The sequence below is a fragment of the Peromyscus leucopus genome, chromosome X (genome assembly GCF_004664715.2).
Source record: "Peromyscus leucopus breed LL Stock chromosome X, UCI_PerLeu_2.1, whole genome shotgun sequence".
Lineage (NCBI taxonomy): Eukaryota > Metazoa > Chordata > Mammalia > Rodentia > Cricetidae > Peromyscus > Peromyscus leucopus.
In genome coordinates, this window is record NC_051083.1 from 133,905,160 (window position 1) to 133,977,248 (window position 72,089).

The 72,089-nt window shown below is 39.7% G+C and overlaps 1 protein-coding gene across 2 annotated transcripts; it reads left to right on the forward strand.

Moving 5' to 3' along the window:
- Positions 1-37,698: 37,698 nt before the first annotated feature.
- On the forward strand, positions 37,699-47,648 carry Vma21 (vacuolar ATPase assembly factor VMA21). 2 transcript variants are annotated; one of them, XM_028863021.2, is made up of 3 exons: positions 37,699-37,832; positions 41,493-41,602; positions 43,499-47,648. In XM_028863021.2, exons 1-3 carry the CDS (start codon positions 37,723-37,725, stop codon positions 43,639-43,641), a joined length of 363 nt encoding a protein of 120 aa, XP_028718854.2. In that variant the 5' UTR covers positions 37,699-37,722; the 3' UTR covers positions 43,642-47,648. The 2 variants fall into 2 exon arrangements, with proteins under 2 accessions (XP_028718854.2, XP_028718848.1); XM_028863015.2 differs by lacking the exon at positions 37,699-37,832 and adding an exon at positions 37,893-38,074.
- Positions 47,649-72,089: the final 24,441 nt, after the last annotated feature.

Genomic DNA, 72,089 nt, shown 5'->3' on the forward strand with positions numbered 1-72,089 from the left:
CAGTCAGGTTTACACAGTGAGACCCTGTCTCAAAAAACAAAACAAAACAAAAAAATAAGAAGGTGCCTCTAATCTAGGCTTGGACACAACACACAATTTCTCTATTAAGAGCCCCTGGGATAGGTATGATAGCATACATCTGTAACATCAGCCCTGAGGAAGACTGATCTCAAAACCAGCCTGGGCTATAGAGAAAGTCGCTATCTCAAAAACCAAACCAAACCCCAAACAATGAAAGAACCTCTGAACATGGCTGCTTCATACCAGGGACCATAGAATGTATGAGTGGCCCTGTGATAACACCATGGAGATGAATGATAACCTTTGGTGATATGAACATCCAAGTGGAAGAAACAAGCATGTGGATTCAGTTCTGTGTCAGTAAAAACACTTTGTCTGTAAAACAAAGGGGCAGATAGCCTGAGCAGTAGCCACAATCATTTACTACATTCTGAATTAGCACATAAGCTGCTTGATCTTTTCAGCAATAGTTATGACACTAATACAATAGAAAACCAATGAGTCTAGCAAGATATACATACACAAGTTGTAATTATTTTTGTTAGTATTTTGGATAACACTATGGCAGGAACATAAAGTAGGGATCCAAACATCTGTACATATAAATGGTGTGGCTTTTTTTGCTATCTATGCATATGTTAGTTTCCAACAATCAATTGCACATGGTGAAAATCTCAGCATTTTGTTCCTGGGCAGCAAAGAAGCCTCCTCTGAACAAGGGTCACCTGTGTGGTGATTATTCATGAGTTTTTCCTCTGGACAGACACAAATTTAAACAGGGATTCTGGGAGCAATTAGACAAATGGAGGAATTCTTGTGTGGCTTAGGCCTTAAATCCTTTGATATCTCACTTAGTGGACCTTTTCTTCCTAATATTGTAGGGTTGTTTGTGCCTTTTTTATTTGGCTGCAGATTGGAGTAAGTGGCAGCCAGGCAAGAAATCCATTTCCCCAGAAGCAGGAAATTAGAAGATTGGGTGTCAGCTTTAGTTAAGTAACCCTTCAGGCCCAAACCCCATCCCCTTTCAGCCACTCATCAATCTCCTGATGGTCTTCTGCTTGGAACATTATCCAGAATTCTTAACTACCTTATAGTGAAAACAGGAGTTACCCCACAAGCTTTTCATGTGTCCAGTTTTTATCCTTTTGTGCTTCTACATTTAGATTTGTTTTGTGGGGTTTCAAGTTCATGATACCTCTATGGCTGTGTGTGGTTTTGGTAGAAATCTTAAAACATAGCTGTGTTTTATGTCCCATTTAGATGCTATAGCACGATAATTTGATGTACTTGTCTCTTCAATTTCTCCTCCTCCTCTCCCTCCCCCTCTCTCTTTCCTCTTTTTCCTCTCTGGAGACAGGGTCTCACCATGTAACCAAAGCAATTGGAACTATGAACTCCAGGCTGATCTTGAACTTACAGCAATTCTTCTGCTTCAGCCTCACAAGTGCCAAGGCCACAGGCATGATCTGCCATCTTTTATACTTCCTCATCATATTTCAATAATCACCTTTCTATCTTAACTCCACACATGCATTCAGCAGTCCTCTTATATCATGGTCTGTTACCTTAGGAGGGATCTTAGATTGCTGACAGGCATGTGGAGAGTCCTGAATTCTTCAAGAAATTCACCTTAATTTAATGAGGGTATAGTGAATCATTGCTTGCCTTATCTTCATCTCTCACAAGAAGAGAGAAAGAGCCCATTTGTTAGGAGGATCAGATCATGATCCTTTTAGATGAGTTAAGTGTATGGCCTGTTATTGATGAAATTATTAACGCCACTCCACGTAGTTAAAAGGGAGGTTTAGTTTGTGGGGTAACTTACAAGTGAAGGGATAGGTAACAGGGTCTGGGAAAGGTGTAACACAGTCCAGCAATGTGTTCTCTGGAGAACTCTGCTTAGTCTTCCTCTAGCATCCAGGATCCAGGAACCAAGAGAGGGCGGCGCATCCGGATCTCAGGTCTTCAGGGCTCTCTCTTGGCCCTGCCTTGTAGGCGTGACAGTTACCGAAGCCTCAGTGGGGGTTGGAACTTCCAGATCAAAGCTGGAATGGCTACCCACTACAGCCTGTAGACCCTCCCAATGATGATAATAATTGATACATTTATGCCACTCCTGTGCCCGTTACATATAGCGATGATGTTAACAATGGATACTCACTGAGGCTCCTTAGAGGTAGCTGCAGGAGTCACACATTCCTACTACAGCCAACATTGCAAGAAATCCTATATATCTAATGTCCCAGAGCTAGCCTGACTGTCAGTTCCCATTTCGCCTAACCTGAACTTAAGTCCTCATTCCCAAGCACATTAGTATAAAGAGGCTGTATCAGCCTGGGGATGAAGAACACTGATTTTGTCCTCAAATCCACAGATGAGTACACTTCTCAATACTCATCAAAGAAGCTTCATTTTTTTTTTGCAGCAGATGTATCTTATAATAGTCTCCTTAATATTCTTATTACAGAGATTCACAACTGTTCAAAACTTAGAGAACAGCTAACTGACTACAGGGTGCCCAACCCTAACTGATACACCTACAAAAAAATCCTTAAACCTAAGGCTCAGGGAAAATAATGGAAGAGGAGGTGAGATGACTCTAAGAGCTAGAGGACCAAGACATCTGCTGCTAGCTAGTATCTTTCAGACATGACAAGGATGCTGAACCCATGAAATTTCAATAATATCATTGTTTAAACAAGACCTGCATAATGACAACACCGGTTGACATGGCAATGTGGATGGAAGAAATTTTACAAGGTTGTATCCCTAGATAAAATTCAATGGCTATATGTGGAGAGAATAATTTTTCTCCAGGCATATGCCCCATTATAGGTTATCAAATTCTAAGTGGTCAAATCTAAACACACACACACACACACACACACACACACACACACACTCCTATAATAATTTGAGAGAGAGTGGTAGGGGACACCAGAGGAGTTGGAGGGGAGGTAGGAGTAGAAATAATGTAAATGCATTGTTCATGTAAAAAAGTTTAAAAAAACAAATTTAATTTTAAAAAGAACACTGGCCATAGACTAGAGAGCCCAACTTTGCCAGGTTTTCCTGCATTTGCTAACTTACCATATGACCCACTCAGATTATTCCACTAGCTTTAATTTCTCATCTTGCAAACAGGCTTGATACTATGCTAGCTACTTTATGGGTTGTTAGAAGACAATCTGATAATGGACATGAAAAATTTCATCAAATCCACTCCTTCCCTGAAGTTTCTTGGCCATATTTGGGACAAAAGTTAGATTCCACTCTTGATGGCTTCTATTTTCTGCACCCTACAGATTATATCCATCAGTAAGTCACAGGGGTACTTTGAAAATGTATCTTGAGTCCACCCTGAGGTGCTTTAGTCTTCTGCTTGGGAAATGGCAATAGACTACAGACTGTTCATTTTTAAGTATATATTTTCTAAATATTAAATTAGCATATGAGATAGATATCATTCTGACATTTTGAAACAAAGTGTATTTTAGTGATTCTATTTCCTTTTACTTTCTCTCACTTACCCTTAGCTCTTGTCACCCCTAATCCCTCCTTGTAGCCTCTCTCTCCACAGTCTATTATCTTCCTTTGAGCCTCATGTGTTCTTTACACACCTCATCCTTCCTCATCATCTGTTTTTACCCACTCTTGGTCACTCTTTTAGACTTGTAGGCTTTACCCACACTTATATCTGTTCATATGCATAGATGTAGAGGCTAGGATTCACATATTAGTGAAAGAATGTGTTTTTTGTCTTTCTGTGTTTAGGTCTGGTCTTCCTTATTTCTCCTGTGTTGCATTTTCCCTGCAGTCAGGGGGAGTTCTCAAAATATCTGCACAGAGCACTAATTCACTCTTCTTTGGCCAGTCCCTCTTAGGATCTGCAGGAGGATATGCTCTCTTGAGACTTGGGCAGCATATCCAGCACTCCCCAGGCTTCACTCCCTAATCCTTCTTAGCATGTACCCTATATTGCCAGTCACATGGAAAACTGTGCCTGATTCATTCCTCTTCTCCTTTCTGAGTGTCACCTGGATGAATTTGTAGTACAATAATGGGGATAAGGTAACATAGATGGAAATTTTTCCAGTGTTGCTTTTCCTAGTAATCCAGATGAATCTCTTCCACCTGTGGTCCCATGGCCACATATAAAATAATTACTCAGAGGCTTATATTAATTACAAACTGTATGGCCTATGGCTTCAGTGTAGCTGGAGTTTTCTCCAGTCCTGCTCAGGCCCGAGGTCAGGACAAATCTCTCTCACCCACCAGTCCTGAAGCCGCTTGGACCCAAGTAAACACACAGAGACTTATAATACCTATAAACTGTAGGTGGCAGGCTTCTTGTTATCTAGTTCTTATATCTTAAATCAACCCATTTCTATTAGTCTGTAAGTTGCCACGTGGCTTGTGGCTTACTGGTACTTTTACATCTTGCTTCCTCTGTGTCTGGCTGGCAACTCCTAACTCAGCCTTCCTGTTCCCTGAATTCTCCTCTTTCCTTATCCTGCCTACACTATACTTCCTGCCTTGCTACTGGACAATCAGCATTTTATTTATCAATCAATCAGAGCGACACATTCAGAGCATATAGAAAGACATCCCCAGCACTTCAACTTCTTGATAGCTAGCTCTTTCATCTTAAATTAATCAGTTTCTATACATCTATATATTTTGCCATGTGGCCATGGTGTTACCAGTCTACTAGCATCTTGCTTTTCTTTGGGCAGTGGCTAGGCACCTCCTCTTACTCTCTTTTTTTTCTCTCTGTCTCTCTGCTTGTATTTCCTGCCTTCCTCGAAGCTGCCTTCCCATAGGCTAAAACAGCTTTATTTATTATCTGATGGGAACCGCACATATTCACAGCATACAGAAAGACATCCCACAGAACTTTCTGTCTAATCAAAAATGATAGTTTTAACTTTAACATAATAAAATTATATATAACAAAAATAGTTATCAAGCAAGACTTACAGTTACAATATCTAGTCTATTTAAATTTGGCAAAATTAAAGAAAATATTCTATCATCTATCCTATTTTTGTGAGTCTAAAGTTTTATATCTGATTTATTTTTTATCATGACTACAGAAAACTATAACTACCTAGTCTTCACCTCCATCAAAGACCCCAAAAGGAAATAATATTACCTGAGTAAACAGGAAATTCATTACAAACAATGTCCATAATTCTAGAAATGACAGACATCTGGCTGCCTGAACAATCATCCAAAGTTCCTCTGTAACATGGAGGCATCTATCTTTAGCCTAGAGTCTCTGGCATAGCTTTCAGTGAAGCAGAAAATTGTAAGGACTGTTCTGCCCATTCTGGCAAAGTTTGTCAGTTACTTCTCCTTGTGTCCTGCAGAATGTCTGGCAGTTTCTTCTGTGAAACCTGAAGGACAATCTCACCTTGCAAAGTTCAGTGGTCACTTTCCTATGGGCCCTGCATGTCCAGTTTATACAACATACTGTCAAGCAGTCCAGACAAGAGCAGTTTTTTTGCCCAAATGGCTAGCTTTTGCCATAAAGAAAGTAAACTCTATGTGCCCATCATCTTCTCTAAAGTAGATTGGTGCTACCAGGAGCAGATATGACTCATTGTTCAGAAAAGTCTAAGTTCTTAAAACATTTTAAATGCCATATTCTGTAGGTCTTTGAAGTGTTTGAAGGTTACCTACCTAACTGAAATATACCTTGGTACACCTAAAAAAAAACTTAACTAACATGACTATGAGTTTGATTATCATAGATGACTATTAATCTATATTTAATTATATTTTACAATTTTAAATGAATTGCATAAACATAGTGCCTTAAACAAGAGTAGAAATATACATACAGTATGACATTGATTTTAAATTTGTACCAATAAACTAAAATCTGTAGAGATGTAAAATATTTCAAAAGAGTTGTTTTTTAAAAGTACATTCAATAATCTACCCTTTTATCCTATCATATCTATATCATACATTTCTGTATCATATCCCCCTTTCTTCTTTTAGAAAGAGATTGACTATGACTAATAACAATTTGTAACCAACCCCCTAAACAAAGACAAATATCCATAATCCATTTTGGGGGAATGTGGGTGTAGTGTTCTAGGCTACTTCCTGCTGATTGGAATGTTGTTAATCTTATGGGGATTCTAAGAAAATTCAAGATAATGATCAAGTCCTGGGAAGATTGGCTATAATCTTTGTTGATAGATACCATCTGTCAATTTTCAGGAGGTCTTGCTTGATCAAATCTGATCCATCTTAACCTGGAAGAAATTCACAGCTCTTGCTTCCTGTAGAAACAAAAGCAGAGCCTCCTTTCCAAAGCAACATATCCTTAGACCCAAACTTTAAAATCAAGATATAAAAGGATTTTTCCCATATGAATCTGTCCTATTGTGTATTTGTAATCATTTTCTGACCATTGATTTAAACTGCAGTGTAGCTATAACCTAACTAAGCTGGCTCCATCCCATTTGAGTTTTCAACATGGCAGTGGTACATTTACATCCAGCTCTGGAAGCCATGCTCACGGCCAACCCAGGAAGCAATGGGTCTATGCCTCCATCAAGTAGCGTGTAGCCCAGAAACCATTTTTTTTTTGGGGGGGGGGGTCTGTACTAGCAATAGTTAAATCCGCCATGCACTGCGTGGCTTGGAGATACCTCTGTATGAGAGTATCTCTGTACCAGGGCCCCCATGAGACATACAAACTAGGAAGCTGCTCTTAGCTCTGTTTTAGTAAGTTCTCTCAGGTTTTAGGTGGAAACTCTTGCCATCACATTTAGGTGCCAATTGTAGCTGGAAGGTTTCTCTGGTCTCACCTGGCCCTGCGGTCCTGCCCAGGCCCTTGGCCAAGTTTATTAGGGTACACAATATATCACAAGTTCTCACATTTGCTACAACTGTAAAACACAACACAAAACTTTTTAACTGACTACTTCATTTGCACAAGCGTTTCTCAAGCTGTGTACCAAGGTCCTCAGACATGGAGACTATAGCCATGGTTTCTGCCTCAGTGCCCTTCCCCTATGGAAATCCCTACAACAATCTGTTCCAATTGCTGCTAAGATTATTTAAGAAGAGCCTCGAGTAGCATGAATCTTAAAAGTTCTTATTAATAAAATCAAACCTGAGGCCAGTTATTGGGGTGAATGCTGGGAGATCAGAGAATCTGAACAAGCCACAGCTATCTCACTGTGGTGGTATTGTGTTCCCCAAAATATTGTGTACCCTAATAAACTTATCTGGGTTCAGAGAACAGAAAAGCCACTAGAAACAAAGGCTAGAAAATGTTGGCACACATGCCTTTAATCCTAGCATTCCAGAGGCAGAAATCCCTCTGGATCTCTGTGAGTTCAAGGCCACATTGGAAACAGCCAGCCATGGTGACACACACCTTTAATCCCAGGGAGTGGTGGTAGAAGGCAGAAAGATATATAAGGCATGAGGACCAGGAACTAGAAGCATTTGGCTGGTTAAGCTTTTAGGCTTTTGAGCAGCACAGTTCAGCTGAGAGCCATTCAGATGTATATGAGGACACAGAGGCTTCCAGTCTGAGAAAACAACATCAGCTGAGAAGTTGGCCAGGTGAGGTTAGCTATGGCTCGTTCTGTCTCTCTGACCATCCAGCATTTCACCCCAATACCTGGCTTTAGGTTTGATTTTATTAATAAGACTATTTAAGATTCTTGCTACACCTCACCTCACCAGTTCCTCAGCTGGTCTTGTTTCCTCAGACTGGAGGCCTCTGAGTCCTCATCCCAATGGCTCTCAGCTGAACGGTGCTGCTAGAAGTCAGAAAGCTTAACCAGCCAAATGCTTAACCAGCCAAATGCTTTGAGTTTCTGGTCCTCACGCCTTATATACCTTTCTGCTTTCTACCACCACTCCCTGGGATTAAAGGCGTGAGTCACCATGCTTGGCTGTATCCTTGAACACTTGGATTTCTGCCTCTGGAATGCTAGGATTAAAGGTGTGAGTGCCACCATTTTCTAGCCTTTGTATCTAGTGGCTGTTCTGTCTCTGACCCCAGATAAGTTTATTAGGGTACACAATATTTTGGGGAACACAATACCACCATAGCCTAGGGTAAGTCTTGCCCCTGGAGCCTCAGAGTGTGGTTTGGTGCCAAAGACTGGCGATGTAAGGCAGGTAGCCTTGGGGAGCGTTTGCCTCTTCCAGCATTCTTTTGCTCTGATTCCCTGTAGCTGCCTAAAAACCTGGATCTCCCAAAGATCCTGTCCTTCCTACCTAAGTCTGCACCTTCTGGGCAGCACTGATCAGCTCCTCAGTGCCACTGAGAGGCTGCCAGCCACAGAACAGAGAGTTTTAGCCTCTGAACAGGGGATTAAAGATGTATCAGCATTAAATCTGATACTGCATTCTTGCCCCTAGCCACATGCATGTAGGAACACTGTGATTTGGAAAACTACCTCCAAACCTCTAGTCTTCACCAGGTGGTAGAATGAGGAGAGTAAGCCCCTGCAAAACAGAGTTGTTGACTAGATGAGATAAACATAATAACATTCCCAAGAGAATCCAAGTGGAGGAACCATCAGTGTGAGTGTTGGGATAGTTAGCTAGATAATTCCAAAAAAGGCACCATGCACACAAATAACATTCACATGAATCAAAGAGTACAGAGTCACACTAGAAGGGACAGTATTCAAAATGTTGCACCACAGGAAAAAAAATCTGCTTTCAAAACTTGTGCATTAAAAGAAGTCATAGCTAAAGTTAAAAGCCAGGGTAGCATAACAAGTAACCTGGAAAATCACCACATACTAGAGAGACAGTGATTAATGTCCTTAATATATAAGATGCTTTACAAATCAATAGGTAAAGCCAAACACCTCAGTGGGAGGTTTGGGAAAAAATACATGAATAAATACCTCATCAAAAGACAGATTACTGAGAAACACCATAAAATGTTCAGCCTTAGACACAATCAAGGTTATGATAATTAAAACCACGTAGACACTGTATTTTTCTCAACTACCAAAAGAACAAAAATTTCAGAGTAGAATTAACTCATGGAGGGTTTTATGGTACATTGAGCAGGCCCCTTCCAATGCCTTTATGAATTCAGCCTAAGGACATAATGCATGTAAAAATGCAACTGTTTTATACCTCATAGTAGCCTTGCTTTTTAATACATACATGAAAAGGAAACAACCTAAATAAGTTTATAGCCATTTTTAAATTATGGGAGGCATAAGACTAGGGAAGATGTTCAGCTATATTATTAGGTAGGAAAAGCACATCAGAAAAAATTGTATGTACAATAGAATTCATCTTTGTGGACAAACTTATGTAGCTATTACACAGAGCAGAATAAATTATGCTTCACAACAAAACATCAGCAGTGGTTATCTCAGAGGAGTCTGCATTATCTATGGCTGTGTAATATTTCTTTTTCCTCCTTAGCTGATATTTTATTTTCATTTCAACATAGAATTACCTGTCCTGCCTCTTCTTTTGCCTCTATTCATTTACTTCCTTAGAGTTTTTAAATTACAAGAGTAATGTAGGCTTATTACAAAAATTCAAACCAGACAGAAGTGTGTGTCTAGAGGCTTTCCCTCTCATCATTCCCTTCCCCAGAGAATTCAGCTGCAAGCAGGTTGCATATATATTTCCAGACTCTAGTGTGCATATATAAACACATTTATGTATGATTTCATATAAACAGGATCACACTATATACTGTGCCATGGCTTGCTTTTCTCTCTAAACAATATGTCATGGATGTTTTTCGTATCAGTTCATTATAGATCTGCCTTTTTTTTGGTTTTTTTTTGTTTTTCGAGACAGGGTTTCTCTATATAGCTTTTTGCCTTTCCTGGAACTCACTTGGGAGGCCAGGCTGGCCTCGAACTCACAGAGATCCACCTGCCTCTGCCTCCCAAGTGCTGAGATTAAAGGTGTGCGCCACCACCGCCCAGCCTGCGTATTTTTTAAAAGTATGCTTTTCAACAGCTTCTGTAGACAATGCCATCAAGGTTTGTATAGGATCTGAATTGAGTTGCTAAATTGTACTGAGTCATATGGCTATTTTAACCATATTTGCAAACGTCTGAAAGGGTATGAGGATATTCTACAAAGAGATACTTGTACCCCTCTCTTTGGCTCTCAGATTTTTGAGACAACAGTCCCCCAAGCAATTGGAATTTGCCCTAGGAATCTCAGGCTGGGAGAAGAAAAAAGCCAGGAGCCTGATGACAGCCAGAGATGGAGCTTGTCTCTCAGAAAGACATTTCACACACTTCTGACTTGTCTGACCACTTTGCAGGAGAGTCTGGAGCTGAGACAATGATAGGTGGATGATGGAGGGACCATACCTTGACCTGGATTACTTAATTTTACATTCCTCTTTTTCTGTTTAAACCTAACCCTTGAGTCTGAATCCTCAGACAAATTCATGGTGGTGTTGCTATACCTCTTTTTCTTGTTCCCAACATAACCACATTGAAGATACTAAACCATTCCCCTTTTCCACTACTGTGTTTTAAATTGGATTATTGGAGACTAGTGACTGAATCTGGCTTGTTAGGACCCTCAGGGACTAGGCTCTGATTCTAACTCCAGTAACATGATAATTCATCCAGTCTACAGATAGGATTTTTAAGGATTCAGGAGACCTGCTAAAGTGGACTATATTTCAAATTATGAAATAAACATGAGAATTAGGGGAAAGGTTATAATTTCTAAGATTTTTTTTTATTATTTATATGTCTGTGCCTGCACAAGGTTATGGTGCTTAAAGTGATATGTTTGTGTGTCAGGTTGACAAGGGGTGAATTATGGTGGTTTTTTTTTTTAATGTCAATTTTTCATAAGTTAGGATCACTTGATCTGGCTGTCTCAATTGAAAAACTATTCTGATTGCCTTAATTAATATATGAAGAACCATCCCAGTGTAGGCAATGCCATCTGACAGTAGCTCAGACTTTCAAAAGAGCATGGCAGAAGGAAGATTATCCTCCATTTGCTTGCTTGGCCTTCCCCTTTGCTTCCAAGTTGATATACTCTGCTGCTGCTACTGATTCCGTTGCTGATAATAGAATCAGTGTTTCCAGGCTTCTATCCAGAACTAAGGACCAGAGGATCTTCATGACCTTCCAGGTTGTTGATGTAAGATATGGGACTGCTGAGGAGCCCAGCCACATGGAGTGAGCAACTACAGGGGTGTGGGCCTCTATAGTCTAAGAAAGCCACTGTGGGGCTGCTGTGACTACTGACCCAACTACTGGGTTTTCAGGGAGTGAGACCATTCTTGTTACTATTTTAATGTAAGCTGATTTAGTAAATTTAAATAAATGTACTTACATGTTCTTTCCAAACTACTGCACTCTCTTTTGTTGTTTGTTGTTTGTTTTATTTTGAGACAGGGTTTTTCTGTGTAGCCCTGGCTGTCCAGGAACTCACTTTGTAGACCAGGCTGGCCTCAATCTCAGAGACTCACCTTCCTTTACTGGGATTAAAGGCATGCACCATCATGCTGGCTCAACTTTCTGAACTCTTACCCAGATACTAGACATATCTTTAGGGTAATTTCCCTTTCCCGCACTTGTATGACCTGTTCTTTAATTATAGCTACTTGAAGCTTGCCTAAGATGGTCCAGTCAGCCTTCCTATTTTTCAGACAGGGACAAGGAGACTCAGAGAAGAGAAATGCAGGGAGTCAGTCACCTCAGACCCAGTGGAGCCAGTGGATCTTAATCTTGATTTTCCCTCTCCTCTCCTCTCCTCTCCTCTCCTCTCCTCTCCTCTCCTCTCCTCTCCTCTCCTCTCCTCTCCTCTCCTCTCCTCTCCTCTCCTCTCCCTCCCCTCCCCCTCCCTCCTCTCCCCTCCCTCCCCTCCCTCCCCTCCCTCCCCTCCCCTCCCCTCCCTCCCTCCGCTCTTCTACTCTCCTCTCCTCTCCTCTCACCTTTTCCTTCATCTTTGCTTGCCAAGGCAATGAAAGTTATTTTCCTACCACAAAATCCATGCATATAACTTTTGCAAAATTTAGACAATAAACATAGAAGCAAAGCTCAGCATATTTAAGTCAGAGGAGACACTTTCAGAGGGGACATTGTTTTTGTTTGGGCTTCTTGAACAAACAGAAGCATACTGTCTCTTGTGTGCAGCTAAGCATCTTTAAGCCAGTGTTTTGTCTGGTATTTTTCACACTATAGCCCTCAGATTACACCTTGGGGATTTCACACATTTTTGCTAAGAGGGCCAGGGCTTACTGGACTTCTAAGTGTAACATTGGCACATTGGCCACTTTATAGTTGTCACTCAGATCCTTAAATCCTGTCCAGGCTTCAAACAAAGCACTACACTGAATATTTTTGCCAGGAAAGGGCAGGACCTTGTGTTGTGTGTATCAGCATTACTTGCATTCAAATGGACAGCTCAAGGTTGTAAGGTATCTAGAACAGTTCTTGCTTATTGGAAGCATTCAAAGTGTTTGCTTAAAAAAAAACTGTGGAGCTTGCTCTATCAAGAGGTGCCCAGTGTGCCCAAGTTGGAGACCCCAAGTTCCATAAAAGTAGGAGTGTTTTATGAGATTCCTTTATGCCAATTAGTAATCTCACACCACTGTTAGGCTTCTCTCCAGGTTCCCCAAGCCCCGCAGTCCCACAATCCACTTATAAAATAATCACTCAGACGCTTATATCACTTATAAACTGTATGGCCATGGCAGGCTTCCTGCTAACTGTTCTTTTATCTTAAATTAACCCATTTTTATAAATCTATACCTTGCCACGTGGCTGGTGGCTTACCGGCATCTTTACAGGTTGCCTCTCCTGGCGGTGGCTGCAGTCTCTCTCCTCCTTCTTCCTGTTTCCCCAATTCTCCTCTCTCTTTGTCCCGCCTATACTTTCTGCCTGGTCACTGGCCATCAGTGTTTTATTTATATAGAGTGATATCCACAGCAGGACCTTGTGTTGTGTGTATCAGCATTACTTGCATTCAAATGGACAGCTCAAGGTTGTAAGGTATCTAGAACAGTTCTTGCTTATTGGAAGCATTCAAAGTGTTTGCTTAAAAAAACTGTGGAGCTTGCTCTATCAAGAGGTGCCCAGTGTGCCCAAGTTGGAGACCCCAAGTTCCATAAAAGTAGGAGTGTTTTATGAGATTCCTTTTTGCCAATTAGTAATCTCACACCACTGTTAGTCTTAAAACCTTAGGAAATTGCTGAGGCCAGTGTCATTGATTCCAACAGCCTCGTGATACTTTAGGGACAGGCTCTCTTCCTATCACTGCCATGCTCAGAAAATGAATAGCCTTGAGCTAGAGAGATGGCTTAGGAGTAAATGTGCTTGCCCCCAAGCTAGACTACCTGAGTTCAAGCCCCTGGACTCACTTGGTGGAAGGGGATAAAAAAATGTTGTCTCTTGACTTCCACACATGTGGAACATACACACCACACACACACACACACACACACACACACACACACACAGATAGATAGATAGATAGATAGATAGAGAGAGAGAGAGAGAGAGAGAGAGAGAGAGAGAGAGAAATTTAAAAAAGAATGCGGATAGCCCAGAAACAGTTTGGGTCCCTCCCAGGTGCCCTATAGTTCTTGGTTATTATCTATCCCTTAGCTCCTGAATGTAACACGAATTGTTAAATGGTCTTATTAATAAGAACAAACCTGGAGCCAGGTATTGGGGTGAATGCTGAAAGATCAGAGAGACAGAACAAGCCACAGCTTCCTCACCTTGCCAATTCCTTAGCTGATCCTGTTTCCTCAGACTGGAAGCCTCTCAGCTGAACTGTGCTGCTCAAAAGCTTAAAAGCTTAACCTACCTAGTTCCTGGTTTCCACACCTTATATACCTTTCTGCTTTCTGCCCTTACTTCCTGGGATTAAAGGATCACTTCCTGGGATTAAAGGCATGAGTCACCATGCCTGGCTATTTCCAGTGTGGCTTTAAACTCACAGAGATCCAGACAGATCTCTGCCTCCCAAGTGCTAGAATTAAAGGTGTGTGTGCCACCATTTTCTGTTCTCTATGTCTAGTGGCTGTTCTGTTCTCTGACCCCATATAAGTTTATTAGAGTGCACAATATTTTGGGGAACACAATACCGCCACACCTGAAGATGGGCTGTTTTTCTGTTTTATGCTCTCCTTACATAGGTCAAACATGAGGCCCAGTGTAAATCACAGATTCCCCTGAGAAAAGAAGCATCTACATGATTTTACTACAGAAAGCAGTCCTCCAAGAAACCTGTTTATAGAGAATTTTTGTAAATAGATTCAACTCTGTCATGCAAGGGACCAAATAAGTCAGTGAATCCAGAGAAAGGGCATGGAGTTGTGCTGGTGGGTTTCTGGCTGCTGTGCCTATTGCTGTGGGTACTCAGTGCCTTGGGGTGGCACTCCATGCTAGGCAGTGCTATATCTATTCCCTCTGTTCCTCCTCAAGGCAGGCTAGGGACAGTGGCATGTATCCAGGGAAAGAGCACAAGATACATCACTTGGAAAGGTACTACCATGGGATAGTGCCAGGATGTGGGGGTTAGGGTGCAAAAAAGAGGAAGAATAAGATACATCTTTGGTTGTAAACAATGAGACTGAAGGGGAGAGAGACAGAGAGAAAGAACCCGTTCCTGCTTGCTGGAGAGAATTGTGATCCCTTGTGACTAGGTGTTACAGGCTTTGGAGCCAATTAACTGCATGGGAGTTGCAGAGAGGAGAAAGATGATATGGAAAAGAATACCCTTTGAGTACAAAATTGCAGGAGTTTTTATGCAAACATATTCAGTGGGCCTTCCAGAAACTAATCACCCATGCTTCACACAGTTAGGTCCCTGCTATTATCTCATTTGAGCCTCACAGCGACTGTGGGCCCTAGGAGGGAGGGTGGCAGGCCCATTATCCTCATGTCTGAGATGAAGAGATGGGGAAATTGCAGCTATTACTGCTAATGAGACAAAAGACTGCAGTCCTACTGGACCTAGAACCCAGGGATGAAGTCTTCAGACCACCTCACCTGCTAACTTATCCTCTCCATCCCCAAGAGTCCACATCTGAGCCCCTACATGCTTCCAATAGAGAATTTGCCAGAGGTGGTAGACAGGAAGAGGACAGTGCTTCCTAGAACCAACATACCTCTTCACAGGCTTACTCTGCCTTATAATTCTATGCTGAGTAACTCCAGGGGTGGATGAGATCTGCTCATTTCACAAAGGAGAATTCAGAAGCACAGAGAAGTTAGGTATCTTGCTAAAATCACACAGCAAGTTGATGAGATTTCAATCTAGCTGTTTTGATCCTGAAAGTTCTTTAAAATGTCTATTCTGTTGCCTGCTGGCTAGACCTGTTTTGTACTGTTGAATTCCAGCCAATACCTTACATCCTAAGAAACATTTTCCCCATTTTCTTGCATCCAGAGAACTAGTTCCTTTAAGAAAAAAAAAATGCAAGCTATTGTGAACCTTTACTTACATATATACATATATGTACATATACATATACACATATGCCTATATGTCTATAAATGTACTGGGATTTTTACAAAATTATCTAATTTGGATCTTGATTTTTAAAATCTTGATGCTGAGAATTTCTCAATACCATTAATAATCTTTTTGAAATGAGAATTTAAAGTCATTCATGATGGCTCCCACCTGTAATCTCAGCATTTTGGAGACTGAGGCAGGATGATCAGTAGCAAGTTTGAGGCCAGCCTGGGTTACACAGGGGATTCTAGGCCAGCCTAGGATGCAAAAGGAGACGCTGTTTTAAAAAATGACAGACAATAAACATGCTACTGCATATTTAGGTCCTTTCTAGGGTATAGTGATAGACAATATTCACCATAGACAGATTTGCTAAGGATTTTCCGTGGTCTCAGAACTGTCTCATAGGGTACTTAGCAGAGATGTTAGCCAGGTATCATAATGGTTCAGGAGGACTGCCCCTACCAAGGCCTGGACCTTGGTCTGGACAAGAAGCATGTCTTACCAAGTACAGGTACCTTTTTGGAATTTCCCCAAAGCCTCATCACAGGGAATGGCCTCATTGGTGCCAACAGCTACATCAGGAGGCACTGTTTTCCTCATTTTGAAACCAAGAAAAGTGAGGCATGCTAGCCTAATGACTTCCTTAGAACAAAAGTCCAGAAGCAGAACAGTACACTTGGTCAAATGTCCTATGAGCATGCTCACTAACACCTCTCTTTTCTGAGGTAGATATTTCCTCCTCTCATAACACTGTGAAGAAAAAAATTTTAAAATATTTGCCAGACTTGTATGTGAGAACTTAAATGTCTGTGTTTCCTAGAAATGTTGACCTTTTATTTTATTTTATTTTTTTTTACTTATCACTGCTTTTGTTTGCTTTTATCCCATAGTCCAGAATTACCTCAAATTAGGTATGCAGCTGAAGATGACCTCAAAGTTCTTATCAGGTGCTGGGATTGCTTGTGTGAACCACCATGCCTGGCTTTATTGCTTCTTCTTGTGTGAGTATTCTAATTTCCCCCTGTTGCTCTTGTTACTGTTTATATTAATGAAACTATCTGTTGCTCTATAATTTCTGTAGCATATATTTTATATTGTGATTGTAAATACTACTTACTGACAAGTTATAATATCAGCAGGTTTTGGGTATTTTTGTATTTTAGTTTACATGTTATCACTTTACTTAACTCTTACATCAATGCAATAATAATTGTAATAATTATAAATTTTCAGTGAAAAATAATAACATCAAAAATACAAAGAATAGCTGGGCAGTGGTGGCGCACGCCTTTAATCCCAGCACTCAGGAGGCAGAGGCAGGTAGATCTCTGTGACTTCGAGGACAGCCTGGGCTACAGAGGGAGTTCCAGGAGCAAAGCTACACAGAGAAACCCTGTCTCGAAAAACCAATAATTAATTAATTAAAGAAAGAAAGAAAGAAAGAGAGAAAGAAAGAAAGAAAAAATAAACGAAAGAAGAGATATAAAGAATATTCTTAAAGTCTTAAGTAAATGCCTGGGCAGAATGTGAAAATAGACCCAAAGTACAGAGACAAAGTAGTATAGATGAAGCTCAGTCAGAAACACAAATGCAAATCCTCTGGTGGAGGATTAGCTGACAAACACAGGAAGTTAAAAATCTCATAGTGTGTCATCAGCATGTTAAATTTAATTGCAGGAGTATACTTATTAAATATTAGGATATTGAAAAATAAATAAACTATCATACTCACATTTTATAGTAAATTTTTAATGTACAATTATGAACAATTAAATTGTTTCTTGAAGATTTGAACTAAAACATTCAGCAATTTCAGCTACATTTATATAATCCAGGAAGAAAAATGAAAATATAACTTTAAAAAAAATCAACATTTATACTCACCATCAAATTGGTTTAGCACTGATGATGAAATCTAACAAAATAAGTATCAAACCTTTATGGATAAGTAATTATAGACAAACTTTAAAAAAGCAAAACACAAATATTTGTTAGTTTGTGTGTTATACACATCAAAGGACAAATATAAAAAAGAATACAAACATGAATTGAACAGGAATGGCATTGCTAAGGAAAGTTCCCAAACTTGGTATATATTAAGGAAATGGAAATTAAAATGACATTTCTAGTTGGGTACCATTTAGTCATTTTGGTTGCTGAGTTTTCAAGTTCTGACAAAGAGAAAGATGTGGTTCAAAGAAATGCTTGCTCTTTCTTTTCAGCTTTGTAGATTTTTATGGAAATACTATAGAGAATTCATTGATATTGCCTAGTAAAGCGAAGGAGTTTTATAACTTATAAATCAGTAGAAGGCTATAAACCCAAAGAGATACTTGCCACTGTGCAGAAGACAGACACCTTCATGATAAATGCTGTGATATGTATAATGTCAAAACTGGAAGCAACTCACATGTCTACTAAGCAAGCCAATGTCATAATGGGTAAATTATCATACATTCATTAACCCAACACTATGGAGCAGATGCTCTGAATAGCCAACAATCAAATTTGTCAACCTACATGAGCTCATAGAAAAATAAAACACAGAAATGAACTACATGTGTCAATTCATCTGAATCATCCTTTAGTGAAGGATCATGCCTTTGATGATCAAATTTAGATATGGTCCACATTAGGATAAAAACTGTTAAGTCACTGGTATGCTCACTATGTGCAGCTAATTAAAGTCAGAACTAAGATTAAATTAAGCAATCCTGATTCCAGGCATTATGCTTTGCTTATAGCCTGCTGTTCATACAAATGACTTAATTGAGAAAAAAAATAATGCTGTTGGTTTAAAGCTCTTTAGATTTCTTTACTTTGCTTGATGTGTTAATTTCAATTAAATTGTGGTTGTTTACAGTAATGATTATAAGTCCATGTTGGAGAAGTGTTTGTCATTTTGTTCTAATAATATGTTATGAAAAACAGATAACAAACAAAAAAGTCTTAAGTAAATAAAAAATGTGCATATATACTGGAATTCTTAACAATATATATAATCACTCTCTTCCAAGTTGATGTAAAAATTTTCATGCATTTCCAATAAAAATTACACCATATTTGGAATGGTGCTTGACAGTCAGATTGGAACCAAATCTCTAATACAAAGCAGGGGATTTCTGGAAGAGAGCAGGTCTGACCCTCCTCAAGCTCACTGGACTCAGTGAAGGGTATACTCGGTTAACAATAATGAAATACCTGATGGTGCAATTTGGAAAAACAATATGAAAAATAAATTTTATGTGAATCATCTTGGCTGGAAGTGGTGGTGTAGATCTTTAACCCCAGCACATATGAGGCAGAGGCAGGTTAAATAACAAGTACTAGACCAGCCAGACCTCCTTAGTTAAATCTTTTTTTTGTTTGTTTGTTTGTTTTTTGAGACAGGGTTTCTCTGTGTAGCTTTGTGCCTTTCCTGGAACTCACTTGGTAGCCCAGGCTGGCCTTGAACTCACAGAGATCCACCTGCCTCTGCCTCCCGAGTGCTGGGATTAAAGGCATGCGCCACCACCGCCCGGCTCCTTAGTTAAATCTTATCAAAAACCCCAAACAAAAAGATGTTTGCATGGAAAACCTTGAGAAATCTGAATGAGAACTAAGGTAATATTATCATAACAATGTCTATGTTGCAATTTAGATCATTGCACTATGGAAAAGGAAAAATCACTCAGAGAAGCTGGATAGAATCCAGAGAGGATATTCGGCAGAGGCCACTAAGCAGATCTGATTCTTCTAGTTAACGTACCTAGCTCTGCTCCTTCTGCAACCATGTTGGACAAAATCCACATGGCTGAGATTGAGAAATTCAATGAATTAAAATTGAATATGACAGAAATGCAAGAGAAATATCCTCTGCCTTCAAAAGAAATGATTGAACAGGAGAAGCAAGCTAAGAATCGTACTGAGGCACCAACACACACTGTACATCCCATAAACATTACTTTCCTATTTTCCTTCTTTTAGTGTTTTAACGTTCGCAGCCATCTGCAAGTCTAATTCCAGGAGATGTGATGCCTTCTTTTGGCTTCTGAGGGCACCAGGAACACATGTGGTGCACAGATATGCATGCTGGGAAAACATCCATACACATAAAGTTTAAAATTATTCTATAAAAAATAGGGTGCGGGGACTTTATACTATCTGGAGTGGGTTTTTTTTTTCCTTTTTATGAATTCCATTACTTCAAAAAATAATTTTAAATACCATAAAAGCAAAAGGCAAAGCATAAGAGGTGACTTAAGACTGCATCTCTTTTTACTTTGGGTCAGAGAAATACTTCTTAAACAGGGCATAAAAAAGTAAAAACCATGAAGGAAAGGAAAGATAATTAGGAGCCTACTAGTAGTAAGAGTATCTTTCATCAAAATAACTCCTCCAAAGTCTACAAGAGGGACAAGTCAGCATTAGAGCAATTTCCTAGCATGTACAGTGTCCCATCTGCCATCCCCGTAATCACAAAACAAAAATAGAACCATTAGAAGCCCATATATGGAGCTGGAGTGGTGGCTCAATGATTAAAATTTCACACTGCTCTTGCAGAGGTTCTGAGTTTGGTTTCAAGCATTTGTAGCAGGGGATTCGCAATCAACTGTAATTCCATCTCCAGGGGGACCAGATACTTCTGTCCTCTGGGGGCACCTGCACTCATGTGCCTATACACATATGTGCACACACACACACACACACACACACACACACACACACACAATTAAAAAGTCTTTTTTTAATGCATATGTTGTGGACAACATATAGCATGGCTCCTTTTTAATGAAGTTAACAGTAGAAGTACAACTAAAGATTATTTGTGCATAATAAATAAATATGAACAAAAATATATTAAGTTCTTGGGGCTTAATATATTTTTGTTCAATCTCGCCCAAGATCCAGCTATACCACTCCTGGGCATATACCCAAGAAATGTTCAATCATACCACAAGAGCACTTGCTCAGCTATGTTCATATCAGCATTGTTTGTAATAGCCAAAACCTGGAAACAACCTAGATGCCCTTCAACTGAAGAATGGATAAATAAATTGTGGCACATATACACAATGGAATACTACTCAGCAGAGAAAAACAATGGCATCATGAGGTTTGCAGGCAAATGGATGGATCTAGAAAAAATCATCCTGAGTGAGGTAACCCAGACTCAGAAAGACAAATATGGTATGTACTCACTCATAGGAGGATACTAGATGTGGAACAAGGATGACTGGACTGCTACTCACATCACCAGGGAGGCTACCTGGAAAACAGGTCCCCAAGGAAGACACGGGGATCACCCAATGACGGAGAAATGGATGAGATCTACATGAACAGCCTGGACATGAGTGGGAACAATGAACAGCGAGGGTCGAGGGAAAGAGAGCGGGAGATCCTAGCTGGATCAAGAAAAGAGAGGGAGAACAAGAAATAGGAGACCATGGTAAATGAAGACCACATGAGAAGGGGAGGAAGCAGAGAGCTAGGGAGGCCCACGGAGATCCACAAAGATACCCCCGCAAAAGACTGCTGGCAATGGTCGAGAGACGGCCAGGACTGACCTACTCTGGTGATGGGATAGCCAAACACCCTAATAGTTGTGCCATAAACCCCATCCAAGGACTGAGTAATCCACGGCTGGGCCCCTGGTGGAGCACTGGGAGTCTAATTAGTGAGAAAGAGGAGGGTTTATATGAGCAAGAATTGTTGAAGCCAAGGTTGGATAAAGCACAGGGACAAATAATCAAATGAATGGAAACACATGAACTATGAACCAAAGGCTGAAGGGCCCCCAACTCGATCAGGCCCTCTGAATAGGTGAGACAGTCGATTGGCTTGATCTGTTTGGGAGGCATCTAGGCAGTGGTACCAGGTCCTGGGCTCGTTGCATGAGTTGGCTGTTTGAATCCTGGGACTTATGCAGGGACACTTGGCTCGGTCTGGAAGGGTGGGACTGGACCTGCCTGGACTGAGTCTATCAGGTCAATCCCGGTCCTTGGGGGAGACTTTGATCTGGAGGAGGTGAGAATGGGGGGTGGGCTAGGGGGAGGGGGAGGGGGCGGGGGAGGGGGGCGGGGGAGGGGAGAGCATGGGAATCTGTGGCTATTATGTGGAACTGAATGGTGTTGTAAAATAAAAAAAATATATTAAGTTCAAGTACACAAACGACATACAATATAGTATGATAATTAAAATGAGCATGAAAGCAAAATTGTTATGAGCAGATTGGTGGACTTACTTCTAACTTTGTCATCAAAAGCCTACTCTCTATCTTTCTCCTTAGCTTGTTCTGGTGTAAACTACCTGACATGTTGGGAGACTTCCATTAGGAGGGTCACATGGTAAGGAATGGACAGTGGCATATGTTCAACACTGGGCAGCAAGGAACCAAGGCCCTCAATGCAGAGGCCTGGGAAGAACAGAATCCCATCAGCAAGGAAGCAGAGAAGTGGAAAAAACAGAGAATTCCTCAGTAAAGGTGTGCCATGACTGACTGTATGCAGTACCTCTAGCCAGAGTGTGGATTGCAGCCTTGTGAGAGATGAGCCCAAAGACCCAGTCAAACCATACCAATATTCCAGACCCAGAATGAGTGTTTCCCCTCCTTAAGACTGGGTGTAAAGCAAGGATGCTCACACTCAACACTACTATTCACCATCATCTTGTGGAGTGGGTTGGGGAAAAAAGCTTAGCCAGTGCAACCAGGGAAAGAAAAGATACAATGTCTTCATGTTTGAATGCAAAAAATAAAGCATCCTGTGTTTACTGACAGCATGATTGTTTATGTAAATCTTCCAATGTATTTTCATAAACTAAATGGCACAAGACAAAAATAAAATACACAGAGTCAATTATGCTTCCATAGGTTAGGAAAAACAATTGCAAATTGAAATTTTGAAGAAGCATCAATATTTCAAAAGAACAGAGGTGAATGACTCATACAATCAAACTTCCTTACTTCCTGTAATGCTACAATAAACCAGATGAGGAGGTGACATGTCTGGCACATAAATCAATTGAACAGAATGACGACCAGAAATAAACAAACATATTAAGCTGGTTTTGACAGGATGCAAAGGTAACTGAACAGAAAAAATAAATTTTTTTGTACAGATGGTGACCTTAGCTTACACCAAGCTTGTTCAGATAGGACAAAGTATAAACCACAGTAGAAAAGTTTACAAAATGTAAAAATTGGACTTCATCAAAATAAAAGAAAAATATTAACCAAGAAACATAGTTAAGGCTAACATGTATAATTCTAGCATTCAGGAGGCAGAAGAAGGAGGATTGATTAAAATTTTAGGCTAGCCTGAGCTACATATCAAGTTCCATTCTACACAGGTGAAACCCTGTATTCAAAAAACCACCACCACCAATAACAATGACAATGAAATGAAATAGTGTTCAGAGCCAAGTATGGTGGCATATGTCTATAATCCTAGCAGTTGGGAAACTAAGTCAGAACGATAATGAATTTGAAACCAGCCTGAGATATATAGCAAGATCCTGTCTCAAAAGCAAAACAAAACAAAAATAATAGAGAACCAGTTAAGAAAATGAAATGTCTCAGACAGGAAGAAAAAATATGTGAATCATGTGTCTGCTAAAAGACTAAACTAGATCTATGAAGAACTCTTGGAGCCAACAGGGTAGGTAGAGTATTACTCCTGAATATAACCCCTGAGTTTTTTAGGCCTTAAGCCCTGGCCCCTGGGCGTGTGGTCTTATATGTCAAAAGGACTTCCCAGCTGGGTTTTTGTGAAAGCTTGAACTGAGGACATTATCCCTGATTATCTAGGTCTTTAATGAAGTCAGTATGCATTCTAATGAGAGAGAGGCAGAGAGGGTTACCTGCAGAGGGAAGAATTCAGTGTGACTACAAAGCAGAGGCAGTTAAAAGCCCTGGAACACCAGCAGCCACTTCAAACTGAAAGAGACAGGGAATGAGTTCTCTCCTGAAACTTCTAGAAGGAGCAAGCCCCATAAAACTCAGTTCTGACTTCTGGTGTGGTTTGAATGAAAATGGCTCCCATAGGCCCATAGGGAGTAGCACTATTAGGAAGTGTGTCCTTGTGTGGCTTTGTTGTGTGTCACTGGGGGTAGGCTTTGAGTTCTCAGATGCTAAAGCCAGACCTAGTGTTTCAGTCCCTTCCTGCTGCCTGAGGATCCAGATGTAGAATTCTTAACTCTTTCTATAGCACCATGTCTGCCTACATGCCACTATGCTTCCCACCATGATGATAATGGACTAAACCTCTGAACTGTAAGCCAGCCCCAACTGAATGATTTTCTTTTATAAGAGTTGCTGTGGTCATGGTTATATCTTCACAGTAATAGAAACACTAAGACAAGCTCTGACAACTATGACAAGAATATACTGCTATACTGTGTGGTGATATATTATGACCCCCAAAATATTGTGCACCCTAATAAAGCTTATCTGAGGATCAGAGGAAAAAGCCAGCCATTGTATTAAACATAGAAGCCAGGCAATGGTACCACACACCTTTAATCCTATCACTCAGGAGAGGGAGACCATCTGGATCTCTGTGAGTTCAAGGCCACAGTGGGAACAGAGCCAGGCTTGGTGGCACACACCTTAAATCGGAGAACTAACCATAGAGTTCTGGAGGTCTGTACAGACAGACGGGAAGTGATGTAGCTGGATGGAGAGAGGAAGTGAGATGTAGAACAGAAAGGCATATAGGCATGGGTATACAGGAAGTAGGTCTTTTTGGCTGAAGATTTCCAAGTGGTAAGAATGTGGCTAGCTTCTTTCTGCTTTTCTCACCTCTCGGATTTTACCTCACTATGTGGCCTCAGGTTTTTTTTTTATTAATAAGACTGTTTAGCAATTCATCTTACAATACTGTTGTTATAAGCCACTGCATCTGTGCTTATACATTGGTATTACCCTAGGAAACTAACAGGTCCCAGCAGTGAGCAAAAGTCCAATTAGAAAATACACAAAATATGTAAACTGCATCTCACCAAAGATAAATGCAAACATCCAGAGGAAAAGAGGATCAACATTTTTAATTATAAAGCACACTAAAAACTGTAATGGGATTCTCCCTATACATCTATTACAAAGCTAAAATCTAAACAAATAACCATGGAAAGCAATTAGAATCATAGTGTTTTGTTCACCAGAAAACAAATCTGGTGTCCACATTAAACTTTCATAGTTTCTTATAGAATTAAACATATGTTTATCATTGTACCTAGCAATCTCAAACCCCTGGGTATTTATCCAGGGGAAATAAAGGTAAGTCCCTTTAAAAAATCTGTATGTAAACATCTATAGTAGTTTATCATGTTCTCCCCACACTAGGAACAGCCCAAATGTCCCTCTGCTAAAGAAACCACTCTCGTGATGATGGTACATGACTATGTACATTTTGCAAAATGCATAGAACTGTGCACCCAAAAGGGTGCTTTTTTTCTTTAAATATATTACATCTCAAGACATAAAAAAAGTTTGATATAAATACTGTTAGTAGAAATAACGGTACAGATTGATAGTTGTTGCTGATCAATGTACTATGATTAGTATTGATCCTACTAGACATATGAATTCTGTGAAAAAAGAACATGTTTTGTTCCCAAGCACTGAGGACAAAATATGCTGCTACTTAGTAGATGTTTAATAAATATTTATTGAATAAATACTTGAATCTTCATTACAAAATGATGCTTTTAAAATTTCTCATACTCTCAAGAATGCCCCTGATCTTAGGGAACTTACAATCTAAGATTAGGGAGGGACACAAACTCAGAATGAAAGAGCATCACAATGATGTCAGGAAAAAAAGCTGAAGATAGGGGTTGGGACTGGCAAATGGCTTTTCAGTAAGTGGAGCTGTAAGAGTTAAACTATATCTTAACCTTAGAGCTTGTGTCTAGAGAAGACATTTTATGGCTCTTTCTAAAGTTGGTGGTCCTCAAAATCCCAAAAAGACTCTCTGAGTCCCTCACAGCAAAATCTTTTGTACTTATGCATTTATAAATTCTGCCCACTCCTGGCTGTTCCATCAGTCTGCCCAGATAAGAGCAAGCTCTACTTAGAGAAATACTACCACACTGAGGGTAGATGTAGAAGGCAAAACTCTCACTGCAGGCCCTCATTACCTACAATCTTCCAAGGGTTTGGGCTGCATGTCACTGCATCTGCACCAGCTGCTAGGAACTTGTTTCCTCCACAGAGCCCAGCAGCTGCTAGCCTCAGCTGCAAGTCTTCACCATGCTGTACCGACAAGGCCTCAGTTCCTTAACAGCTTTTCTGCCTTCTCTTCTTCACAGCAAACACCTTTCAGCCTCAAATCACTTGATCTCCAAGTGTTTTCTCTCAAAAGACCCCCTGCTCTACCACACTCCCAACCCTGGGTTCTTTGATGACAAACTTCACAAAGATGATAGTCCAGCTCCAAGCTGCAAATTGAAACTCATGCAGTCAACAAGGTGGGGGAGGGGGTGCTGTTAGGCCCACTCTCCCTGTAACAGTCATATTTAAGACACTTTTCTATTCCAACTCTTCTTACCTGCTCTGCATTTTACTAAATCATATTCACATCCCAAGAAGTTTTTCTTTGTTGGTAATATTATTGTCCATCTTCTCCGTATAGAATTTAAATCCATTATGGACAAATATTTTATCAGTGTTTAATCCTCCTATGATTGTACCTTGATGCCCATTGTTTTGGTTGATATTCATGATCCACTTGACTGGATTTAGACTCACCTGAGAGAAACATCTCTGGATATGTGATAAAGGGTGTTTCTAGGCTTGTTTAACTAGGAAAGCAAGGCACAACTGGGTGTAGTGAAATCATCCCATTTGCTGGAATACAGAATTAAAAATAAAAAGAGGAAAGGGAGAAAGCAAGCTGACTGTCCTCAATCATCCCTCTCTGCTACATGATCCATGTAGATGTGAGCAGGTAGCCTCCCATTGCCATGCCTTTCCTGCCTTCATAGACTGTACCCTCCAACTGTGAGCCACAATGAATCAATTTTCCCTTCTTTAATTTGCTTTTTGTTAGGTATTATGTCACAGCAATAAAAAAGTAAGATATATACCCATTTCATAGATAAACAGTACACCAAGAGTGCAGACAAAAAGCTCGAGTTGGTGTGGGTAGCAACTAAAAATGTTTCATGGAAGAAGACTGAAGCACAATTACATAATGTTTTCAAGGTCTCATAGCTAGCACTTGACACTATTAGCCTTTGAAGCCAGGCTACTAGAGTTTCCAATCAAAAAGCAAAACAAAAGGGCTGTACACATAGTAGGCATTCAATAGAAGAGTGCAAGGCTAAATAAATGAGCAGAACCATGAAGTGCTTGTGTGGGGAATGTAGTCTGCTAGTTCACCACCTGGCTGCCAGGAGGCTCTATGTGTTCTCAACAGCTTTTTTACCCTCCCCTGCCTTTTCTGTATTCACTATGCCATTCTTCTTTCCCTTCATTGCTTTCCCTGTGTGCTGTACTGTAGGAAGTACTGCTAAAGGAAAGAAATCCACACTGCTCTTTAGTCACACTTTCCTTGTGGCTTTGACAGGGCCACAGATGTTCTCTGAGTCACTATAATAATGCTAGGGACTAGAAAAGCCAAATATATCCATGAAAGATTCTGAACTGATCTATCTGATCAGTTGAAAGGAGGACTGTCCAAGGAGAGATACCTTCAAGCACAAAGCAGACTGTGGGCTGGAGATATGACTCCGATATTAAGAGCAGGTACTAACCCTGCAGAGGACCTGAGTTCAAGTCCCAGAACATGTGTTAAGTGGCTCCCAACTTCCTGTAACTCCAGCTCCATAGGATCTAACATCCTATTCTGTCTTTGTTGGGTACTGAATGCATGTTTAGAAACTCACAAAAACACACATGTACAAGCAATTACAAATAAATCTTTAAAAACAGAGCAGACTAAAATGTGTAAAGAATCAGACAACTGGAACTGAGGGCTGCTGAACTGGGACTTGGCTACTAAAAAATGCTTCATAGAAGAAAACTGTTGCATACTCCTGTCACATGGGATTGTGTGCCATTCTGCCCTCCTCTCCATAATGGACTGTATCTCCTCAGACTATGAGCCAAATAAGCTATCTTCCTCCTTTAAGTTGCTTCTTTGTGAGATATTGGATTATTATAATGAGAAAGATAGCTCATATACTTGTCAATCTGAAAAGTGGTACCTAGAGGTCTGCTCCAAGTTGAAGACCTGTGGAGGCTGTTCCAGTTCCCTGGCATCTTCTCTACAGGGAAGATGTCTTTCCTAGGCTTTCACTTTCCACCTGAAAGAGTTGTAGCCTAGTGGGGCTTTCACTGCTGCTTCTGCTTGTGTCATATTACAGGAACCAATAAGGAAATCTTGCCCACCTAGTCCCTTTCATTTTTCTTTGACACCCACCCCCTTTCTTGGCTCCTTCCTTTCTGTTCACAAGACCTGTTTCCAGCTCCTGTCTATATAACTTTTTTTTGTTTTTAAATCTTCAGCCTTCCTGGATTCTAACATGCATCCTACTGGCTTCCTGAGTGGTGGGTGCTTTCCCACCCCACTCTGTCATGGCCTTGTTTGGCACACTATCAAGCAGGCAGCAGCAGCCTCTAGTATAGCAGTTTTCAAGCTGAGGGTTGAACAATCCTTTCACAGGGGTCTCCTAGGACTCTCAGAAAACACACATATTTACATTACGATTCATAACAGTAGAAAAATTACACTTATGAAGTAGCAAAGTGTAGCTGAAGTTTTCTCCCGTTCTGCCTGTTCTATGGTCAGGACAATTCTCTCTTACCCGCCAGTCCCGCAGCCAGTCAGACCCAACCGAGTAAACACAGAGACTTATATTATTTAAACTGTTTGGCCTAATGTCTCAGGCTTCTTTCTATGTAAGAACTAGTTCTTACATCTTTAATTAACTCATTTCTATAAATCTATCCCTTGCCACACGGCTTGTGGCTTACCAGTATCTTACATGTTGGTACTCATGGCAGCAGCTGGCAGTGTCTCCTGACTCAGCCTTCCTGTTCCCAGAATTCTCTTCTCTGCTTGTCCCGCCTGTACTTCCTGCCTAGCTACTGGCCAATCAGCATTTTATTTATACAGAGCAATATCCACAGCAGCAAAGAAATAATTTTCTGGTTGGGGGTTACCACAACATGAACAACTATATTAAAGGGTCACAACATTAGGAAGGTCAAGAACCGCTGCTCTAATAGGTTTCTGTCATGTGCCAGGTCCCAGTCCATGGATGACAGCACCTTCCTCATCCCCACTCCTGCAGATGATGCCTTGGCTTCATTTGGGAAAAGAAAGGCTTGGACTGAGAGATGTAGAAAGTTCCTTCCAGTTGTAGCATTCTAGGGCAGTATTCGAATGTCTTCCTTTTGAAGCTTCAAATGCTCTAGGAAAATGATTACCATAAAAATATTTCCAGGTTGGTAGGCTGGTATCTGTTAAGACCCTGCTGTTTAAAAACTGCTGTGTAAACTTAAGTGATATTTACACACAAAAATGTTTTATTGTGGGTACCACCATTGTCCTGGTGTTAGGGTCCAAGGATAATGCTCCATTACAAGCCTTACCTGTTACATGAAGCAAGATTCATTTACTCATTCAGTAGAGTCCATCTGTTCACACAAATGGTAAAAAAGGACAGACAATAACTTGTCTGCACTAAGTGCTATAAAAGGAGCCCACTACTCTATCCACTGACTGCCAGGGGACCGAAGCAAAGCTTGGAGCACTGGCATAGCTCCTTGGCTCCAATCATGTCTGTTTGCCACATCTGAAGGAAAAGAAGGTAGAGAGGTATTACAGGTGCCTTGGATGAAGTCACATGTACTTGGGAGTGTAGTGCACTGATTTTGCTTGTTAATAAATAGTAATGTGATCCCTTTGGCTCCCTTCATTACATCTTGTAATTATTTACTGTAAAGATGTGGTGATGTATTGGAGAAATTATTTTGGCCACTCCACGTAGTTAAAAGGATATTTATTTAATGGCGAAACTCACAAATTAAGTAATGGGTAGGTCGCAGGGTCTGGGGAAGGTGTAATGCAGTCCAGCGGTGTTCTCCGGAGCTCTACACAGTCAATCTGCACTGGTCAGCGTCCCGGCACCGAGAGAGCGCCCAGAGCGAGCGCTGGCCCATCCAGCTCTCGGGTCCCCCGGCGCCTCCCCTCGCCCCGCCTCGTAGGCGTGACAGTTGCCAGAGTCTCAATGGGGGTTGGAACTTCCAGATCCAAGCTGGAATGGCTACCCACTACAGTGATGTGAGCAGCCATCACTTGCTGTTGTGCAAAGTACTGATGAAGAGGTAGCTGGGCCTACATTAGTAAAAGGTCTAAGTACTTGTTTGCTGCCAGTCCTTTCTTAAAAATTCTTTAATTTTTTATATTTTAAATAATTTATTTAACTTTACTTTATGTGCATTGGTTTTGAAGGTAACGGGTCCCCTGGAACTGGTGTTACAGACAATCATGAGCTGCCATGTGGGTGCTGGGAATTGAACCCAGGTCCTCCGGAATAACAACAACCAGTGCTCTTAACCATAACAACTGTCCTACTAGGTGAGTGCTGTGGGATGATTTGTATGTCCTGTGGGAGCCCTTCTTGGGTTCCTTGTGGCGTTACCCAGCAGGTCCGTATAGAGGATGATTAGGACCATGGGCCTGAGTGCAGGTGTTTGAGATGGTCTGCACTTGGCTGTGCTGGGGGATGGTCTGTATGTCAAGTTGTTCTGATTGGTTAATAAATAAAACCTGATCGGCCGTGGCTAGGCAGGAAAGATAGGCGGGACTAGCAGAGAGGAGAAATAAAAGGACAGGAGGGCAGAAGGAGCTGCTGCAGCCACTGCAATGACCAGAGATGCTGCTGCAGCCGCCGTCATAACCAGCAGCCTGTGAAGACGCCGATAAGCCACCAGCCACGTGGCGAGGTATAGATTTGTAGAAATGGATTAATTTAAGATAAAGGAATAGTTAGCAAGAAGCCTGCCACGGCCATACAGTTTGAAAGCAAAATAAGTCTCTGTGTTTACTTGGTTGGGTCTGAGCGGCTGTGGGACTGGCGGGTGGCAGAGGTTTGTCCTGACTGTGGGCAAGGCAGGAAAAACTCTCAAGCTACAGGTGAGAGAGAAAAATCAGAAATCAGAATATTATGTGACTCATAGCCACCCAGATTTCGGACATTCAGAAACATTGGGAACTAAAGTTAGAATGGGCAAAAGCCTGGAAGATGAGTCTCATACCGGAAGACATTCCAGGAGCTAGCCATTATAGGAGATATCCCTCCAAAGTGACATGATGATGGACTTGAACTTGGGCATCAGGTTCTGCTCACTTGAACATCCCTGCATCATTGACTCTTCCTGCCCCTGTTCCATGTGCTCATAATTCCAGCTACTGGAAACCACCAGGAATGCTTTCTAATTATCATTTTCAAGTAGAACTGTAATCAGAAAGAAAATTTGCATTTTTGTATAATTTGATTGTGTGCCATCTTATATAACAGGTCCTGTTTTACAAATAAATTTTGTTTGACTAAAGAAAAAAAATAAAGAAAGTAAGGAAGGAAGGAGGGAAAGAAGGAAGGAAGGAAGGAAAAGAAAAGAAAACCAAAAACAAAAAAACCCTGCTGACTTATGCCAAAAGTGGTTGGAGAATCTAAACCAAGACACCAGCCACCCTTGCTCTTGTGCCTTGCTGCCAGTTCATCCACCTTCCAAGAGAGCATGCATTGCAAGCCCTGCCTTTAACTTGGGTCATGTATGCTCCAGTAAAAACTCTGCCCTTGGACTAAACCACTCCTTTCAATTGGCTAGCGGACTGATGACAGAATTCCTGTAACAGAGATGAGGTGAGCAATTGTTGAGAAAGGAACAATCAACAACCTGTCTGTTGTCTTATGGATATAAAATTGGAGGAACCAATTCATCTCTAGACCTTTGGCTCCAAGCTGAGTTCTCTGCACTGAAATTTACCTGCCTCCTCATTTGGTCTTCTGTGTCTGTCTTGTGAACATGTATGTGAGATATCAAAGTGAACATCATGAAGACACAGATCTCTTCTATAATATTCACTGGAAACATGTCAAATAAGACATAGAAGTGTTCACATGGACACTTGAAGACTTTCTGAAAGGCCAATCAATGTAGTGAGAAATGGTATTGGACAAGGTTAGTGGAAGTCAAAATCCCAAATGTGTCAGGGGAATAGTTAAGCTGATCAGCAGAGGGCTTTTTCAACATGTGTGTGCCCTTATGCTACAGGATATAGATACACACACACACACACACACACACACACACACACACACACACACCACTTTATTTTTTACTTTTACCATATCCTAAAGGCACATACAAATCAATAGGCTTAATTTTAATTTTCCCACTGAAAAATATACTCCATTCCTCCCACTTCATTCAGAATTTTGTTGTTGTTTTGAGATTGGGCCATATGTATCATAGGCAGGTTTCAAATGTGATACATAGCACAAGCTGGCCTTGAACTTCTCCTGATCATTATCTTCTGCCTATACATCCCAAAAGCTGGGATTAGTTTTGAGGCACCTTGCCTGACTTTCCTCCTCTTCTTCTTTACCGGCTTCTTTTATTTTTGAGATTATAATATAATCACATCATTTCTCCCTTCTCTTTCCTCCTTCCAAATCCTGCCATATACCCCTCTCTCTTTCACATTCATGGCCTCTTTTTAATTGATTGTTGTCACACGCTTATATTTATATTCTTAAATATATCCTGCTCAGTCTGTATAATGTTACTTGTATGTTTATGTTTTCAGGGCTGGTCATGTGGTACTGGATAACTAATTGATGCACTCTTCCTTGGGGAACACTATTTTTCCCACTCCCTGCATTCCTTAGTTACCTGTAGTTCTTTGTGTACGGTTGAGGCATCCTGGGCTTCCCTACCCCCATTCCACCTTAGATTGTCTATTATTGTCCTTATTCAACTTATATTTGAACAGTCATGTTGGTGAGACTTTATGGGTGTCGCTTTTGACATTCCTAAGACACAATCTTACAGCAAACTAACTGACCCTCTGGTTCCTACAATCTTTCTGCTCCTTTCTTTTTGAGGCAAAGTATTGTTATCTTCAACTCCCTATGTATCCTAAACTGGCCTCTAATGCATGATCCTCCTGCCAGATCATTATTATTTAACTCTTATTCAGTAAGTTTTTGTTTAGTTGTTTGTTTCTCTTTTCTACTTTTCTTATGTGGTTTTCTAGGCTGGGAGATGATTTTGTTTTTAATGTCATTTTCCCAAACAGCATGTATGAATACATAAGCACACAGACACACATAGATACACAGTACCCCAAGCCCTCACAGTCTTGAAGAAGTACACTCCCACATTTGCATGCACACACACTTGCGCACTCCTTTTAACCTTGCCCCTCTTTGAAAGAATTTCTTCTTCCCAGGCCTGGAGCCAGGGGAACAGCTGGGAGAGAAAGGCCATAGGCAGGAGGCTGGTCTGTTTAGTCTTTTATCCTCCCACTCCCCTCCCTGACCTGGTGATGGAATCCAGGGCTTTGCTCATGCTAAACATGCACTCTACCCCCAAGCAGCCCTCCCAACCCTGTCATTTATCATCAGTATCCAAAATACCTACCAACCCTTGTCTTGCTTCTCAGTTTCTTTTTGCTATAGCATCTGCATTTTCCCCTTCCCTTTAGTCTAGGGTTTCTAACTTTTTTTTCAACCCAGTGATGGAAAAGGAAAAAAAAAAAAAAAACCTGGATTTCTCTCATTCATTCATCAGTGTACTTAGTTTATTCAATCAATGTTAGGAGTGCAGCCTCCACGTAGGTGGGGGTTGGGCACCAAGATCTCACCCTGAGGTCCTACAACTGCAGGGCTGCACAGACTTCCTGAGAGTAATTTCTGCTTAACCCTTAGGCTTTTGCTGGAAGGAAGCTCTATTGCCATCCAATCAGAGGCGCCCTGCTTGCCCCTCCCTCTGGGTGTTTGGGAAGACCACAGGGAAATCTGACTCCAGGGCCTGAACTGCCTGGAGAGCTCTGTGATTGGAACCTACTGGCTCTGATCTTGGCAAGCTCTGGCTTACCTCTCCCAAGGGACAACCATCCAGCTTTTGTTGTGTTCACAGGCTGCCAACATCTTCTCAGCACTCAGCCCACCAGGCAGAGCACAGGTATTGGGTTGTGACTTTGTCATAATGCTTCTGTACTGTGACAGACTCATCTGAATGCACTTGGGCCAGAATCTGTGAACTGTCGCCTGGCATCTTGAGCCTTGCCACGCGGTATGAATGGGCTTCTTCTGATGATGATGTTATAGAACCTGGGGATAGAAACTTGTGCTCCAAGCCATGTCCTTCCTGCCACCAGTCCTTAATAAGCCACTTGATAATGGAAAGCAGAAAAAGAGAGTTATTCAACGTGGCCACATTGAGAAGACAGAAGAAGCAATCCAGTGAACCTTCCAAGTCTGTTTTTTGCAGTCTTGGAGTGAGATTAAAGTTCAAATAGGAGGCCAAGTACATTCACTTTTATAAGCAATCTTGGACAAGGTATGGTCGTGTCTTCTGCCCCCTATCCCCCACCAAACCATCCTTGTCTAGGCTTCACATTCTCTACCTGTAAGGTGGTCTGATAAGTATTAGAACTGTGAAATCTCTTTCAGAGAGATAAATTCTCCCTCTGGCAGGGTCTTTTCCTTCTCCCAACAAGAGATTTCTGGGGAAATTCCCATTTCTTTGGTGTTCATTGCTTTGAGAGTCTTACAGTCAGATTGAGAGACAGAAGTCTCTCTTTAGAATACATATCTTCATTTTTGCCAGTCTTATTAAATATCAAACCATTGGTGTGCCAAATAATGTGGGACCTTAGGCTGAAATAATACTTTTATTCAATACACAGTTTCTCTTACAAGAACTCTACTAATATTGTATAGGCATGTCTGGTGGGCAAGAACAGCTCTGATCCATGGACCCCAGGAATCCTCTGGCTCCTTTAACAACAGTTCTCCGTAACTCTAAGACCCCAGCTTAACAGTGTGGAACATAGAGCCAGACAAGGTACCTTTGTGGAAATTTCAGAGCACACACAGGAGGCAAGGGAAGGTAAGGACATAACCAATTCCATAATTTTCCTTAGCTTGAAATTTCCAACATATAAAATGGGGGTGGCATAAAAATTGTAGAGCTTGTGAACTAAGTGTAAAATGAAGCAGGTAGATATTTACTTCAGGGAAACAGTGGTAGGTGAGTAAAACTAGTAATTCATCGCCTAGGGGATCCTGAAAACACATTTTTTACTATATTGTCCTTTCCTCCTTGAAATTTTGGTCTAGAAGTGGAACTATGATTTTTCTCCAAAGGGTGTCATGAGTTTTTATTTTCAGAAAAAAAGATACCCACTCTCCATTATAAATGTTAAAAACAAGCAACAAGCTTAGCATTACACAAAGGAGCACATAAACAAAAGGAAAGCGGCTCCGCAAGACAACCCTTTTTGCAAAAGGATGCACCAAGACCCAACCCTGGATAGCAAGAACACTGGGGCCCAAATGGCTCTCATCTTTTGCTGACTAGGTGGTACCTACGTTTTACTCCATTGCTGGCAGCTCAACTTCACAACCTGAGACAATTGGCTAGTTAGCACAAAGGGGAAGACGTTTCAGTAAGCATGAGCCCTTGTTGGACTAACTACCTTTGATAAAATGAAAACAAATGAAATCCCACTCCTTACATGCTGACTGTATGGTGGGGCTTATTTTTGTTTTCCTTTTATCTCAGTTTTTGAAATGCCATATTGTGTAGGCATAGACTTGAGGAAGTACCAGTTGGTCTTTCAAGTGTTGCTGTCTCATCCAAAGCCACAGTGGGAGCTCCAAATGGAGATGTGTGGGAGTATGGCTTTGTGGGATAGACTGCAGATCTTGGGGTAGATAAAACCTGGCTTTACTTGCATACCTGCCATGCCATCTCATTGATGACAATAACATTTACAACAATATTGTGGAGAAAGTACTAGACCAAAAGTTAGGGGCTATAAATTCTCTAATCATATCACTGATCCTAGAAATCTGGGGCAAGTCACTTCTCTCAATAGTTCTCAGTTTTCTCAACAATGGTGAATGTCCCAGACAAATATTTGAGAATCATTTCCTGATTCTAAGGGAAATTATGGTGTCACTACTATATGCTCCTCCCTTGTAACCATATCACACCTCAGAATATAACCTTATTTGAAAATATAGTTGGTGCAAATGTAATTAGTTAGGATACTGTCATAAGAAAGTAGGATAATCCCCTAATGCAATAGCATTGGTATCCTTATGAAGAGAGGACATTTGAACACTGACACACACGCTGGGGAAACAATATGAAAAGATGAAGGCAGAGATCAGGGTGACACTTCTACAAGCCAAAAAAGTATCAGGTAATGACCAGATGCTAAGGGAGATGCACAGAATGGCTACATCTTTCTCCAGCAGGCCGCAGAACTAACCTTAAGAATACCTCCATCTCAGACATCTAGCTTCTAGAAGTGTAAAAGGATTAACTTCTGTTGTTCAAAGAACTCAGTTGGTTGTCCTTCATTACAGTGGTCCCAGAAAACATTTATATACTTACATTGTAGTTCCTAATTTTTTCATTATCAAGAACCTTTTTTGTAGACAAAACTCAGTCGTCTAACACATATTATATACTATATAGTAGTGGGTGTACACAATTGTTCTTTTTAGATACAAATTTTTAAAGATTTGTTCTATCAAGTATACTACAACATATTTTAGGTTTTAGTAACAGTCTTTCCATTTATTTACTCATTGGATGAACAGGATTACCTTATCAGTGAGACATAATTTATGCCTCAAGTCAAATAATGTGATGTTTAGCTGTTGAAGTTCCATTAGTTTTTTAGAAATACCACAACTTGTTCTCAGAACACTCATTAAGTGTGTGGATCCCCAGGGGTTTAAGGTCACCATGTGTAGTGGTATAGATCTGTAATCCCAGCCACTTGGGAGGCTGAGACAGAAAGACTGAATCCAAGGCCTGCCTGTGCTGTGGAATGAGTTCAGGGCTGGCTTGACTAAGTGAGTGAGACCCCGTGCCAAATTTTAAAAGGGGATGGGGAATTCTGGGAGTAGTTATTCAGTGGGAGAGCATTTATCCAACATGCTACAAAGGTCTTGCCCTCCCCCCCCACACACACTCGAAATCCACATAGAAAATATTTTAGGATTTGTGGAACATACCCCTTAAGTCACATCTACAGAGCATTGCCCATGTAGAGACAATTCAGATGAATGTGCATGACTCAGTTTCAAAAAATTCTACTTATGAACATGAAAATTCAAATGATTTTCATGAGTTGTTTGTAAGTTATTATTCTTTGACATTTCCCCACACTCAAAGTGGAGAAAAAAACTGGCTAATGACTCCATGTACTTGACTGGTTGTCCAGTGTGTCACTCGTGGCACCCAGCTCTCCCATTTCCTGAGTTCATACATTAAGTTTACCTAAGGATCTGCATGAGGCCTACAGAGGTGTTATTACATTTAAATTGAAATTCGGACTTTTTACTGCTCAATCCAGGACACACTGCTGGTTTACTTGTGATTTCAGGTATGCTTAGTATCCTACAGTGCAGAAAATAGTTATGTGGTCAGCAGCCCTTTCCAAGCTTGACCATGTAAGGGCTGTCCTTGTATTAGCAGCCAGGGGCAACCTAATTTTGTGTAGCCTGCCCTAGGGCTTACACACCCTTTTCTGTTGGTGCCTCTCGGGTTGCCTGGGAGCATAGGTCCATCTGTCCTTACTATTTTTGAGTTCCTGTTGTCTCATTGGCGGCTTTCTGAACAGCTGCAAAACAAGCTTTTGACTCTAAGTGGAAGTTTGGGTCACCTGCTACCAATGCGGAACAGTCACTCTCAGCAAGGGATCGTTCAGCGGACAGTTCTCTGATTTTACTGACGCTGGTGAGTGTTTAACTCCTCTGAACTTCCTGCTGGACTGCCAAGTCGGGCAGGAATGAATGAGGTCTTTGCTCCTGGGCTGGTGGAATAACGTGCATGCTTTTTTGTGTTGTCGGAAACTGCTCGGTTGTCTACCAGAGGCGACAGCCGGGTCATCCTTTCCACTGCTCCTCCACATTGGGTCACCAGGCTCCCGTGGCACCGCAAGCGGGACCAAGACGCAGACGAGAGGCACGGGGCCTGGGAGGACGATGCTACGCGGAAAGTCCCGGCTCAACGTAGGGTGGCTAGGCTACTCGCCCGGCCTACTCCTGGAGAAAGATACGCTCGCGGAGGCACGGACACCAAGGAGCACTCGCGGGTAAGTCACGTGAGTGTCCGCGCCCTACCCGCGCCTGCGCGCGCTGCCTCCTTGCGTCACCACGCCGCGCCGCACCTGCGTGCTTTGTCCAGATACTTCCGGTGCGACCGGCCTGGTACTATCACCTTCTAACCGGCCGCTGAGCCCCGCCAATTATCTATCGCCTGCCGCTGCTATCACGGCCACGCCATGGAGCGCCTTGATAAAGCGGCGTTGAACGCACTGCAGCCCCCAGAGTTCAGGTATTTCTGAGTCCGGTTGGGTAGCCATGGGGGGGGGGGGTTCGGCCCTGGTCTGGCGTGCGCCGCAGGGAATGGAGGAGACAAACCCGGTGGGCTTGGGCTCCGCGGTCCGCTGCAGGCTGATGAAGAGGGAAAGTAGTTTGGAGCCTGCACCTTCTGTACGGATGACCCCTACCTTTCATTTAAGTGAGCAGGCCCTCAGTTCTTGCTTCCTTGTATTTTCTCTCCGTTTGTTTGACAAGCTTGCTGATTTGCAGTCTCTTCTTTGTCAAGCTCCTTTGCTCTCTTGAGGTCAGGCACCTGGCCTCCTCCATCTTGAGACCTGCCAGGGCCTACATCACATATTTTTGTAAACATCTGGTGTGTGAATGGAGTAGAGGTTGGCCCTGGTGCGAGGCCGCTTCCCTTGGGGGGAATCAGTCAGTAGGGTGGGGACTGGTGACTGAACAGAAGCAACCGTTAATTGACATCATCAGATTTCTTAATTCTTAGTTTAGCTAACTACTTAGTTTTCAGCTTTGGAAGTAAAGGAAGTTGAATTCAGATAAATGACTTATCCAACATCACAAAATTAGACCACACAGACCACACCTGCAGCCTCCGTTAGTGGGGATTTTTTTTTTTTTTTTGTAAAAATGACTGTTTATAAGAATACCAATAGATGTTCTTACTAAGTACACTAAGAATACAGTATACCATCTAGATAGTTACTAGTGGAATTTATAATGAAATCTTAAAAGAATTCTGCTGTAAGTCTTGCCTGCCACAAAGGGGAATGTGGTAATCTCTATCTGTTCAATGTTTGCTGCATAAATTTGTGTGAAGTAGGAAAACTGTAAAGTGTTAAAGAATAGGAGCTTGATAAATTTCATTGGGAACGTTCTTCTTTTTGTATGTCTAACATTAACTCTGGTTTTTCCATCCATTCCTCATTTCTGACAGGTCTCAGCAACTCCCAGTCAGAGGTATAAAATCAGTCAATCAAATGGTATCCATTGCTTTTTAAAAATATAATATATCACCGATTCTACCTGACCTGATTTGTGCCAGCATAACCAACAGGTGTAGAGGGATATGGCTAGAAACAAAGGAGAAAAGTGGTGTAAATACTAGAGAAAATTGGTTAGCTAATTTTTTTTTAAGTTTGTACACTTAACTTTGACTATCCAGTCATGTGCTTTGGACGTTTTGGACAATGACAGACTGCAAGTATGTTCCATGGGATTGTATTATCTAGTGCTATTTCAGCCATCTTAGTTTGTATAAGTACACACTGTGATGTTTGTGGAATGACAGAATCATTTAAAAACACATTTCTCAAAAATACTTTACTGTTTTTAAATGGTGAATAACTACTTAATCTTAAATTACTGAGCTTATAACAGAGAAGAGTCAAACTTTTGACATAGAGAGTAGTAAGAATGTATTGAAAATAATTGAATAATAATAGGGCAGTAATGGTGCACTCCTTTAATTCCAGCATTCAGGAAGAAGGCAGAGGCAGGTGGATCTCTGAGTTTGAGGCCAGCATGGTCTACAGAGTGAGTTCCAGGACAGCCAGGGCTGTTACACAGAGAAACCCTGTCTTGAAAAATAAAACAAAAACAAAAAATAATAATAGGCCATAAATTGTTAACATATGTACATACAAGCTGTGGGGTGCTGACTATGATTTTGTTCACCCTATTTTTATTGCATTGTATCATCTTTTCAATAATAAGTGTTTATAAAAATTATTTTTAAATTTTGTGTGTGTGTATATGCACAGCATGAGTTCAGGTGTCTGAGGAGGTCAGATGCATTGGATCCTCGATCTGTAGTAAAACAGTTGTGAGTTGCCTGATGTGGGTGCTGGGACTGGAACTTTGCTTCTCTGGAAGAGCAATACCACTGAGCCATCTCTCTGGTCTCATGCTTGTAAAAATTATGCCAGATAGTAGGTATTTAAAAGAGATTATATAAAGAACACTCCAGATATAGTGACATAGGTCTCTTAATACCAGCTACTGGGAAAGCTAAAACAGCAGAAGGATCACAAATTCAAAGCCTGGTGGGCTACAGAGTGAATTCTAGGCTAACATGGGCAAATAGTGAGACCCAGTCTCAAAAGATAAGGAATAAAATGAGGTAGAGAGGTAGCTGAGTGCTACCTATAGCATATATGAGACCCTGAGTTCAATCCCTGGTATTGACAACTAAATAACTAGGTAACTAAATAAGTAAAAATAATCCTTTCTTTGAATTTTTGTTTCTTATCAATTTAGATAGTCTGAATATTGCATGCTTACAATATTACAAAATATGAATTTACCACTAAGAAAATCTAAAGTTCAATGCTTTTCTAAGACCCAGAAAAGAAGTGGTTCAATAGTATTTTCATATTTTTTGATATATATGATTATATGTATGATATGATTATATGTATGATTATATGTATATATATGATGAGGATTATGTAGCTCAGTAATGACAGAGTATAGTAAAAGATAATACATTTAGGTACCAAAAGATAATCTTAGAATTTTTTGTTCCATGGCAGTAAGCATAGCAGTAAGGTTTAATTTCTCCCATATGTACAAGGAATATAATAAAGATGGAAAGTTTACTATGGTGCAGTTTTATGAGATAAAATTTTCATGTAGTGCAGTAGCTATTTAGACTTCATGGCCTTAGGTCTCTGCTACTTTATTGGACTTTAACCGACAGTTCCATATTTTTTCCCCTTACCCATGGTTGCCACTGTTTTATTCTTTCTATAGATTTCGTCATTTCTTAATTGAAGAATTTATATATATGTGGAAATGTAGAATATGTTTATCTTCATTGCTTGGGTGCGCGCGCGCGTACACACACAAATTAAGAAGTGGCTGTATCTCTATCTTAGCTATGAATGGAGTTTGTAGACTGAATGTACTCCTGGATGGGCATAGGACACAATGCTACACTAAATGTACTCAAAATTTCCTTCATCATCTGTATGTCCAACCCCAATACCGCTATTGAGCTGCCTATTTTAGGCTTTTATTTGGAGTTCCATAGCATCAGTACATTTGTCTTTTCCATTTACTCCCACCAAGCTGTATGTTTTATGAGACCCTGACTGGGTCTTGGATAAGTTTGATTCTAGAATAAATCTTTCTTTTCTGGTTTTATTTATTTCTGGTCCAGTCCTCTAGTTGGAGCAGAAGCATGTACAGTCCTCGGGGAGGAGCTGTTTGTCAGCAAATGGGTTTGGCTTTTTCCTATGTAAATTTCAGAGACACGTGCTAGTACATGTTTGCCAAGCTGAGGGGCAGGCTCAAGTATGCGTATGCTTGCTCCTTTGACATGTTTGCCTCAGAATTCTTTTATCTTCAGGGGGGTAATTATTATATTTGGATATGGCTTGTGAAAATTCTGTTTGTTCACTTTCTTCCAGAAATGAAAACTCTTTAGCTTCAACCCTCAAGACACTCCTGTTCTTCACAGCTTTAATGATAACAGTTCCTATCGGGTTGTATTTTACAACTAAATCCTATGTATTTGAAGGTAATTTTTACATGCTTGAGGACGTTTTTCTTTTCTAATTTGTTCAGTGCTTTTATGAATCTTTTTATTGTCAAACTTTTATTCCTTTTGCTTAAATATATATATCCAGTAAGAAGTCATATGCTTTCATTGACTGGGTATGGTCCTGCATGACTATAATACTTAGGAGGTGGAGGCAGAATTAGGACCTGGACTCATAAAAGAGTTGAAGGCCAAGCTGGGCTACATAAGACCCTGTCTCAAAAACAAAACAAAGGTTTTTTTTTTTTTTTTATATTTATTACATATAATGTATTGCTTTAAATGTTTTACTTGAGTTTATTCACAGGATCCCCATAACAAACTTCTGAATTAATTTGTAGTATTATCCTCATTTTAGAAATGTGGTACAAAAAAGTAATTGCTGTCTGCACTACAAGTAATTGGTGGAAATGGGAAATGAAAACAGGGTAATTCCAAGTTCTGTGTCATGGGCACTGTTCTCTTGACTTTCCATATTCATGGAACTGTGACGGGTCTTTCCTGTGTTCTCATAGGGGTAGAATTACAAACTAAAGCAACATAATTTGGTATCTGGGCACCAATTCTATTTATAGTGCTCTTTCATTTTCTCTCATTGCTCTTAAATATCTGTGTACTTGTATAAAATAAGACATTCATGCTACAAAGGTGTATAAGAAATCATATTGATATTGAAAATAAACAACCATCCGTATTTGCTGATTTCTATAAAGCAGTCTGTTAGTACCTCTTCATGCTGAACTATTTTTAACCTATAATTCTTTTTATAAGTGCCTATCATTGTATTTTACATGGAATCATATTTTTATTCATACATATTATTTGTACAAAATGATAGAATTAGTTATGGCAGCCAGTGGTACAATATCAAGAGAATTTCCTAATAGCTAGTGTGAATTTTGAAATATTGATGCCTGTAATAACCGGTATTTAGGAAATTGAGACAGGAGGATCTCAAGTTCCCAGCCACCCTGGCCTACGGCGTGAGATTGTGTAACTATTGAGAAACAGAAGGAGGAGAGAACCGTATCTATCTCTCTCATTCTAAGAAGCCATTGTATCTCTCATGTATGATTACATACATTTGTTTTATGTCTTTTTAAGACTTTATTATTTTTATAGTTTTTTTTTATATTTTTATTACTTCTTTTACATGTTGATACTATAATATGCATTATATCATTTCTTCCTTTTCTTTCCTCCAAAACCTCCCATATTCGCCTCCTTGCTGTCTTTCAGATTCATGACCTCTTTTTTCATTAATTGGCGCATGTGTGTGTGCATGTATGTGAGTGTGTGTGTGTGTGTGTGTGTGTGTGTGTGTGTGTGTATGTGTTCCTAAATGTAGAAGTATAACGTGCTCAGTATGTGTAATGTTATTTGTATGTATATGGTTTCCAGGCTGACCATTTGGTGTTGGATAACCAATTGGTGTGTTTTTCCCTGTAGAATATTATTTCTCCCACTCTCATCATTCCTTAGTTGCCTGTAGTTCCTTGTATAAGGTTAGGGCTTCCTGGGCTTTTCATCATCCATATTAGCATGCCTATTGTTGTCCTTGTTCAGCTCATGTTCAGGCAGTCATGTTGGTGAGACTTTAGGGGTGTATCTTCTGACATTCCTAGTAGGCATAATCTCATAACAAATTCCCTAATCTTCTGTCTCTTAATCTTTCTGCCCCTTCTTCTGCAGTGTTGCCTGAGCCTTTGCTACAGGAGTTGTTTTGTAGATGTATTGGGACTAGATTACACAACTCTGTGTTTTGATTGGTTGCTGTTTTATGTAATGGTCTTTGTTCCAAACAAAGTTCTTCGGTTTTGAATTTTCTAGTTTGTAAGTGTGGAATAAAATGAATTTTTTTCTTTTTTTTGATAGGTGCCCTCGGAATGTCCAATAGAGACAGCTACTTTTATGCTGCAATTGTTGCTGTTGTTGCTGTTCATGTGGTTCTGGCCCTGTTTGTCTATGTGGCCTGGAATGAAGGCTCACGACAGTGGCGTGAAGGCAAACAGGATTAAAGTGAACATCACCTTTTGATAGCATGAAATTTATTTTTTGAATATGTTAAGTACTTCTGGGATATAAATAAATAAATGCATTTTGTTTGAATAAAGTTGAAAGAACATGTTAAAATCAGTCTTAAGGAGTCAGTCGCATTTGGCTAAATTTTGACCCATCCAATAATATGGTCACTTTGAATTTTTAATCTCCATTTGCAAATGAAAGTTTGGTAAAGTTAAGTAGGTATAAATGTATATGTTAAGAGAGTTATATCTTATCCTAGGAAGAATTTAATTACAACAACAAAAATGTTTAGCAATTTGCCTTATAATTGCCTTTTAGTTTTATTTATTTGGGTAGATTAAGAAATACTTAGTGAAGCAAATATAAATTTCCTTTTTCACTGGAGGACTTCCTGGAAAATACCAGGCCCTTGGATTTGAGATTCTAATTTCCTGTGGAAAGCTACCAAAAATGTAGGCAGTGTAGTTAATCTAAATGTCACTGAGGAAGGATAACTCTCACATTCCATTATAATGGGGAAAGTTACTGAAATCACACCCATTCAAACAAAGGATTTAGGATTACTGAGGCAAAGAATTGAGCTTACTGTCAGTATTGTGATTATCCTACTAACATTGTGCCGCATTTTTCTTTGATATTAGGCTTCAATTGCAAAGTTTATCAAAATCCCATTTAGTGTGTCATCCTACTTTAAAATAGATAGTATATGATAGAATGCCAAACCGGGTGACAGTGGCGCACGCCTTTAATCCCAGCACTCAGGAGGCAGAGGCAGGCAGATCTCTGTGAATTTGAGGCCAGCCTGGTCTACAGAGCGAGATCCAGGACAGGCACCAAAACTACACTGAGAAACCCTGTCTCGAAAACCAAAAAAAAAAAAAAAAAACAAAAAAAAATAGAATGCCAAAATGTTCAGCTTTCACATACTGAGAGTGTATACAGTCTTGAAAACATCACATTTCTTAAGAGATATTCTTGTAATGTTTTTGTTGTTGTTGTTGTTGTTATTGTTGTTTTTTTAAATCAGAGCTAAGTTACATCCTATATTTATAGTCTTTCAAGTCTTTTTTGATGAGAACACCCCAGCCCCAGAAAAAAAGCCCAGTTACCTTGCTTTAGTACCTTCAGTCTATGGTCAGATAAACCACTTGGTACTGTGTATATGCAATATAAAAATGCTGTCCCCCAAATATTTATTTTTTATTAAAAGTTCATAATATATTTTCTGTAAAACACTGGAAAAATACAATAGCAAGAAAATAAAAATTTAGTAGTTTAGTTCACGACCCCTGCGCAATATTGAAAGATGTTTCTTAATGCTGGTTCCATACATACTACAATCTTGGTTTAAATTTAGTTCTTGCCAACTTCACCAAAGACCTGTTTGCAGTTTTTCAGATACATGATAAATTGCCCATTGTCTTACAAATCACATTCTATCTTTAGTCTTCTAAAATTCACATTTCGATGTTTTTAACAAAAAATTTTGAGATGAAAACTCAGTATAAATACTGTATAGTATGTGCATATATCAAAACATTATATGGCACCCCATAAGCATGTGTGCTTTTTGATTTTATGTATCAGTTAAATTTAATTGTAAAAATGAAGAAAGTTCAAATACCTGTTAATGATAATCCTAATATAATGAATGGCCCCTGCCTAAATGTTTGCCATTAGTGATTTGTTTGCTGTTATTTTATGCTGTGGAACTAGACTAGAGGAGTAGAGAGGTGATTAGACATAAAGATAAGTGTTTGTGTTATATTATTGCGATAAACATGATTATTAAAGGATTGTTCTTAATTCTTGAATTTAACTGTTGTATGTAGTTTGTATTTAAAAGTGAGTATTCTAAATATAAGGGTCTTTATTTTGTAAAGAATGCAATTCTTAGTATTACAATAGTTGAGTCTCGGACATTTGTGCTAGATTTCTAGATGGTTCCCTTATGAGGTGGCTTATTGTATTTAGAATGTCCACTCAGTTTATTTTTATATAATGCTGAGGTTTTTTCCTTGTACTTTAGGGATCTTGTACTGTTTGTAAAATACACTGTTGGGTTATTTTATTTGATTTCAAACATTGCTAACTAAGTAATGGTATAGGTCTTTTAAAATACTTTAGCCAGCGATACATGTAAATACATTTAATTTTTCCTTGGGAATAAAGTACAATGTGTTCAAACACTAAAATCAAATATTCACATCAATACTTAGAATTAATTACAGAATAGATTTGTTTTCAAAGCTGTTAATTGTTTCCAAGGATTTTGACTGCTCATGAGTTTGCTGCTGTTAGCTATGTTAATGAATGTGGTATTCGACAAATAGACATGTTTTCAAGGTATCTAACTAGTTTCCTCTTGCACAAAGTACATATTTCATGTGTTAGAAGAAAAGCTACAGTTGAACTGTTAAGTGTTTTCCGGCAGGAATATGTTCACTGATGTTCAAAACCTGATTGTAATAGTAATCTCATTAGGGAATATAACTTGAAGTTTCAGTGCAAGCTACTGATTTTACCCTATTTTCTGTAACAATGCCTTTCTCACCTGATTTGCCTCCTAGAGAATCTTTTCTCCCAGTACTGAAAAAATGGAAGTCTGCTGTAAGATGCATCTGGTATCATTCATTCTTCAAATGTCTGCCATTTCACATGTTACATTAGCATTCTGGTTTGTAATGATAGTAAAGAATTTGAAACCGGCTATTCAAAATAACTGGGTGTTTCATGGGGATCTAATAGTAATTATAATAACTTGAAAGTTTACATCAGAAAAGTTATATTGAGCCAGCTATGGTGGCATATGCCTATACTTCTAGTATTTGGTAAGCAGGTACAGGAGGATCAAAAGTTCAAGACCACCCTAGGGCTGCACAAGACCCTGTCTCAAAACAAGACCCTACAAAAACAAAAAAAAAAATGGCTTTATTAAAAGAAGCAACCAATGGTCTTGTATTTATTTTCATATAAATCTTATGTAGACAGGACATTCAAACAGGTCAGTAAAAGTATTTAGACAAGTAAGATGCACCCAAGGAAGGCTAAAACTAAAGTTATATGAAAGGATTGAAGTGTTTTACTTATATCTACTATATCTCCAGACAGTTTCATATTTAGTGCCTAGGCATAGCAAATTTTTAGACTTGTTTGGCCCATTTGATAATTAGTTCAATGATGGCACAGTATTTGTCACTTGTCTTAGGTCAATGGCAGGTTTCTTTACTCTTAAGTGTTCTGTCATTCACTAGGGAAATACACAACCATTTAGATTCTACTCCTAGTTTTTAAGTTCATTTTCACCAGAGTTGTTCTCAAGTGCCCTCTAAGTTTTTTTTTTTTTCAGGGGGATGGAGTTATCTTAAAAATAAATTACTCTCGGAGACGTTGGGAACCTACCCATCAATGCATAACCTCTGAATAGCTTAACCCTTTATTCCGTACAAAAGTCCAGAATCTCTCCATATCACTGCCGGCCACGCTTACACTTGTGTTAATTGCTATGTGTGCTTGAAGTATCGTTTCTTTTTAAGATGTTCTGTAAGTCATATTGTCAGTTATACAATCTAGTCTTCCTTCCACGTTTGGTGAAATCTCACTGAACAGGAATAATAGCAATAGCTAACAACATCTGCACAGCACCTTACAGTTTGCAAAGAACGTTCACATATTCTTGTCTTGAGTTTTGCGTAGTGAACATGTTACAGAGATGTCCCTTGATGTCAATGCTGAGTGTTAGAATTTCCAGTCACCAGTGTCACTAGCCATGCTATGGCTGCTGACTGGGGTGGGGGTGGGGGTGGGGGTGCCAATGTGCTGTTTGTAAAGCTTGTGTCATCACAATGGGGCCTGCATTTCTTAGCCACTTGCATCAGACTGACTTGTTAAGTGATGCTTTTTTAGTCTTTACCTGAATGGGTTTTGTATTCAGTATATTGTAGCCTGTAGTTTGTATTAATTTACGACTTGTCATTAAAAAAAAGTATTTGTAATGTTACTGTGCTGTGTCCTCATTCAGTGGATATTGTTTTATTGATCCCTGGTTTTAAAATGTGTTTGTGTGCTTCTGTTTATAATGTAAAATATATGCAGAGTTTGGTTTTTAAGTGTGTATTTGCTTCTGTGTTTGCCATACAGTATAAGAATAGAGCTGTCAAGGATAAGGTTTACTATATAACATGTAAGTAGAATGGAGATGTTGGAGTGGGGTATTGAGGTGGGTGGGTTGGTTATATTCCAACTTGAGTGAGCCAGTTAGAATTGATGTGGGAGTAGGTTAAAGAGAACTTGCCTCAGCCAGGTGTGGAGGTACACACCTACAATCTCAGCACTTGGGAGGTGAAGGAGGATGTTCCAAGTTCATCCTGAGATGCATAGGAAGTGTGAAGCCACCCTGTGCTACATGAGATCCTGTTTCAAACACCAATTATCTTGTAAGTTTTGGGAGTAAATGGATTTCAAATGCCATTAAAGGAATAAGGTTGAAAAGTATTTGAGACTAAGAGAAGAAAATTCCTTGGGGACCTTTTGCGTCACAACACATACACATGACTAATTTCCTGCATCTTGTTTATTGCACTGGCTCCAGCTCCTTTTGGTGTTCCTGGGGACTCCAACTTCAAAAGTACAGGTAATGAGATGTCCAGGAAGCTCAGGACACAAGTAATAATAGCGCTATAGAAACCAAAAGTCCTGCTTCTATGGTGACTGGAACCAGACTGTAGAATGTAATTAAAAACTACCAATTGTGCAAATGTAACCCAGACCTTTAACTCCAAACCTCTGAGTGTGCAGCCTGAAAATCAAGGACAAGTTAATGGGCCCTCATGTGCCTCCTGATAGAACCTGCTAGGAGAGATTTACAGTTGTTTTTTTTTTTTTTTAAATCTAAATGTATTTTTAAATGCTAGACTCGAAGGCATTTGTTTAAATATGACCATGCTTTACAGTAATTAGTGTGTTGATTTGTGTGATGACTCTGCACTAAGAAATAGGAAGATTCTAGTACAATCTCCTTGTACTAAGTTTTGTTAGTTGTGACTCAGGAAGAAGACCAAATGGTTGGAGTAGGGTCATCAAGTTCTTTCTCTTATCTGTACCTGTGGGTCTGTGTTCCTGGGACTCTGTACTTGGCTCGGAAGCCCTATAGCATCCCCATTTTCTATCCCTTCCCCTTTCTATCACCACTGCATCTGCATATCTTTGCACATCTCAAGTCTCTTATGTAAAATGGCAGAGTATTTGCATAGAACGTACACACATCTTTTTGTATGCTTTGTCACCTGTAGATTGTTTATAATGCCTAATATAATGCAAATTCTATATAAATAGTTGCCATATGATGTTTCTATATTGTATAGGACATAATTCAAAAAAAATCTATCCATTATCAGTACAGTTATAATTTTACAATAATTTCTATCAGTGGCTGATCAAATCCATAGATAGGGAAGCCACATATATGAAGGGCTGAGTATATTTCTGTAGCTTCTAGTTAGAAACACAGTCCTCAAAAAAAAAAAAAGAAAGAAAGAAACACAGTCCTCTTCCTTCACTCCTCTCCTAGTCCCCTTGAGCCAACTAAAATAAAAAATTGAGTAAATTATTAAATAAGGAAAAATTAGTGGAGAGCTCAATAAATGAAATAAGCAAAAAAGACCAGCACTCTCAAATGAGTTGGCCAAGGGGTTTGATGGAACTTCCACCTGTAGTTGACAGGATTTTAATATGGCCAAGATTCCCACTCTCTTCTTCACTCTGATCACTGGTAGGAGTCATAAATGGGATGGGACAGTAACTCTGTTCCATATGTATTTGGGCTTCTGTGGCTGCTGTAACAAAGCACCACTCGGGTTCAACAACTGTAAAGCCATGCTCGTGGCACACTCCTATGATCCCAGTGCTCAGGAGGTCAAGTCAGGAGGACCAGAAGCTCAAGTTCATCCTGGGTTACATGGCAAGTTCAAGGACATCCTAAGATATATGAGACCCAGAGTGATAGAAACAGATAAATAGAGATAGACAGATACACACAGAGAGACAGAGAGATGGGACAATTATATTTCCTCACAATGCTAGAGGTCAGAATTATGAGATCAAGGTGTGGGTAGGATTGATTTTCCCTGGAGCCTCTCTTCTTGGCATGCAGATGTTTGTTGTTTTTTCCTGTCCTCAAATGATCTGTGTAAATTTGTCTTAATCCCATTTTATGAGAATCCCTGTCATACTGTGCTGGGACCCTCCCTAAAAATTCTGAGGTGAATATGAGAAGTGCTCAACTGGGCATTCATTTATAGCCAATGGACAAAGAAAGCGCCAAGCCAGGAAATATGGGTAGATTAGACTAAAAGCTGGAATCCCATTGGTTCATTTTTCTGCATAGGTCACAAGTTTCTCAAAACACCAATGACAATGACACAATGATGTGCTTCAGACAAGTTGAGAGGTAGCTTCATGTCCTCAACAGAGGTGTTCCCATTTCCGGTGTCTGCCTGGATCCTGAAATTGACCATACATGCAGACAATATGTCAGTCAAATTTTGTTCCCACTCTCTGTGCTTAGTACCCAGCTCTGGTGGTGGCACAGAACAGATATCAAATGCATGGACAAAGTAAGAAAATGCCATTCTCCCTATATCCCTTTAGTGAATTCTTTCGCTCTTTCATTAATATGTGTTTTCTGGATTTTTTAATATTATTTTATTAAATTGTTTTTCATTTTACATACCAACCACAGATCCCCCTCTCTTCCCTCCTTCTGTTCCCCAGTCTTCCGCCCAATCCACGCCCATCCCCTCTTCAGAGAGGGTAAGACCTCTCATGGGGAGTCAACAAGATCTGGCACATCAAGGCGAGGCAGGACCAAGTCTCTCCCCACTGCATCAAGGCTGAGCAAGGCATCCCACCATGGGAAATGGGCTCCAAAAAGCCAGTTAGTTTATGCACCTGGGACAGATCCTGGTCCCACTGCCAGGGGGCCCCACAGACAGACCAAGCCACGCATCTGTCACCCACATTCAGAGGGTCTAGTTCAGTCTCCTGCAGGTTCCCCAGCTGTCCATCCAGAGTTCGTGAGTTCCCACTTCTTGATCCACTGAAGGAGCTGATCCTGACCTGTATGAAATCAATGGTGAAGTGATTTCTGTCCTTACCTACAACACAATAGTTCCTAGAAAATGCTCATTCTTTTGTAGTTGATTTCATTTGAACACACTGTTCTTCAAAGCTCTGCCTTGGGAGAGTAGAAAAGGCACGACAGCAGGGACATGACATTATATCCACAGGCAGGAAGTAGAGAGACATGAGCCCTAGTGCTCAACTCCCGCTTCTACTCATGTTCACCTTTTGACTGTGTACCCAGGTCACATTCAGGTGGTTCCTTACTCCTCAGGGAAGCTTTGTTGAAAGGTCCTCACAGACATAGCCAAAGTTGTGTCTCTTAGGAGATCAGAAGATCCAGTCAAGTTGACAGTGAAGATAAACCACTACAATAAATAATGGTTTATATCATTTGCTCTCTGCTTTAGCACTAAAAGAGCTTTCCTCCTGGTTATAGCCTTTGTGTAGCTTTATGATGATAGCTTATAACATGACCATGGTCCATTGAAAAGACTTAAACTTGTAAAAACCTACATATTTATTACATATTATTATTATGTGTGTACACATGGGTGCACCCATATACACCAAAATGCACATGTGGAGGTCAGGCTACAACTTGAAGGAGTAGATTCTCTCTACCATATGAGTTCTAGGGAACAAAATCAGGTTATTTTAAAAATTATGTACTGGTATCTTGTGGTTGTTTTTCTTTGCAAATCCATTATGACACATTGAGTGGAACATATTTCCATATACTTATTTCAACCTGTGCATCTTACTTCATTTTAATGCACATTAGTATCTACTGTTTTTATTTTAACACACATTAGTATCTATGTGTGACAGATGTGTATGTGGGCATGCATACACGTGCATGTGTGTGGAAACCAGATGGTTCTTTAGGAGCCATCCACTGTTTTTGAAAGACGGTTTCTTATTGATCCTGGGGTATGCTGGTCACACTAGTCTGGCTGTCCAGCAAGCCCTAGCTATCTTCCTGTCTCTCCCAAAAGCCCCCAGTGCTAAATTATAGGCAGGTGCCACCACAGCAGCTTTTTATGTGTGTGGTGTAGGTAGAGCTCAGTCTCTCATGCTTGTGCTGCAACTTCACAGGCTGAGTTATCTTTCTACCCATGATTACAACATATTTTAATCATTTCATAACCCTGACAAAGTTGTCACATTTTCAAAAAGTCACCTTGTTTGTTTTTTCTATTGCTTCTCATTTTTAAGAGCAGATAAAATGTTTTGTGAACTCTAAAAGTAAAATGAAATATTTGAATAACAAAGGTGAACTTGACTCTGGTCCCACCTTCCCTTCATGTAAGTGATTGTCTAAAGAATTCACTTCTTTTCAGAATCTCTGTGTATTCTGTAAAGTAAAAGGAATGGCAAAGAGGATTTTAAAAGTTTTTGTGGCTTTGGCTTCTTTTGCTTTTGTATTCTGCATCAGCTGCTAGAGTGGTCATGCCAACATTCAGGAATCTGAGCCTCTGGATGCCTCGTGATACATTTATCTTGAAAAATTTTCCATATTTCATGTCCAGGTTGAAATGAAGGGCTGTGAAAGAGGCTGATACCTAGCAATCAGATCTCTTAAAATACCTCATTGAATTGTGTTTGCAGAAAGTATCAGGGGAGAGAGTATGGACAGCACAAAAGGTAACTGTGCTTCCCTGTTAATTTCATTTGGTGACTCACTCAGTCTGTCATGAAAAGATGGCATTGATCAAAATTGTGATCCTTTCTTCTATTTTCTATCATTAAAATAATGCCAGTAAAAGGGCAGTGACTCACCACAAAAACAGATTCTTTTTCAGAAAATTATCAAAACACTGTCACGAAAAGCTTGGGCAAAGGGTCTTTTGACTCACCTTACCTGGTGAGCAAGCAGCATCCTTTTTTCCAGCTTATTAAGTGCCTCTTCTATAATATGTGCTGTGGATTCATTCTAGCCTGTTATTTTATTGATTAGTTCTTGTTTTGAGCAGTATTTCAGGCATTGAATGCACAAGGTAATTTTCCACTGAATCAGTTGCTAGTCATCATTGCCTCCATAATTCAAAGGGGCTTAGGGGGCTATTTTTACATTGTGAAATAGTTCTCATATGGAGTTTATGGATCTGGAGTTTCATATATGCATATATATTGATATTAGGTCTCAATTTCTGTAAGTGGATACTTGAAGTGATGGGAATGTTGAAATTATTGTTTTCCAATTATTAATAAGCACATTACTAAAAAGAGAAGCCTTGGAGTTTGGATCTTATAAATAAGGCCTGTCAATTATGCAGTTTGCTTATTATTTCAACCTGGCCTGTTCCTATTAAATTATATACCAAGGCAATGTTTCATAAGAAAAATAATCATAACTTGTGCTTAGTTTAAGCTGTATTTCTTCAGCTTGTCACATTCTAGAAGGTATCAGACCACAATGCTTATACTTCCTCTATGAAATATATGTTATATCAATACAACTTGGAGAAAATTTATGTTCAATAAGTTTTAAACCATAATACTATGTGTTCTTGAAAACATGATGAATATACACAGCTGGAAGTGACAATCTCAAGATCATCTGGTATCAATCTTTATTGTACAGATGTTAAAGCTAGAAGTGAGAAGGGAGGAACAACATGTTGGTGGTCTCATACTAGCTCATGAAAATGCCAAGACAATAATTCACTCCAATTCTCAAATTACTTCTCTTGATAGCTTAGCCTTTTACACCAGAATGTGTAGAGATGATAGTATAAGTTCGGGAGAATGTTAACCTCATCTGGGAAAAAATATACGAAGGGTCCTGATGGATAAGCCCTTGGCTTAAAGGAGGATATTTGAAGATACTTTAAAAACGATCCTCTATTGACCCCTTAGTCTTCAGTAAACAAGATGTTTTCACCTTTGTGTGGGGTCTGTATGATTCTTCCAAAATAGACAGGAGAAATTTCATGTCCTAACTTTATGGGTATCTACTTGGATATTGTGACTTAAAACTTATTGGTTATAAGTCTTTTAATACATTTTATGGACAATAATACCACAATATGTTGATATGTAAATTAATTTTGAAAAGGAATATAAACATTTTTGTGTGACTATTGGAATAGATACTTCTGGAGGCTAATGAGTCAGTTACTCAGTTTTAATTTTGTTGGAGGCTACATTACCTCTAGGCTGCTTCTGCTTCCTCTTTTTAAAAATTCATTTATAACAGTCATTCTCAACCTTCCTAATGCTGCGAACCTTTAATACAGTTCCTCATGTTGTGCTGACTCCAACCATAAAATTATTTCTGTTGCTACTTCATACCTGTAATTTTGCTACTGCTGTGAATTGTAATGTAAATATCTTTTGGAGATAGAGGTTTGCTAATGGGGTCGTGACACACAGGTTGAGAACTACTGATTTATAGCAATATGAACTTTCTTCCCTCTGAAAGTTTCATTAGATGGAGGCTGCCTGAACTAAAGGTAAATAACTGTGTTTCAGAATAGTTTGAAGTGAACACTTAGGGCAATACAATAATTCCTTGACTCATCTAATGAAAGCAAAACTTCAGAGGCTATAAATAGCAACACTTACTGGTTTCAAATCTCCATGGGAAGAAGTCTGTGCAATTGGATTCTGTCAGCGTCATCTCAGACTGTGTAATTTTTGAGTTCATTTTCCTGGGAGTTGATGCTGTAGAAATGGAACTTTATATTTTTATATGGATGTTAATATATCAAATATTTAGTGAGTACAGTCTAAGTCCTAAAATGCTTGGGAAGCAGAAAAGCATGAAAGGCAAGGTAAAGGAACACAGAGGCTCCGATACTGAAGATGGTAAATGGCATGTAAGAGGGATACTCTGATAGATGTTAAGTGATGTGTAGACAAGGGTCAGTTCTGTAAATGGCACACAGAAGTCAATTCCTTTAGGGTAAAGGGCTTCATATGGTAATGGATAATGAAGGTGGGTGCCTTTCATGTAAATTCAAAACACATATAGAGTATATTATTTAGAGTTACATGAGTGCATGACATGGAAGAATCTAGAGTGTGAAGGAGACTAGCTATCAAAAGCAAGTTTTGCAAAAACCTTAAAAAGTATGTATTAGTAATGTATTAACTATACATAATGAGGATTTGCATATATGCATAGGATGTATTTTGATCATGTTTGCCTCCTTTAAGTCCCCACTTCATCTCTCATTTCTGATGACCCACTTCCTCTTCCCAACTACCCTCCCCCCCACCCCATCCACTTTCTTTTTTGGTGACTCACTGAGTTTCATTAGAGTTGCTTACAGTTTGGATAAGGGGTTATTTACATGAATACTGGCACATTATCAGTGGCTGCACCATTGAGGAAAATCTCTCCTTCCTTCAGCAACTGTTAACTGTTCATAGACACTCAGGGAAGGCTAGGCTTTGTGAGACTCTCTCCACCTCCATCTCCATGACACGATGTCGATGGGCCTAGTCCTGTACAGGTCAAGCTTAGTAAAATAGCGTGCCTTTGGCAGCTAGTATTGAGGACTCTTGTGCAACTGAATTACTGTTTATATTTTTTGGCATGTTTAAAATATTTCCAACAATTTTTCAGTAGAAAGATAAAAGAAAAAGTCTCTAGTGTCAGTTAGTATATATAAAAGAACATGATCTATGAATGGCCAAGGAAAAGGGTTGATCATTCATTCATTCTTTTTTTACATTTTTATTTTTTATTTTTTCATTTTTTAAATTTATTTATTAAATTTAATTTTACATATCATCCACGGATTCCCTTGTTCTGCCCCCTCCCACCCACCACCCTGCCTTTCCCCAGCCCACCCCCATTCCCATCTCCTCCAGGGCAAAGACTCCCCTGAGGATTGAGTTCAACCTGGTAAATTCAGTCCAGGCAGGACCAGTCCCCTCCTCCAAGGCTGAGCCAAGTGTCGCTGTATAAGCCCCAGGTTCCAAACTGCCAGTTCATGCACTGAGGACAGGACCCGGTCCCACTGTCTGGATGCCTCCCAAGCAGATCAAGCTAATCAACTGTCTTATTTTCTGGAGGGCTTGATCCAGTTGGGGGCTCCTCAGCTATTGGTTCATAGTTTATGTGTTTCATTTCGTTTATATATATGTCTCTGCGTTTTTTCCAACCTTGGTTTCAACAATTCTTGCTCATATAAACCCTTCTCTTTCTCGCTAATTGGACTCCCGGAGCTCCACCCAGGGCATAGCCGTGGATCTCTGCATCCAGATTCCTCAGTCGTTGGATGGGGTTTCTGGCATGACTATTAGGGTGTTTCGCTATCCCACCACCAGAGTAGGTCAGTTCAGGCTGTCTCTCGACCATTGCCAGCAGTCTATTGTGGGGGGTATCTTTGTGGATTTCTGTGGGCCTCTCTAGCACTTTGTTTCTTCCTTTTCTCATGTGGTTTTCATTTACCATGGTCTATTCCTTGTTCTCCCTCTCTGTTCTTGATCCAGCTGGGATCTCCCGCTCCCACAGGCTCTCTTTCTCTTGACCCTCGCCCTTCATTACTCCCACTCATGTCCAGGTTGTTCATGTAGATCTCAGCCATTTCTCCATCATTGGGCGATCCTTGTGTCTTTCTTGGGATCCTGTTTTCCAGGTAGTCTCCCTGGTGATGTGAGTAGCAGCCCAGTCATTCTTGTTCCACCTCTAGTATCCTCCTATGAGTGAGTACATACCATATTTGTCTTTCTGAGTCTGGGTTACCTCACTCAGGATGATTTTTTTCTAGATCCATCCATTTGCTGCAAACCTCATGATGTCATTGTTTTTCTCTGCTGAGTAGTAGTCCATTGTGTATATGTGCCATAATTTATTTATCCATTCTTCAGTTGAAGGGCATCTAGGTTGTTTCCAGGTTTTGGCTATTACAAACAGTGCTGATATGAACATAGCTGAGCAAGTGCTCTTGTTGTATGATTGAGCATTTCTTGGTATATGCCCAAGAGTGGTATAGCTGGATCTTGGGGAGATTGATTCCCAATTTTCTAAGAAAGTGCCATATTGATTTCCAAAGTGGTTGTACAAGCTTGCATTCCCACCAGCAGTGGAGGAGAGTTCCCCTAGTTCCACATCCTCTCCAGCATAAAGTGTCTTCAGTGTTTTTGATCTTAGCCATTCTGACAGGCATAAAGTGGTATCTCAGAGTTGTTTTGATTTGCATTTCCCTGATGATTAGGGATGTTGAGCAATTCCTTAAATGTCTTTCAGCCATTTGAGTTTCCTCTGTTGAGAATTTTCTGTATAGTTCTATAGCCCATTTCTTAATTGTATTGTTGGTCATTTTGATGTCTAATTTCTTGAGTTCCTTATATATTCTGGATATCAGTCCTCTGTCAGATGTGGGGTTGGTGAAGATCTTTTCCCATTCTGTAGGCTGTCACTTTGCCTTGTTGACCATATCCTTTGCTCTACAAAAGCTTCTCAGTTTCAAGAGGTCACATTGATTGATTGTTTCTCTCAGTGTCTGTGCTACTAGTGTTATATTTAGGAAGTGATCTCCTATGCCAATGCATTCAAGACTACTTCCTACTTTCTCTTCTGTCAGGTTCAGAGTAGCTGGATTTATGTTTAGGTCCTTGATCCACTTTGACTTAAGTTTTGTGCACGGTGACAGATATGGATCTATTTGCAGCCTTCTACACGTTGATATCCAGTTATGCTAGCACCATTTGTTGAAGATGCTTTCTTTTTTCCATTGTACACTTTTAGCTTCTTTGTCAAAAATTATATGTTATAGGTGTGTGGGTTAATGTCAGGGTCTTCAATTCGATTCCATTGGTCCACATGCCAGTTTTTATGCCAATACCAAGCTGTTTTTATTACTGTAGCTCTATAGTAGAGCTTGAAGTCAGGGATTGTAATGCCTCCAGAGGTTGTTTTATTGTACAGGATTCTTTTGGATATCCTGGTTTTTTTGTTTTTCCATATGAAGTTGAGTATTATTCTTTCCAGGTCTGTGAAGAATTGTGTTGGTATTTTGATGGGGATTGCATTCAATCTGTAGATTGCTTTTGGTAAAATTGCCATTTTTACTATGTTGTTCCTGCCTATCCATGAGCATGGGAGATCTTTCTATTTTCTGACATCTTCAATTTCTTTTTTCAGGGACTTAAAGTTCTTGTCATATAGGTCCTTCACTTGCTTGGTTAGTGTTACCCCAAGGTATTTTATATCATCTGTGGCTATTGTAAAGGGTGATGTATCTCTGATTTCCTTCTCAGCTTCTTTGTCCATTGTATATAGGAGGGCTACTGATTTTTTTGAGTTGATCTTGTATCCTACTATGTTGCTGAAGGTGTTTATAAGCTTTATCAGTTCTTTGGTGGAATCTTTGGGTTCACTCAAGTATACGATCATGTCATCTGCAAATAGGAAAAGCTTGACTTCTTCCTTTTTGTCAAATGCCTTTTCTGCATCTAGTGAGATGATCATGTGGTTTTTTTTTCTTTGAGTTTGTTTATATGGTGTATTACATTGACAGACTTTCGTATGTTGAACCACTCTTGCATCCCTGGGATGAAGCCTACTTGATCATTGTGGATAATTGTTCTGATGTATTCTTGGAGTCTGTTTGCCAGTATTTTATTGAGTATTTTTGCATCAATGTTCATGAGGGAGATCGGTCTGTAGTTCTCTTTCTTTGTTGTATCCTTGTTTGGTTTGGGAATCAGGGTAATTGTAGCTTCATAGAAGGAGTTTGGTAAGGTTCCTTCTGTTTCTATTGTGTGGAAAAATTTAGAGAATATTGGTATTAACTCTTCTCTGAAGATCTGGTAGAATTCTGTGCTCAAACTGTCTGGTCCTGGGCTTTTTTTTTTTGTTTGGGAGACTTTTAATGACTGTTTCTATTTCCTTAGGGGTTATTGGACTATTTAAATAGTTTATCTGGTCTTGATTTAACTTAAGTATGTGATACCTATCCAGAAAACTGTCCATTTCTTTTAGGTTTTCCAGTTTTGTGGAGTAGAGGTTTTTGAAATATAACCTGATAATTCTGTGGATTTCCTCAATGTCTGTTGTTATGTCCCCCTTTTCATTTCTGATTTTGTTGATTTGTATTCTCTCTCTCTGTCTTTTGGTTAGTTTGGATAAGGGCTTGTCTATCTTGTTGATTTTCTCAAAGAATCAACTCTTTGTTTCATTAATTTTTTGTATTATTATCTTAGTTTCTATTTTATTAATTTCACCTCTCACTTTGATAATTTCCTGGCGTCTATTCTTCCTGGGAGACTTTGCTTCTTCTTGTTCTAGGGCTTTCAGTTGTGCAGTCAAGTCACTAGTGTGAGAATTCTCCAACTTCTTTATGTGGGCATTTAGTGATATGAATTTCCCTCTTAGCACTGCTTTCTTAGTGTCCCAGAAGTTTGGGTATGTGGTGTCTTCATTTTCGTTGATCTCTAAGAAGTCTTTAATTTATTTCTTTATTTCTTCCTTAAACCATTGGTGATTCAGTTGAACATTATTCAGTTTCCATGAGATTGTAGGTTTTCTGTAGTTTTTGTTGTTGTTTAAATCTAACTTTAAACCATGGTGGTCTGATAGAACACAGGAGGTTATTCCAATTGTTTTGTATCTGTTGAGATTTGCTTTGTGGCCAAGGATGTGGTCAATTTTAGAGAAAGTTCCATGGGGTGCTGAGAAGAAGTTATATTCTTTCTTGTTAGGATGGAATGTTCTGTAGATATCTATTAGGTCCATTTGGGTCATGACATAAGTTAAGTCCTTTATTTCTCTGTTAAGTTTCTATTTGGGAGATCTGTCCAGTGGTGAAAGTGGGGTGTTGAGATCTCCCACTATCAATGTGTGGGGTTTTATATGTGGTTTAAGCTTTAGTAATTTTTTTTTACATATGTGGGTGCCCTTGTGTTTGGGGCATAAATGTTCAGAATTGAAACTTCATCTTGGTGGATCTTTCCTGTGATGAGTATGTAATGCCCTTCTTGATCTCTTTTGATTGATTTTAGTTTGAAGTCTATTTTGCTGTATATCAGGATGGCTACATCTGCTTTTTTCTTAAGACCGTTTGATTGGAAAGGCTCTTCCCAGCCTTTTATTCTTAGGTAGTGTCTGTCTTTTAATTTGACATGTGTTTCTTGTATGCAGCAGAAAGATGGGTCTTGCTTTTGTATCCATTCTGTAAGTCTATGTTTTTTTATAGGTGAATTAAATCCATTGATATTAAGGGATATTAATGACCAGTGATTGTTCATCCCTGTTATTTTTTGGTGGTAGTGTGTGTGTACTTCTCTTCTTTGGGGTTTACTGTTGTGGCTTTACCCATTGCCTGTGTTTTTAAGGTTGTATCTGACTTCCTTAGGTTGGAATTTTCTTTCTAGTGCTTTCTGTAGGGCTGAGTTTGTGGATAAGTATTGTTTAAATCTGGCTTTGTCTTGGAATGTCTTGTTCATTCCGTCTATGGTGATTGAAAGTTTTGCTGGGTATCTTAGTCTGGGCTGACATCCATGGTCTCTTAGTGTCTGCATTACATCTGTCCAGGTCCTTCTGGCATTCAAAGTCTCCATTGAGAAATCGGGTGTTTTTCTGATGTGTTTGGCTTTATAGGTCACTTGGCCTTTTTCCTTTGCTGCTCTTAATATTCTTTCTTTATTCTGTATGTTTAGTTGTTTAATTATTATGTGGTGAGGGAACTTTTTTTGGGGGTCTAGTCTGTTTGGTATTCTATAGGCTTCTTGTATCTTCATAGGCATTTCCTTCTTTAAGTTGGGAAAGTTTTCTTCTCTGATTTTGTTGAATATATTTTCTGTGCCTTTGAGTTGGTATTCTTCTCCTTTTTCTATCCCTATTATTCGTAGGTTTGGTCTTTTCATGGTGTCCCAAATTTCTTGGACATTTTGGTTCATGACTTTGTTGGCTTTAGTGTTTTCTTTGATAAATCTATTTCTTCTACTGTATCTTCAACGCCAGAGATCCTCTCTTCCATCTCTTGCATTCTGTTGGTTATACTTGCTTCTGAAGTCCCTGATCGTTTACTCAGATTTTCTATTTCCAGCATTCCCTCTGTTTGTGTCTTCTTCATTTTTTCTATTTTCCTTTTCAGGTCTTGGACTGTTTCCTTTATTTGTTTCATTGCTTTTTCATGATTTTCTTTCAGTACTTTATTGTTTTCTTCCAGGACTTTCTTGTTTTCTTCTAATTTGTTTGCCCTTTCCTCTAGTTGTTTATAGCGTTCTTTTTTTTTTTTTTTGTCTTTTCCTCTACACAAGCCTCTACTTTCTTCATGATGTCATTCACAAGGCTGTTTTCTTCTGCTTCTTCCAATTTTTGATGTTCAGGTCTAGACGTTGGAGGTGGGCTAGGTTCTGGTGATGCTGTATTGCTCTTCATTTTGTTGTATATACTTCTACCTTGATGTTTGCCCATCTCCTTGTGGTTCCTTTTTGGTCTTATCAGCGCACTTGTTTCAGACAGAGCTGACAGATTCAGGAAGTCTCTCTCTCTTGTCCAGATGGAGCTCTCTTTGTCCAAATGGGAACTCCGGGGCAGGATGGGAGCTCTTGTCCAGACAGGAAGCCCCAGGCAGGATGGTCGCTCTTGTCCAGAAGGGAAGTCTGGGGCAGGATGGGAGCTGGGGGCCAGTCTCTAAGTCTCAGGAAGTGGCTGGGGTCTTGGGCGGGTGGGTGTGTGGGCAGGGCGTGGAGATTGCAGGGTCTACCAGGGGGCTTGGAGAAGGGGATCCTTCCCGGTGGGGCTAGAAGGGAACCTGCCCAGTGTCCAGAACCTAGGGCCAAGTTGGGCAGGTCTTCCCCGGAGTGGCTGGTGCCCAGGGATGGGGTCCGGGCTAAGCTAGGACACTCACCTCTGGTCCAGAAGGGAAGTCCGGGGCAGGATCTCTTTTTTTACATGTTTAAATGGACTATAACACCTTAACTGTCTACTCTTTGGAACTGTAGGAAGGTTTTTTGACTGCTTCCTGTCAGTGTACAGAAGAGCCTGGAGAGAAGTGGTAGTTCCAAGCAGAATGTACCACCAAGACAAGTATTCACCCCTTTAGGAGAGTCCTGTTTAAATCTTATTGGTCACAGAATGGTCACATGGTCCAGCGGCTGGCAGATGGTTTTTTTTTTTTTTTTATTTTGTTTTGTTTTGTTTTGTTTTTTGAGGCTATGCCTTGGCTTAGAAGACTTCATTTGAGAAATAGCTTTTGACACTATTTGGGGGGAGAAGGATGACTGGAGCCCCTGGGTGGACACAGAAACTGCACCATCTGTTGGTAGCCCCATCTTGCATAGAAAGATGAATAACTTTTTCCTGGGATTAGAAAGGGAGCCACCCTGCAAATGTAGGGAGAACTGAGACTGTGGGGACACAGGGGCATATTCACATCAGGGAAAGCAGGCCCAAGAATTTATCAGACACATCAGAGCAAGGAAATGGTATAAATCCCTCACCTGAGACCATATAATGGGATGTACACCTTATAATTCGATGGCATGGCCCTACACCTACCTATCCTCTGATACTTGATGTGTTCATCAAGGACTGAGGACTCCTGGACTGGGCTTGGTCACCCATTGTTGACACAGCTACTTGAATGCCTGCCTTTGCACCTGTTCCCCTGTCTGCACCTGGATCTGACATGCTCTTTTCTGTTCATGACCCATTTTCTGCTCTGAACAGTTTGGCCTTTTGCTCTGTAGCTGGAAGAGTTTCCCTCTCCAACCCTGACTCTAGCAGCTTCAGCAGCAACTCCCTCAAGGCACTGGTTTTGGTTCATCAACACAACTCTCATATTCCAGTTCCTAAACCCCTTTGTACTCTGCTGTCAATTGTACTCTGTACATTGTACAATTGTACATTGTACTCTGCTGATAGCACCCTGTCAGCAGTCAAGGCAAGGGCATTTTTTGCCAGTGGCTAATGTGCCATAAGGAGTTTCTTCAATGCCCATCATCTTCTCTGAAGTAGATTGATGCTGCCAGGAGCAGACATGTCTCATTGTCATAAACAAAAAAATCTATGTTAGTAAAACATCTTAAATGCCATATTCCATAGATCTCTGAAGTGTTTGAAGATGACCTGTCTATCTAAAATATATCTGCTCAATCTTGAAAACATACCTAACGTGACTACAAGTTCTATTGTAATGTCTAACTACTAACTTTCATTTCTTTATATCCTAATAGTTGGTAATAATAGCATTTAAGGATCAGTAATTTACACTACACTGTTAAGTGAATTGTATAGGTACAATAGCTTGAACAAGATTAGAAATTTATGTACAGTATTTTCTCACAAAATCAATATCATAATTTTTTACAATATGCAAAAATCCAATCCAATAGAAAATATTTAAAGCTAGTAGTTTGCTTTTTAAAAGTAGATTCAATAATCTATTTTTCTTCAAACATCTGGAAATCACCTCTCCTATCTAAGTATCATCATGGTCATGAGATTCAATATTCATTGTTTCTAGGATCCATTCCTCCAAAGGTGTTGATCTTATCTTTATCAGCGTAATTACTCTTTTGCATTGTGCATTAGCATTTTCCAAAGCCAGAGATTCAATTGTTACCTGTCTAGCTTCTGAATTGGGCATCATTCTATTTACTACTGGTCAGTCTTTGTAAGAAATCCATGAAGGTTTCTTTTGGGCCCTGTATAACTTTTGTAAATGACTCAATTTTCTTTCACACTTCTTCAATTCTGTCTCAAGCATTTAAGGCTTTCATTCTGCATAAAGCCAGAGTGTGGTCATCATATAGATATTGCCTTTCTACATTAGTATAATCTCCCTCTCCAAGAAGTTGACCTTGGGAGATTTCCATACCTCTAGCCCTTCTTCATTGTTCAATGGTCTTAGCATCATCCTTCCACCAGGTCCTCCATTGGAACTGGGGACCAGCTTCTAAGATAGCTGTAACCAAATCTCTCCAGTCTTGAGGGATAGTTCTATTACAAGTTGACCATGAGTTTACAATCTGCTTCACAAAATGGGGAGTGCATACCATAGGACACTATAGCTTCTTTGAATCTCCTTAAATGTAACATTTGCACAGGAGTCCAGTCAGCTCTTACACAGCCTTGAGCATTTGGCAGTTCCTGTAAGGTTACTGGATAGATTAAAGTTGGCTGTTTGAAAGCCTTAGGCTGTTTCTCTATAACTGTATAATGCAATGCTGAGATTGGCTCACCTTTAAATTCTTCTGTCTGAGTCTGAAGTTCTCTATGATCTGTTTTAACAAGTTTTTCTCAAATTTTTATCTTGGTACTCATATTACCAACTTTTTAAATGATTAAAAAAATGATCAAATACAATATTTATAATTGATATTACATAAATCTGATCTACATTAATTATCCTCTCATTTAATTGTTCCATTTTCAGTCCTTCAATAGTATTATCAAACAGAGAGCAAATTTACTCCATTGTAAAAATGTTTCCCATTTTTTAATGTAGGAAAAAACCTCTCTCTTAACTAATTTCTCCCACTAAGAAATCCCAATTGACTCACCAAATCTGCTGACAATGATGATTCAGATGACAGTGTGGCAGCAGCCCAAGGAGGGGGCCCAGAGAAAGCCAAAGGGAAGAAACTAGAGAGCCAGCAGTTTATACAGAGGAACATGCAAAATCAGCTAATTCTTTGGTGTTTGGAGCCTGGACCTGGGGAGTTTGCTACCGAGAGGCTGCAACAGAAACATAGCCAGCGGATTAGTGACTACGGGCCATGTTGGGTGAAGACTCAGGCTGTATGCTGCTTGGGTGTGAGCCAGGGGCTGCAAGGCCACAAGCAAGCTGCTTTTTTTGTGAGTTCATGCCCCACAAATCAGATGCCAGATGTTGTTCAAACCTTAGATGGCCTTTTAATAAAATACCCAGAGCCAAATACTGGGTTGAAAGCTGAAAGAAAGATCAGAGAAGCAGAACAGCCAGCCGTTAGTTCTTTCCTCTGTGAAATCCTCAGCTTAAGGAGAGTGAGTTTCTGTTTCCTCATACCTTACATACCTTTCTCTGCCCTTCCATATAACTTCCTGGGATTAAAGATATATGTGCTTCCCAAGTAAAGGCATGAGATCTCAAGTGCTGGGATTAAGGGTGTGTGCCACCTCTGTCTGGCCTCTATGTCTAATCTAGTGGATGGCTCTGTTCTCTGATCCTCAGGCAAGTTTTTTAGGGCACACAATATATCACCACACCCCATTTCCTTAGACTCACAGGGATTGGCAAAGCTTCCCGTGGATCAAGTTCGGGGAATTGTCAAAGCCTTCCTCTGGTATAAGTATGAGCGCTTGTGAATGATCAACCAGTGTGTGCAGAAACTTAGATTAAGTAGACTTGCCTCCTTGTTCAGCTGTATAATGACCTACAATAAACCCACTTCCTTTATTGAGATGTGTTGCTGGAGGGCTTCTCTCCAGGTTCCCCAAGCCCCGCAGTCCCACAATCCACTTATAAAATAATCACTCAGACGCTTATATCACTTATAAACTGTATGGCCGTGGCAGGCTTCTTGCTAACTGTTCTTTTATCTTAAATTAACCCATTTTTATAAATCTATACCTTGCCACGTGGCTGGTGGCTTACCAGAGTCTTTACATGTTGCTTGTCCTGGCGGTGGCTGCAGTGTCTCCCTCCTCAGCCTTCCGCTTCCCAGAATTCTCCTCTCTCCTTGTCCCACCTACTTCCTGCCTGGCAACCTACTTCCTGCCTGGTCACTGGCCATCAGTGTTTTATTTATATAGAGCAATATCCACAGCAGAGATGTATAAGATAAACTTGCTGAATTTCCAGGTTGCTGTTGTTGTTGTGTCTCTACCCACCAAATCTCAGCTTTTCTGTACTTGTATCTGCCCTTTCTTCATTTCCTTGTAGCCCCAGTCAGGTTTCCAGGATCAAGGCATACAGAACAAAGTGAGGTACATTCCCATCAAAAACTTGGGGTTGTCAGAAAATTCTAACTGGAGGGCTGGGAATAAACAGATATGTCCAAGGGAGGGGAATTTGCTAGGCTAGCACTCCCACAGGAAAGCAGAAACCTCTCTGCCATCATTTCAATTGGCCTCTTCTGAAGCAAACTAAAAAAGAAACCCAACATTCTTCATATTCGCAGAATCCATTTCTTTATGCAGGCTTTCTTCATAAGTATGCCTGATGACCTTTTGTATCTGTGCTATCATTCCTGTATTTATTTTTCACAGCTTCAGAATTTCAATGACTCTGAAATGGTTCCTTAGTTAATAAAGCTCCCTTACACTGGAGGCTGAGATGGGGTCCATAACAGCTGTTGAATATTAGATATTAGCTACATATGTCCCAGGAAGACCTTGTCTATCCAACTTGAACATTATTTTCTACCACATACCTATAGCAGTAAATAAAAGTGTGACTCACAATATAATAACAACTCCATTATTCTTTAATCTTTTATTCATCTCCTTTATGAAGTAGGGGCTTATGCTAAAGAGAAGATATTGTTCTTCCTGCATCCATAACAAACAACAGTAATTATCTGCTGAAATACATCTCTTTTCCCTGCAGGGAATGACTGTTCACTCAAGACTAAACAAAATGAGAAATTATGACATCACTGAACCTACTTTTAGAATTAACATGAAGCACTTGTCACAAAAACATGGATCATTGCAATGGGAAAATATGACTAATGCCAACTAAGTCAGAAATACAAAAGTGTCTGGCTGATATTTACCTGAACAATTTGTTTTGGTTTTATACAAGGGAGCCCTGGAAGCAACTGGCAACTGTAAAACAAACAAACAAACAAAAAATCAAGTTAGATCAAATATCTAATCAAAATAAAAAACGAACAAAAATAATTGTCTCCCAAAGTCTTATTAAGATGGCCATATTTTCACTGGCTTTTAATCTGATTCTGAAACCAATAAAGAACATAAAAATTTAAAGTTGATAAGTCTAGAATTCTCTCTCTCTCTTTCTCTCTGTGTGTCTCTGTTTCTGTCTCTCTCTCCCTTCTCCTTTTCAACATAACCTCTTTCCCTAACAATATACAACATGGAGAGTACTTTCAAAATTTTGAAAAGTTCTCTGCTCTGACATGAATGTGAATCTACTCAGAATTGTGTCTAGTTTATGAGGGTTTTTTTTTTTTGGTCCTTGATTAATTTAGTGACATTTATTTCAGAAAGGAAGCTTGAAATTCTTTCTCCATTAATAATGTTTTCCATTTTTGTGAGATAAATGTTATTCAAGACCCAACTAAAATGTCCAATTTTTTTCACCATATGTTTTTGTCCCAAAACTTTTGTCATCTTGATTAAATTGCTCCTAACAGTTTGGAATTTTAAAGCATTGGAAGAGCTCACAGTCATATTTCATAGCCTGTATAGTAAGCATTATCTGATCTTTTTGTATGGAAGATCATAAAAGAGCCAACTTTATAACTGATTGTGTGCTATTTTTAGTGTATTTCTGAGACATAAATAATTGAATTCAGTTGATTTCTGTTTCAACCCAAGTGCTTAGCCTGCCATGATTTAATTGATGAAATCTGGGACATCGGTGAAAGCTATTAAAATAAACCCCAGGTTATATTTTGGGGGCTATATATTGTCTTGAAACCAAACCACAAGATTAAATCATACAATTGATTCAATTTTCTCACCAAAGGAACCACTGAATAAGTATTATTTAATGGTCTCTTTGGTTATGGAGTCTCCAAAGGAAAGTCAGCATTAGGAGCACATCTAACTCAGTCACACACCATGTAAAGATGCCCTGGTGTCACCAGGATGCCCACAGAGTTGTAATGGAACCCAACACATACACACAGACTAGCTCGCTATAGACACACAGTGCCATTCTTTGAGTCCAGTAAATCCTACCTGCATGTGTGCTGCTGAGCAGGTCTCTAAGTTGCAACAGTGTCCTGGAGATGGATAAGATAAGGCATTGCATAATTCTATTGAAGACCAGTGGGGCAGAGGCAGTAAAGAGTAGGCTGATCTTGCTCTGGAAATATATAAAGGAAGGGAAAGGCATGCTGCTTTGAAAGCAAAAGCTAAAAGTAGGTAACAGGCCACAGGAAAAGTATGGTAAAACCTGGAGCTGCAGAAAGCTTGTGGGAGGCCTGTACTGTTCCTCCTTATCCAATCTTATGGTTAGAGAAAAGAAGGCTCATTTTTCAGTTACCCCTGCTTTTCTCCCTATATTCATTGACTTGGATATCAAACACCTTGCTTCAAAATTATCTGTAAGCTGAGTGTGGTACTACACACCTGTAATACCAGCACTTAGCAGTCAGAGACAGGAGACAGAACATCCCCAGATACATAGCAAGTTCAAAGACAGCTATGTATGATTGTCTCAAAACATAAACAAAATGCTGACGAGATGCTTCAGTATTTAAGAACTCACATTGCTCTTGCAGACGACCTGATTTTAGTTCTCTGCACCTATGGGAAGTGGTTCACAACTACCTGTAACTCCAGCTCCAGGAAACCTGACACCCTCTTCTTGCTTCCACAGGTACCTACACTCACATGTACAGCCTCCCCACCCCCACATTCCCATAATCAAGAAGAATAAAAAATAAATGTTACAACCATCTATGTGCTACTCCTAGATTTACATGTCTATCTCAGCCCTCTTTTATGGACACTGGGCTTGTATCACCAATAAGGAAATTGGAATAGCTAATTGGCTATGTAAAATGAAATCTTTGCTTGAGTTTCTTCACTGAGCCTGCTCCACATGAAGGCACATTTCAGAAAATAGGGTTGTTTAGGCAAAAATCATGGCACTAGTAACTGGACATCCCTTTTACACACCCTAAATCCAGATACAATTCATCAACCAATTCTCTCTGAACTTTCTTCTAAATAGATCTATTTCATGCTGCCACCCCAGTTGCAGTTATTACCATCTCTCATCCAAATCACTCCAGTAGCTCCTGGTTGTTCTTTCAAGTTATTCCTTTCTCTTGAGTGAAAAACATTGAAAAAAAGGAAGTACTTGGCCTTGAAAAAGAAGTAAAGCATATGCAGCATAATGTCAAGTATAAACCAAAGAAAGACAGAGCTGGTTGGGTGCAAGTATGGCCTTTGGCTCTAAAGTATGTGGACTTCCATCAAGATAGCCAGCTGTTCTCTTCATAGTTGCTCAAAGCTGAAGCACAGCCCAAGGTCTGCAGATGAATAAGAATTATTATACAGACCCATTGGAGCCCCAGAAACTGAGCAGCATCTTCCTCCCCTACACCTCTCCAAGCCAACCAGCCCCAGTGGCACCAGTGACCACCATAGACACATGCCCACCCTGAACTGATTGGGAACAGGTAAGGCCCATATCTTCGGACTGGTCAGCCCAATTCCCTAACTGCTAGGCCCAATGGGCACATTTCGTGCCCCTCCCCCACAGCCAGTGCAGCCCCAAAGACCAGGCAGTAGCCTTCTTCCACCCATACCCTTTTGCCCACCACCAGATCTATACACCAGATCTATACACCAGATCTATACACCCACTCCTGGACTGATTGGGAAGAAGAGCAACCACAGGAGCCAGAGACCCTACCTGCACCAATTGAAAAAAAATCAACCTGGAGCTCCACCTGTTCATATTAAAGGAAGAAATGGGTAGATGGCAGTGTAAGAACACATTAAACAACATAAAGAGTAGTATGGCACCACTAGAACCTAGTGATCCTACAACAGCAAGACCTGAATATCTCAAAGCAGATGACTCAGAAGAAAAAGACCTTAAGAAGAACTTTATGAAGATGATAGAGGCTGTAAAAGAGGAAATGAAAAATTCCCTCAAAGAAATGGAGGAAAAGACAAGCAAAAAAATTGAAAGAAATCAATAAATCTCTTAAAGAAAGCCAAGAAACCCAAGGGGGAAAAAAAACAACCAAACAGGTGAAGGAAACAGTTCAAGACTTGAAAACTGAAATAGAGGTAATAAAGAGGAATTCAGGAAAAGGAAAATCTAAGTAAATGAATAGAAACTACAGAGGTAAGCATAACCAACAGAATACAAGAGATGGAAGAAAGAATCTGAGGCATTGAGGATACGATAGAGAAAATAGATTCATCGGTAAAAGAAAATGTTAAATCAAGGAAAATTTTAACACAAAGCATCCAGGAAAGTAGGGACATCATGAAAAGACCAAACCTAAGAATAATAGGGATAGAAGAAAAAGAAGAATTCCAGCTCAAAGGCACAGAAAATATATTCAACAAAATTATAGAAAACTTCCCAAACTAAAGAAAGACATGCCTATGAAGATAAAAGAAGCATACAGAATACCAAATAGATTATACAACAAATAAGTTCCCTCACCACATAATAGTCAAGACACTAAACATACAGAATAAAGAAAGAATATTAAGAGCAGCAAAGTAAAAATGTCAAGTAATATATCAAGGCAGACCTATTAGAATTACACCTGAATTCTCAATGGAAACTCTGAAAGCTGAAGGTCCTGGATAGACATGTTCCAGATACTAAGAGACCATGGATGCCAGTCCAGACTACTATACCCAGCAAAGCTTGCAATCACCGTAGATGGAGAAAACAACGTATTCCATGACAAAACTAGATTTAAACGTTACAAATCCACGGATGCAGCCCTACATAAAGCACGAGAAGGAAAACTCCAACCCAAGGAAGTTAGCTGCAACCACCAAAACACAAACAATAGATAACTTCACACCAGCAAATCCCAAAGAAGGTAAAGACACACACACACACACACACACACACACACACACACACACACACACACACTACTACTACTACTACTACTACACCAAAAAATGACAGGAATTAACAATCACTGGTCATTAATATCCCTTAATATCAATGGACTCAATTCACCTACAAAAAGACACAGGCTAAGAGAATGTATACAAAAATAGGATCCATCCTTCTGCTGCATACAAGAAACACACCAACCTCAAAAACAGACATTACCTCAGAGTAAAGGGTTGAGAAAAAAACTTTCTAACCAAATGAACCTAAGAAACAAGCTGATGTAGCTATCCTAATATCTAACAAAATAGACTTCAGACTAAAATAAATCAAAAGAGATGAAGAAAGGCATTTTATATTCATCACAGGAAAAATCCATTAAGACGAAGTCTCAATTCTGAACATTTATGCCCCAAATACAAGGGCACCTATGTTTGTAAAAGAGACATTACTAAAGCTCAAATCACATATCAAACCCAACACACTAATAGTGGGAGACTTCAACACCACTCTCTTACCAATGAACAGGTCTGCCAGACAGAAACTTAACAGAGTAATAAGGGAACTAACAGATTTTATGACTCAAATGTACTTAACAGATATCTATAGAACATTTCACCCAAACACAAAAGAATATACATTCTTTTCATTGCCCCATGAAATCTTATCCAAAATTGACCACATACTCAGTTACAAGACAAATCTTAACAGATACAAAAATTGGAATACTTCCCTGTATCTTATTGGACCACCATGGCTTAAAGTTAGAATTCAACAACACAAAATGCAGAAAGCCTACAAACTAATGGAAACTGAACAATGCTCAACTGAATCATGTCTGGGTCAAGAAAGAAATAAAGAGAGAAATTAAAGACTTCCTAGAATTCAATGAAAGTGAATGCACAACATACCCAAACTTATGGGACATTATGAAAGCAGTGCTAAGAGGAAAGTTCATAGCTCTAAGTGCTTACATAAAGAAAGTGGAGAAATTTCACACTAGTGACTTAACAGCACACTGAAAGCTCTAGAACTAAAAGGAGCAAACTCACCTAGGAGGAGTAGATGCCAGGAAATGATCAAATTGAGCGCTGAAATCAATAAAACAGAAACAAAAAGAACAATACAAAAAATCAATGAAACAAAGAATTGGTTCTTTGAGAAAATCAACAAGGCAGACAAGCCCTTATCCAAACTAACCAAAAAAGCAGAGAGAGAATATCTAAATTAACAAAATCAGAAATGAAAAGGGGGGCATAATAACAGACACTGAGGAAATCCAGAGAATCATTAGGTCATACTTCAAAGACCTGTACTCCACAAAAGTGGAAAATGTAAATGAAATGGATAATTTTTGGGATAACTACCACATACCAAAATTAGATCAAGACCAGATAAACAATATACATAGACCTATATCCATTAAGGAAATAGAAGCAGTCACCAAAAGTCTCCCAACCAAAAAAAAAAAAAAAAAAAAAACGTCCAGGGCCAGGGCCAGATGGTTTCAGCACAGAATTCTACCAGAATTTCAAAGAGGAGCTAATACAAATACTCCTGAAATTGTTTCAAACAATAGAAACTGAAGGAACATTGCCAAACACTTTTTATGAGGATATAGTTACCCTGATACCCAA

What these genes read in the sequence shown, in the direction of transcription:
- Vma21 (XM_028863021.2), top strand. Translation starts at nt 37,723, where the DNA reads ATGCTACGCGGAAAGTCCCGGCTCAACGTAGGGTGGCTAGGCTACTCG. An exon ending in ACACCAAGGAGCACTCGCGG is followed by an intron (nt 37,833 to 41,492) that starts GTAAGTCACGTG and finishes ACTTTCTTCCAG; the next exon opens with AAATGAAAACTCTTTAGCTT. An exon ending in TAAATCCTATGTATTTGAAG is followed by an intron (nt 41,603 to 43,498) that starts GTAATTTTTACA and finishes TTTTTTTGATAG; the next exon opens with GTGCCCTCGGAATGTCCAAT.